This window comes from Eretmochelys imbricata, chromosome 4 (genome assembly GCF_965152235.1).
Source record: "Eretmochelys imbricata isolate rEreImb1 chromosome 4, rEreImb1.hap1, whole genome shotgun sequence".
Classification (NCBI taxonomy): Eukaryota; Metazoa; Chordata; order Testudines; family Cheloniidae; genus Eretmochelys; species Eretmochelys imbricata.
The window spans coordinates 106,069,133-106,141,221 of NC_135575.1; positions in this window are offsets into that span (position 1 = coordinate 106,069,133).

A 72,089-nucleotide genomic window follows, 5' to 3' on the forward strand; every position below is an offset into this window, starting at 1 on the left:
AAGGACACTGATTTATCATTGTAGAATCCTAATCGTATGCACTGGAGTCAGAGGGCCAAATTCTGCTCGTAGTTGCACCACTTAAAAACAAGGGTAACTTCATGGAAATCATGAAAAGACAATGTATTAAACAAATACTTTATTTGATAAGCAACTACCATATTGATAACTTGCCCTCAATTAAACAAAACTGATTGTAGGTTATTGTGTTGATAGATTTAACTTTATTTAACTAACTAGTTAGTTGTTACTTCTTTAGATTTCCACTCCATTATTCAACAGAAAATCTAGGTCTTTCATAGTTCTTTGGATACATTGAAGCTGCCATTCAATCAATGGTGTACTTGAACCAGTCCTTGAGAGTAATAAATTTCACTTTTATCTCAGTTAATTTGGTAATTGACCATGGGCGTAAATTCTTCCATCATAGTTGTATTTCTAGTGGACTCCACACTGTCTTCTTATAGATTAGATTTAGTCTCACTATTGCTATGTAAATAAGCTTGATATAGATCATTAAATGATATTTTCCTGCACAAAGAATGATATGAGTCTGTGATGGTTACCATTTAAAAATAAAGTATGGGCTATTGACTTTCAGTTCTGCTGCAGATAGCACTTTCTTCGTCACATTAGAAATTTTGGCTGAGGCAGTGGTAGTAGCAGCAAGGGACCAGAGTTACATAAGAAATAGGAGTATAGTACATTTTCTAATTAGTGCATACTATGGTATTACGCACTGCAGCGCATTCAATTGATGATGCATCAGTTTACGACATCATATGCGCCTCTTGAGCATTTGTACTCTGCGTCTTAAAAAATGAAAGATTAGTATTTTGCATTTTATAACAATATCTAACATGTCTCTGTTTTCTTTTCATTTGTCTTGTATTCTGACAAGCAGAGAAATTGTCAGTGCTCCACAAGAGACCTTTTAAGTCTTGCAGTATCTTTCCTGATATATATATAAACACACACAAGCATGAGAAGTTTAATATTAGAATGGAAATGTAGCAAAGCAGGAACTCTGCTGTTTTGCTCACTTTTTTGTAATAATTTAACCAAGCAATTGTGCATCAAACATATTTTAAAGGCCTTCCTGATCACAAGTAGCTCTTGTTAGCTCACTACCTTTAGACAGCTTGTGGACTCTGCATAGAGTTACAAAATTGTGCCCCTGTATCTGATCAAGTTATTCAAAAGAAATCTGCCATGCAGTAGAGCCATTCAGGACTATTTTTGTTGGTTCCACCAATGGAAAGCTGCACAAAGGTGGACCTTTTCTGCAAATGTATTTCTCTCTGCCTTTGGACCTTTTCTCTGGTTTATAATTAGCTTAATGCCCCCTTTAAAGTAGTTTTGTTGTAGCCAATGAATAATGTGGCCAAATGCTGCATTAACTGCCATCTGCATCAGCAGCTTGTCAGCCAGGTGCAAGTACTCAGCTGGCAAAGCTGGAAAACTTTCTTCTGGTTTAATTCAAAAATATGGGGTCTTTCTCCATTTGACAGAAGCCCTCAATCAATATTTCAACATTTTAAAAGTTTTGAAATAGTGCTGGCACTGTTTCCTCCCCTGGCTTCTTATACACACGTGTGCAGTTCCTAATCATATTCAATGGAATCCACATGATATTTACCATATTGTCCATCATACATACATAACTTTCAAGAGGAAGTTAGAATGGCACAGTCCTTGAAAAGGGAAGGGAATAGGGTAATGCTAAAATCCAGAACTGGCATTCAACATAACAGGTCAAGAGCTAATATTTGTATCTTATTAATAAAGATTTCATCTCATGTGTGCCTATTCTGTGGGTGATCTACAAACAACATTTACAGAATTCACTTTTAACCCTTCTCTAACAAAAATGGGTATTTCTGGAGTTTCCATGTAGCAACATTCTTGTTACAGATATCTTTTGAAGTAATTGATAACTTAAAATATATTGCAAAAATTCCAAGGAATATAAATATAGCTCTGACAACATGCTTCATGTTTCTGTAGTAGAGAGGGAATGAGATCATAGATATTAAGATAATTAGGGAAGGAAGGATTTTTTTTCAATATAACTATTTATGAAAAGCAAATAAAATACTTGGAATGAAGAAAATATAGTATACAATTCAGCTGTTCTGGATGACGTACTGGCTAAAATTCACAGAGAATAAACAGATTTATTTACCAAACTATAGACAATTCTTTTAAAAAAAAAAAAAAGTTATGGGAAATAGAAATGCCTTTTGGACTCCTTTGCCTGTACAGAGATCCATGTAAGATTAGGTTGGATTGGATAGAGTTAGGATTAGGGAAAAATAGCGTATTAACATTCCCCCAAATAGCAAAAACAATAGCTTTGGGATTTACCATCCTGTGGCCTTTATTCTTTATGTAATATAAAGTAGGTGTAAGAGAAAGAGTAGGTCTAAGAAGTCCCTGGTTTCTAGTTTATATGTTTGGTTAAGTTGTGTATGAGGTTTTATGATTGTGAAAGTTGGACTCAAATTGTGAAGTTTGGATTGGATTTCAATCACCCCCAGATTAGAAGATATTTTAAACCTGGTTTTAATTTAACACATTATAAAAGTGACAGATGTTTACAAAATTCAGATATACATCATGATGGGAGTTCAAGTCACACACACGCAGAGTTTATGAGTGGGATTATATGACTGGGTTCCCTGCTGTGGTGTGGGGCTAGGTTCAGTAGATCTGGTGGACCCTTCCAGTTCATGTATTACTTTCCTAAAATCTCATGCTTTAAGGTTTCAGGCGGTCACCTGCAGGGGCCAGGAAGGGAATATTTTTTTCCCCGATGTGCTCTGGGGGTTTTGACTCTTTCCTTTGAAACATCAGAAATGGCCACAACTGGAGGTGAGGCACTGGATAAAATAAGCCAGTGCTCTGAGGTGGTGCTGAGAATTCTCTCTCTCAGGTGGTTGTATGGTGGGCCTTGCTCACATGCTCAGGATCTAACTTTTTGTGATATTCAAAGTTGGGAAGACATTTTTCCCTGGTCAGATTGGCAGGGACCTTGGATTTTTTTTCTCCATCCTCTGCATCATGGGCAACAAGTCGTGGGCTAGGATCATCTGGAATGCCTGCCATTGCAAAGGCTTCAGGCATTGATGAACCTCAATGTTCCTGTTCTCTGCCTGTGGCACACAATAGTTTAGTCTCCTTTGGTCTAATTTTGGTTGCTGGGCTTGATGTGGGCGAGGCTAGGTAGTAGCTAGTGGCCTGTGAAATAGAGAAGGTCAGGCTATATGATCTGGAAGTACCTTCCTGCCTTAAACGCTATAACTCTAAAGTAGTCCAAGGTGGATGGAATGTATGTGGAGTGTGTGTGTGTGTCCTGCTTGTTTACACAGAACTTTGAAGAACACTATGTGTATTATTTGCTGTTGGACATCCTTCCACTGTTATTTATTACTTGAGATAGTTACTTAAAAACACTATTGATTCCTAGGGTTTGTCCCTCATACTTATTTATGACTTTAAGTCTTAATTCTCAGCTTGTGACATTATCTTCCTCTCCAATTATATTATTGTTTGGATGGTAGAAGTTCCTAGGAGCCCCAGTCATGAAACAAGAAATCACTGTACCACAGTATGCAATTGTAAGGTCACCAAATAATTATTATGATTTCAAGTGGTATCCCCTGCAGCAGGAGGAACTAGACATGACGCAGTTGAGGAACAAGGATTTTATGATTGGGAAATTACCCCTTTCAATACACCTGGCAGGAAGTGGAATTGAAATATGACATATAAATATTATCTGTACATGCAGTTTACTGTAAGGAATCAGTGACTTTTTCCCCCAAAGAAGAAAAATTAAAAAGCAAAGTTACCTTTTTATGGTGTTTGAATATATTATAACTTTCTCACATAATAAAATATTGGAAAGTAAAAGAAGAGAAAGGTGAAAAGGGACCATAGCATTAAACAAGACAGGTGAACAGGGATATTTCCAGATGTCTCCAGCATATAATAATAGATTTTAGGGCTGTCCATCAGCAGAGAATTTTAACAGTTCAATGCAAAAGGCATAAATGTATATCACATGGAAGTGGCAGCAACAGAATCATCCAAGCAAGAACAGGTAGAAGCCAAAGTCCTTCACTGGCAAAATGTAGCTCTAGCACATGCAAAATATGATTTTTTAGAGATAAAGCAGAATCCATACATAACCCAATATTATAAAACACATGCTCCAGTGTATTTTTATTCAGATAAAATACCAAATGGAAATTCTGCACTCTAATAATCCTGATAAGAGCCAACGATTTTCAATCAGAAAATAATAAAATAGTCCCCATTCCTGATCTCTATTCCCCTAGCCATGAGCTTCATACTGCTGCTATTCAACATCTACATTTGGAGCTGGGCTGCCAGCTGGAGGCAGTCAGATCAGGAGTAGTGTCAGTAATTGCTGAAAAAGACCAGGAAAAGGCTGCTGTAGAACAACATACAATACCAAACGTACTCTTCCATTTTTTTTTTTCTTTAGCTCAAGCCTGTAATTATTCAAATAGCATCCAAACTAGAAAAAGGATAGCCAACCCAGGGGCAACAGGAAAAGCCAGCAGCTATAGTGAAGGGTGTGAAACTTGCAGAGGTCCAATTTGAATAAGTTCAGATTCTTGTCCAAACCATCTGAATCTTCAGTCTTCAATCTCCATAATTGAACTTGTCATCCCTAAGGATGAGTCTCTCCCAAAAGTTCACTTATAAATATAGACAGACATCACTATGTCTTCAGAAGAAAGTGCCTCAGGAAAATATTAAGTATTAAATAGAATGACTAATCTCAGCATTTCTTATAAATTCAGAAAGTTCAACAATTTGTTATCTCCAGAATTATTCAGAAAAAAAAAAAGGGAAATATCTGGGACTTGTGTTATGAATGAAGCCAGAGCATCTGTCATGCCAGGCATGCCATTTAGCAGCAGGAGTAACATACAAAAGGAGCCCTGAAAGAATCCCTCCTCTGAACATTACTCAGAGAGCTAAAATTTATGGGACTAAAAAACAGAGGAGATTCAAACAGGGGTAGGCAGGGATGGAGGATCCTTGTCCATGCCCTGGCTTTGGTCTCCTGTGATGCTCATGGGCATCCCTTAACCACATCCACACAAATCATGGCAGAAGTGGATACCTGCTGCACAAATGGAAAGTTAAAGACTGTCCAATGTGTGACTGTCATCACCCAGAACAGACCATGGAGCATATAACAGCTCAATGCCCGATTCACAAATATGAAGGAGGCATCACAACCATTCACTCTGGTACTCCCAACACAATTGTCTGGCTTAACCACTGGAATGTACAATTATAATTGTTGCTCTACATCTACATCAGCCATACAAAGAAGAAGACTGTGTAGGACAAGAAATACCCTGCAAGACAAGAGTAATTTCAAGACTCATATTCAAGACTACACATATTCAACAGTTGTCAAGTATGGTGTGTACCAACTGTCTTTTTGGCTTGCCGCACAGCATGTTTGAGATGGCTACGTTTCAGTAGTGAATGTGAATCATTTGTAAAAAGCTTGGGATCCTTTGCAATGAAAGATGTTACACTCCGTAATTGTGGATTATTACTTATTCATCTATATTTCTTGCCATTTGGCTTAAATACATTCAGCCTGTTTAGCAACAGCAGAAATCTTGTTAAATCTGTTTTGTTGTGCTTCAAAAAGAGTGACTAAACATACTTTTGTCAATTGATCAATTTATTGAACCCCAGGGGAAGAGACTATATGTGTTTATTCTTATTTGCCATATGTAGAGATACCAGACCCTACTTTGCATGAACCCTTCAAATGCTAGTCACATGCAATCCTGCCGATATTGTGGTTTACTTTTATGGAGTCTGTAATTTAACAAAATAACAGGACACCTTAGAGACTATTTTCTTTATTATTTTCATTTGCCTAAAGAGCAGACTATAAAAAGAGCTTTAAATAGCATCATCATCTATTTACTTAACTATGATTGGAACTTCAAGTGTCTATAGAACTCAGGCCCTAAACACCACATATAAATAATCATCTAAAATAGTGAATGTCTCCTACCTAGACATCTTGTTTTAGCCTCAGCAAAATTAAGGACTGTGCACTTTCCTTGTAACTGTGATTAGCATCCATAGCCATATCTAAAGTTCAGATATATTATGGCTGTGCCAAATACTATATAATTGAAAAACCCAGCAAAGGACAGCATTTGCTGTAGATTGACTACAATCCTGAGTTACAGAAACCTTTGCTATTTATAATACCTGATTTTCAGAGTTTTTTGACATTTCATATAATTAAATATTACTATTTTCTTGAAGTTGAGTTGGCATTAATAAAACCTAGTTATTAACTTGTTCAAAGTTCTCCAAAACTGTGGCAGCCTGTGATCCTTCAGAAAATTTGCATTGCTCCTGAATTTACTATGGATTTGTATTTTAAATTGGGGTTTAGAAAGCCTCCCTCACAGTCAACCCATCTCAGATTGTGATCTCAACAGATCTCACCAGCTAAGAAGAGCAGGGGCCTCTTTTATACTTGGAAGGGTGGGTGTTCTGGAGTGGCATGATCCCTTTTAGGTGCCACAGATTATTTCCCAGAGATGGTGGAATTAGTGTGAGCTAGGGCTAATAAGAGAGATCTGAATAGTAATTGGGGCATAAGTATCAGCTGAAAGGTTTTTGCCTATTTGATTCCTATCATCTGGGGAGAATGAAGTTAGGAAGACAAAGTGCTAGAGCTTGAAAAGGGAAAATGGTACTGAAAGAAAGAAGCCAGGAACAAATATAGTTGGAGGCATATAGAAAAGGAAGTTCTCTGGATGACCAGTCTTGAGAGATTGAAGGTAGTTAGACTGTAGGGGAAGTAAATTCCCCTGATTAGTGGGACCTGAAAAAAGGGCAGGACTAAAGAAAAGATATGGAAACCAAACATTCCTGTGCAGTGGGATTTGGAAGGAAAAGGTCAGGATTAATGTTAATCAGTCTCTATGGGGCAAAGGCCTGGGAGAGGGGATAAGGAGCCCAGCATGAAGAAGCGGTGAATCAGAGACCCTAGTGGCTGAAGGACTGTTCCAGTGGTGGCCAAAGGTTGGATTGATGAGGTAAGATACTATAACACTGAAAGGGTCTTGACACTAGCAGGAGCATGATCAGATGATCAGGTTTCAGTAAAAACTATGGACCTGGTGAGCCATTAGGGAGTGATCTGGGACTGTTATGCTTTGTGACAGAGCTTCAAGCAAACAACATACTTCTGCAGGAACTGTCTTCTGGGTCTGTAATTAATTAATCAGTAACTCAGTGTGATGCCATGAGTCACTCTATAATTCGTTATGCCACCTTGCACATGAGATCCAAAACTGAGGTCCCTGACTTCATAAGAACATTAATGGTGCTATGGGATTTTCCAGCAGAAAAGGGGTATTAATTCCAGTGCTTTGGCTATATGCCATCTTAGTTATATTCTGTCAGCCTAATTTCCATCTTGTGGATATGGGGTTCAGATTCACTGTTTCCTTTCCTAAACTACTAAATAGTACTGCTTTGCACTTTTAGACATTATTAGATTGTTGTGACTTGTCTGGAGTTCCCTGTATTTCACACAAGAAGGCTTACGTCCTTGACTTAAATTTTCTGAAGTGACTAGTTGGATGCATAATTGGTGGGTGCAAAATTTAAACCATACCCAATTTTCAGAAAGTGCTGAGTATCTGCACACTAAAAATCACTCTTCTTTCAGGAGTATCATCAGTACACCTAAAAACTGAGGAATTCAGAATCGCTAATTACTATAGGGGTTTTGTTTTGGGTTTTCAAATTGCCTAACTGCCATTTACTTTTGATGAGACTTAAGTTTCTAAGTCACTTAGGTGTCTTTGAATTTATTAGGAGCTGAATAATACACATAGTTATGAATGGGGTGCATATTATCAGTTATTTATATATCTAAGGTAAGATTTTCAATCTATGGTAAAAAATGGAATGATATAACTTTACACTACTGTAAAATTACTAACCTAACCAGCTTGAAAGAAATATATGGGGTTCAGTTCCTTTCTTTTGTTTTGTGTGGGCATTTGTTACTCCTGAGGGCATTCTGTGCCAAAAAATAAAAATTCTGTGCACCATATTTTAAAATTCTGCAAATTTTATTTGTTAAATAAATGTGGAGCCTCCAGCATGCCATTGGGGAGCGCAGGCCACTGGCTGCACAGAAGTGGGAGTTCAGGTCCCTGCCCCTCTGTGCCAGGTGCACCAGGTGTGGGCAGGCAGGCTTAGCAAAGCAGGATCCAAGGGGCTTCGTGTGGGGGATCCAGATGTGGATTGAGAGGGTTCTGTGTGTGGAAATCTGGGTATGGGTGACTCAGTGGGGGATCTGGGTCCAGGGGGGAACTGGATGCACAGGGGCTTGTTGGAGGGTTCTGGGTGCAATGGTTACGGGACTCTGCAGGGAGGGTCCAGGTGAAGGTGGTTGGGGCTGAGCAGGGGGTGTCTGGGTGTGCAAGAGATAGAGCTCAGAAGGGGGTCTGGGTGTGGGTTGCTCAGTGGGGGGGTCCAGATGCTGGGGTAGTGGGGCTCAGCAGGGTGGGGATCCAGGTGCATCTGGTTGGGGTGAGGCTTGGTGGGAGGGTCTGGGTATGAGGGGGTTTGGATTCATGGGGGCTGGCTGGATGGGGGACCAGCTCCCTGTACAGTCATCCCTCCCCTTGCAGCTGAGGAGCGATCGGTGCAGGAAATGTGGGGGGTTAGGTGAAGGGAGTTTGCAGTGTTTCCGACTGCTGGGAGAGAAATCTGGTGGTGGGTCTGACACAGCCCCAGATGCCATGCAGGGGGAAAGGAAGTCCTGTCCTCCCCAGCCCACCTGGGACTAGCAGCTGAGCCTGGCGCAGGGGAGGAGCCACCAGCAGGGTCTTCCCCAGTCCCACCTGCACCCCACAGTGATTTACCTCTCTACTGGCTGCCTGGGCACCTGAAACATACTGGTGGGGTGGGTTGCATGACTGCTCTTATGGCATCCCTTTGCTTCCCCATTAGAATTTCACTTTTCTGCAGGGAAGCAAAGAAAATCTGCAGGGGACATAAATTCTGCACATGTGCAGTGGTGTACAATTCACCCAGGAGTAATTTGTGGGCCAAGAGGCTGGGACTTCCTGGGAATGACAAGGTACAGGCAAGCCATGAAGTCAGTCTGTTTTCAGTTGAAAATTTCTACCTATAATACTAGTTTTAAAAAAAATGCATCTTAAATAACATATATTTTAAAAACTGAAAATAATGTCATTAAAGATCTGATGGATGATACTACATTTCACAGGGCAGAGGTGCCTGGTACAACACAACATTGTAGTACGCCAGAAAAGCCTACAAAATCTTGTGGGTAGAAGACCATATTTACTCTGAAGTTAATTTTAGTTCATCTTGTCTATAAAGTGAATCCTGTAAATAATGGGAATCATCGTTGCATATTTTCATTATGTTTTACTAATATGAGGCTTCTTGAAACTACATAGTATCATTGAATTATATGTGAATTACACATTCTGTGTTTGGACTAGGACTACTTCTGCATGTGAATCTTACCTGCTCAGACTTTGGGTTACATTTTCGCCAGTCTTCAAACCGTCTTTGTGTCTTGGTACTGCCTGCAAGGTAATTGATATAATGTATGCATGGAGACCTCTACCATAGGAAGACTGATGACAGAGGTTGCCATTGAGTCAAACACACTGGCCATTTATATAGGCTTAATATACACAGCCACACTTAAAACAGAGGTTGCAATGGGATTGACTGCAAAAAAAGCTGCACATTTGTTATACCCACAAAAACCAACATTACATTTGAAAAGTACTACCTACTAATCAGAAAACTGATTAGCATATATTTAAGTATGCATTTCCTGGCTCTTATGAACAATTTCCAAGGTGCATTTGTAAATGCAGGCTTTTTTCAATGCATTTATTACTCTTTCCTTCAGATATTTGATTAATACAGTGTATGAATAAAATCTGTAGGTGTGTTATCTCCATAACACAGCAAAATTACTTCTAAAAAGGAAAAACTTTTTTTTTTAACCATTAGGAATGGTAACATGGTAAGTACATGTAAATGGAATCACGCCTGCTGAGGAAAAAAACATTTTTCAATTTAAAATGCAGCAGTAAAGTTTAATCAACTCCTGCTGCTCCAACAAAAGGACTCTTAAAAGAAGGAAATGAGGTATGTAACTTGCAAAAAATCATGTTTCAAATGTGTCTGAGTCTGTGGGCAAGCCATTTGTTTCTAAAATATTGACTTCCACAGTGTACATGGAGTTCATTGTGCATGACTTCTTTCATAAAATAATGTAGCTCTCACCAAAGTAATGGTGCCAATATGTTCAACAATATCTATAAGCTCCTCCAGCCACCATATTCCTAGTGCAATTGAACATAATATATTTCATTCACTTCAATCAGTAGAATGAATACATTTTGCATTTGTTTAATTATGCCATAGTTGATTTTAAACACTAGCCAGCAGCAATGTCAAATTATCTAATGCGGCTTATAAAGTGTTTTAACTCTGTATCAGAAAGAATAACACATCTGATTTAAAATGGCTTTTCTAAATCTGCCACCTTTTAGAAATAAGCCCAGAAGCTCTAATGTGAGTGTTTGGATATAGATATTCAGGCCTGCCTGTAAAGGCCTATACTTTAAGAATTTAGGTATATGTTTATTATTTAGCTAGTAATAGAGGTATACAAGAAAGAATCTGTGTAAGGGCCTGCTCTCACTGTGACAGTTTGAGGCCCTGTTCTTAGGCCAATGCCTTTGGCTAAGCAGCAGAGGCAGCCATAAACTGGGAAGCGTATGGTCACATCCTCACACTCCAAACTAGTTAATTTGGGGGTGTTAGGAAGGTGATCAGATCTATCACCTCCAGAGAAAGGGAAGAGCCTAGAAGATGTAAAAGGAAATTTAGTTTGATAGTTTTCTGTCTGGTAAGAACTCACTTATCAATAGACACAGCTGGGAAACCCTTATGTCTTTATAGAGGTAGTAGGGAAATCCTCACTTCTGTATTGTTTTGTCATTATAGTTCCCACTTTGCTATTGTTTATTTGCATGGTCTCTGGTTCTGTGATTGTTTCTGTCTGCTGTATAATTAATTTTGCTGGGTGTAAACTAATTAAGGTGGTGGGATATAATTGATTAGCTAATCATGTTACAATATGTTAGGATTGGTTAGGTAAATTTCAGTAAAATAATTAGTTAAAGTATAGCTGAGAATATTACTATATAAATTATGAGCAAACATGCAGTAAGTTGGGATTCGAAAATAAGGAAAAAGGAACTTGGATTTAAGCTTGCTGGAAGGTCACCCCAATAAACATTGAATTGTTTGCACTTTTGGACTTCGGGTATTGTTGTTCTCTGTTCATGCAAGAAGGACCAGAGAAGTGGAAGAGTGAAGGAATAAGCTCTCTAACAGTGAGCTAAGAGAGGGGGTTGAGGGAAACTAAGCTCTATAGATAGACTCCACCAGCAAAAACAGATGTAAATCCATCTCTTCCTGCAGAGATGATATTCTTAGTATATGTGAATCAATACTGGTCACTGCAGTTTCTGATACCCAGCAGTGTAAATGCCATTTTAGTGGTTAACACTTTGTACCCACTCAGCCAGACCTAACATTCCTAGACAGAGAGGTCTAACTAACTGACAAGAGATCAACAGTTGGATTTGTGTTCTTTCTGATTTCGTAAAGTTTTTTTTTTTTTTAATTATTCAGGTCAGACCCTGTGAGCTGCTGAGCACCACATACAATTCTGCCCATAATACTTGTCATTTTAATATGTGAGCCAAAACTGTAACCTTTACTATCCAACAATCCGATAGGACTGATTTAAAGAGGAACATAAAGTTATAACTGACTTTTTTCATGTGGATTATTTTAATGGCAGAACACTGCATAAATTGTCTGGGATTCATTGCAAAAATCTCTGGGCCATATGTACATATTAATTACTTGTAATTTTAAAATGGCTGAATCAACTTTCTTCAAATTTGGCTTTTTCTTAGATGCACTGAGATTTATAAAAACAATTAGAAGATCTATATAAGCCAAGAGTGGAGCAAAAATATTAAGGTATTTTGTGTTATGATTGCACATTTTTGACCATATTGTAAGTTTCTTAACTTTACACAAATAATTCAGAACTGTTTGAAGTATTTTGCTGAAATTTAACCAAAATCTATGTTAAATAGGTTGAACCTGAGTGTTAGAGAAAGGTTACTTGTTCTTGATGAAAAAAAGTGTTAATTTATGCTTCTATTTAAATAATAACATTTATGCTTCTATTATGCATTATTTCTATTTATTATTTATCTATGTATTCTGTTACTTATGCATTATTTATGCTTCTGTTTTAAAACAACAACATTATGAAATAACAATCCCACAAATTGACAGATGGGTATACTGAAAGAAAGAGAAATATTTGTAGAGACTTTATATATATATATATATATATATATATATATATATATATATATATATATATATACTTGTACACTACCCAAAACTTAGTTAAAAAACATCCTAATGAGCTAAATTACATGTCAAATATGCCCTAGTCAATAGTCTCAGGATATCCTATGCTCTTGTATAATTAAGCTACAAACATATTCTAAGACCACCTGACATGAAGATAGCTCAGGCTCCTGACAACACTGCATTTTCCACTGGAGATGACAAATTTTAGCTTTTCAGACCTAAGGATTACAGAGAAATGTATACACACTCACTGTTCAAACAACATGACCCGCATTTCATAGTATCAGACCCCACTCCAGTGTTGGATTATTTGTAGCATGGCATCTTTCAGAAGCAAATCTGTAGAATTATTGGGCAAAAATAAAAGACCCAAAGATAATCCCCCTGCTTTTGGGAGAAATACTTGTAACAACTTTGCTCCTTTCTTCCCTCTTAGCCTCAAAATTTCAATTTACCAGTCTCATTCATGATCATCTAGTGCCTGATCATCACCCACTAATAATGGAAAGAATCCCATCACATCAGTGGTTGGACAAGATGACCTCTTGAGGTCCCTTCCAGCCTTACATTTCTATGATTCCGTGAAATCAAAAAAATAAACATTGAAACAAAACATTTTGATAATCCCTTATCAGAATTTTTGTTTTGTGGGAAATTTAGAAATGTAAAATTTTCATTCCCATTTGGAATGGGGAAAAAAACAAATCTCAGAATGGAATTTTTGCTTTCCAGCCACCTCTAATATTTTCTGTTGCAATCTGTCAGCCTCTGTGTAGAGCACACTTTTAAAATGATGACACTTAGACTATTTAAATATCTTGTTTTACAGTATGTTTCATTATAGTTTTTTACTGCACTATCTCCACATATGGTGTGGGGAAATATGATTATATTCACTTCCCACATGGGTAAACTGTGGTATCAAGAAGTTAAGTGACTTGCCCAAGGTCACACAAGTCACTGGCAGAGCTGAGAGCAAAACCAAAGGGTCCTGACTCCTAGTTCCCAGGGGTGGCCTTACCATGAGGTGAACTGAGGTGGCCACCACAGGTGCCAGACTGTGAGGGGGCACCACTAGGACCCAGAGTGTAGAAAATTATGTCTGCACTGGTGCATATGTATTCTCTCTGCTCTAGATGCACAGAGATGGTGGAGTGCTTGGCTGAAGGAAGGAGGGCACAAGAGACATAACAGGCAGGCAGGAGAAAAGGTGAGAGGGAATAACAGAAAGCAGCAGGAGCTGCAGGGAGAGAGAGGAGGAGGAGCCTGGGCTGATTAACACCAGCTTCTTGGGGAACTTCCTGTTTCCCGCTGCTTCCCTGAACCCACTTGAGGAGAACAGGCAGTCAACTGAAATAGTAGGAGCCAGTTAGGTCCTTAAGACACTGATATCTTCCCTCACTCAGGCCCTGCTACTAGCCTGCTTATTTGTCCCATTCAAGTGAGTGTTGAGAGTCACTATAGCTGGCACGGAACACCAGTCATGAATGAAAGAAGAAAATGCCCCTCTGTGGCAGCATTCAAAAAAAGAAAGAAAGCAAAGGAAGCTTTTCCATCTAAGCAGGAAGGAGCTCTCCTGAGATACATAGACACATATGTTCACAGTGAGCTTTCTGGCCTCAGTGAGGATATGACTGGTCAGGAGATGCCTCATCTTCCAGTTAGTCAGAGTGCAGGTTACCTGGCAGCTACTGCAGCACCCATATCTCCATCTCAAATGGATGTAACCATGCACATTCCTGAAGACAAGTGCAGATCAGAGAAGGCACAGGAAACAGCTGCTGCTGAGTTTAGTTCCTTAAGTCTAGATGATCCAGGACTGTGGACCCACTTGAGCAGTAGCCTGAGGGACTTCCTTGTACTGCACGGGCCACAGCAAGTGAAAAACATCATGTTCCCCAAAGACAATGAAAATAGAAGTTTCCATCCAACACATTACTGGCATGAAATCCCCAATGGTGACAAAGTGGAGAGGCCATGGCTTATGTATTCAAAACCCCAGAATGCTACGTATTGTTTTTGTTGCACACTCTTCCAGTCTAATGTTCCAGCCACATTGGGTTCTACAGAAACAAAGGACTGGAAAAATCTGGCTAGAGATCTGGCATGCCATGAGAAGGCAGCAAATCACCAGAGAGCATTCTGTAAGCTTGAGATGAGACTAAGGTAAAAGGCCACCATAGATGATCAGCATCAAGAGAAGATTGCATCAGAGTCTCTTTACTGGCAAAATGTTCTGAAAAGGCTCATTGCCATTGTGAGAATGCTTGCTACACAAAACCTAGCACCGCGTAGCTCTTCAGATCAGCTGTATGTGCCAAACAATGGAAACTTCCTTAAAATTGTGGAGCTGATGGCTGAGTTTGATGCTGTACTCCAGGAGCATCTAAGAAGAGTCACCACCCAAGAAATGTACACACATGACTACCTTGGAAAAACAATTCAAAATGAGATCATACAGTTACTGGCAACAAAAGTCAAACAGATATTACTCTGTTGTTCTGGACTGCACACCTGACATCAGCCATATGGAACAAATGACTTTAATGGTGTATTTTGTAACAACAACAGAACCTAGTGAAAATGTCCCTGCAGTGGTGACTGTCAGAGAGAATTTTCTAGAATTTATTGGCATTGATGATACTACAGGAGTATGACAAATGTGCTTCATAAAAAGCTGGAAGATATGGGAATTGTGATAGCTGACATGAGAGGTCAGGGCTACGATAATGGTGCCAACATGAGAGGAAAGAACAGAGGAGCGCAGACACGGATCTAAGAGTTAAACCCTCAAGCTTTTTTTGTTCCATGCCATTCTCATTCATTGAACTTGGTGGTCAGTGATGCAGCATCAGTTTCTAGTGAGGCTGCTGAATTTTTTAATGTAATTCAAACCATCTATGTATTTTTCTCTGCATTAACTCATCGATGGCAAATTTTGAAGCAACATCTACATTTTGAAGCTGTTGTGACCTGCACTGGATGTGCCATGTTTGTCTTTCTTCCACAGGACAGAAGCGACTTTGTCTGTACAAAGTGCAAGTTGGTCTCCATATTGGAAGAGAAGATTGAAGGTCTGGAGCAACAGATAACGACCCTGCGTTGCATACGAGAAACTGAGGATTTTCTAGACAAAACTCAAGATAGGCTTCTAGGGGCACGAAGCTCTAAAGATATAGAACAGGTTGCACAGAGGAGCCAAGAGGCCAGTGAAGAAGCTTGGCAACATGTGACCTCCAGAAGAGGTAAGCGGAATGTCCGGGTTCCAGTAACACAGACACAGGTAACTAACCGCTTTCATGTTCTCTCCGCAGGTACCGTTGCGGAGAGTGGACCAGATGATATGTCTGGGGCGAGAAAGCAGAAGGAGACTCCGCTGGTTGGAAGGCATGAGATGCGATGTCCTGAGGTTGGGGGTTCCACGACCACCACTCCCAAGAGGAGAAGGCGGGTGGTGGTGGTCGGGGACTCTCTCCTCCGGGGGACTGAGTCATCTATCTGCCGCCCTGACCGGGAAAACTGAGAAGTCTGCTGCTTGCCGGGGGCTAAGATTCGCGATGTGACGGAGAGACTGCCGAGACTCATCAAGCCCTCGGATCGCTACCCCTTCCTGCTTCTCCACGTGGGCACCAATGATACTGCCAAGAATGACCTTGAGCGGATCACTGCGGACTACGTGGCTCTGGGAAGAAGGATAAAGGAGTTTGAGGCGCAAGTGGTGTTCTCGTCCATCCTCCCCGTGGAAGGAAAAGGCCTGGGTAGGGACCGTCGAATCGTGGAAGTCAACGAATGGCTACGCAGGTGGTGTCGGAGAGAAGGCTTTGGATTCTTTGACCATGGGATGGTGTTCCATGAAGGAGGAGTGCTGGGCAGAGACGGGCTCCATCTTACGAAGAGAGGGAAGAGCATCTTTGCCAGCAGGCTGGCTAACCTAGTGAGGAGGGCTTTAAACTAGGTTCACCGGGGGAAGGAGACCAAAGCCCTGAGGTAAGTGGGAAAGAGGGATACCGGGAGGAAGCACAGGCAGAAATGTCTGTGAGGGGAGGGCTCCTGCCTCATACTGGGAATGAGGGGCGATCAACAGGTTATCTCAAGTGCTTATATACGAATGCACAAAGCCTTGGAAACAAGCAGGGAGAACTGGAGGTCCTGGTGATGTCAAGGAACTATGATGTGATTGGAATCACAGAGACTTGGTGGGATAACTCACATGACTGGAGTACTGTCATGGATGGTTATAAACTGTTCAGGAAGGACAGGCAGGGCAGAAAAGGTGGGGGAGTAGCACTGTATGTAAGGGAGCAGTATGACTGCTCAGAGCTCCGGTACGAAACTGTAGAAAAACCTGAGTGTCTCTGGATTAAGTTTAGAAGTGTGTGCAACAAGAGTGATGTAGTGGTGGGAGTCTGCTATAGACCACCGGACCAGGGGGATGAGGTAGATGAGGCTTTCTTCCGGCAGCTCACGGAAGCTACTAGATCGCATGCCCTGATTCTCATGGGTGACTTTAATTTTCCTGATATCTGCTGGGAAAGCAATACTGCAGTGCATAGACAATCCAGGAAGTTTTTGGAAAGCGTAGGGGACAATTTCCTGGTGCAAGTGCTAGAGGAGCCAACTAGGGGGGGCGCTTTTCTTGACCTGCTGCTCACAAACCGGGTAGAATTAGTGGGGGAAGCAAAAGTGGATGGGAATCTGGGAGGCAGTGACCATGAGTTGGTTGAGTTCAGGATCCTGACGCAGAGAAGAAAGGTAAGCAGCAGGATACGGACCCTGGACTTCAGGAAAGCAGACTTCGACTCCCTCAGGGAACGGATGGCCAGGATCCCCTGGGGGACTAACTTGAAGGGGAAAGGAGTCCAGGAGAGCTGGCTGTATTTCAAGGAATCCCTGTTGAGGTTACAGGGACAAACCATCCCAATGAGTCGAAAGAATAGTAAATATGTCAGGCGACCAGCTTGGCTTAACGGTGAAATCCTAGCGGATCTTAAACATAAAAAAGAAGCTTACAAGAAGTGGAAGGTTGGACATATGACCAGGGAAAAGTATAAAAATATTGCTCGGGCATGTAGGAATGAAATCAGGAGGGCCAAATCGCACCTGGAGCTGCAGCTAGCGAGAGATGTTAAGAGTAACAAGAAGGGTTTTTTTCAGGTATGTTGGCAACAAGAAGAAAGCCAAGGAAAGTGTGGGCCCCTTACTGAATGAGGGAGGCAACCTAGTGACAGAGGATGTGGAAAAAGCTAATGTACTCAATGCTTTTTTTGCCTCTGTTTTCACTAACAAGGTCAGCTCCCAGACTGCTACGCTGGGCATCACAAAATGGGGAAGAGATGGCCAGCCCTCTGTGGAGATAGAGGTGGTTAGGGACTATTTAGAAAAGCTGGACGTGCACAAGTCCATGGGGCCGGATGAGTTGCATCCGAGAGTGCTGAAGGAATTGGCGGCTGTGATTGCAGAGCCATTGGCCATTATCTTTGAAAACTCGTGGCGAACCGGGGAAGTCCCGGATGACTGGAAAAAGGCTAATGTAGTGCCAATCTTTAAAAAAGGGAAGAAGGAGGATCCTGGGAACTACAGGCCAGTCAGCCTCACCTCAGTCCCTGGAAAAATCATGGAGCAGATCCTCAAAGAATCAATCTTGAAGTACTTGCATGAGAGGAAAGTGATCAGGAACAGCCAGCATGGATTCACCAAGGGAAGGTCATGCCTGACTAATCTAATCGCCTTTTATCATGAGATTACTGGTTCTGTGGATGAAGGGAAAGCAGTGGATGTATTCTTTCTTGACTTTAGCAAAGCTTTTGACACGGTCTCCCACAGTATTCTTGTCAGCAAGTTAAGGAAGTATGGGCTGGATGAATGCACTATAGGGTGGGTAGAAAGCTGGCTAGATTGTCGGGCTCAACGGGTAGTGATCAATGGCTCCATGTCTAGTTGGCAGCCGGTGTCAAGTGGAGTGCCCCAGGGGTCTGTCCTGGGGCCGGTTTTGTTCAATATCTTCATAAATGATCTGGAGGATGGTGTGGATTGCACTCTCAGCAAATTTGCGGACGATACTAAACTGGGAGGAGTGGTAGATACGCTGGAGGGGAGGGATAGGATACAGAAGGACCTAGACAAATTGGAGGATTGGGCCAAAAGAAATCTGATGAGGTTCAATAAGGATAAGTGCAGGGTCCTGCACTTAGGACGGAAGAATCCAATGCACCGCTACAGACTAGGGACCGAATGGCTAGGCAGCAGTTCTGCGGAAAAGGACCTAGGGGTGACAGTGGACGAGAAGCTGGATATGAGTCAGCAGTGTGCCCTTGTTGCCAAGAAGGCCAATGGCATTTTGGGATGTATAAGTACGGGCATAGCGAGCAGATCGAGGGACGTGATCGTCCCCCTCTATTCGACATTGGTGAGGCCTCATCTGGAGTACTGTGTCCAGTTTTGGGCCCCACACTACAAGAAGGATGTGGATAAATTGGAGAGAGTCCAGCGAAGGGCAACAAAAATGATTAGGGGTCTAGAACACATGACTTATGAGGAGAGGCTGAGGGAGCTGGGATTGTTTAGCCTGCAGAAGAGAAGAATGAGGGGGGATTTGATAGCTGCTTTCAACTACCTGAAAGCGGGTTCCAAAGAGGATGGCTCTAGACTGTTCTCAATGGTAGCAGATGACAGAACGAGGAGTAATGGCCTCAAGTTGCAGTGGGGGAGGTTTAGATTGGATATTAGGAAAAACTTTTTCACTAAGAGGGTGGTGAAACACTGGAATGCGTTGCCTAGGGAGGTGGTGGAATCTCCTTCCTTGGAAGTTTTTAAAGTCAGGCTTGACAAAGCCCTGGCTGGGATGATTTAACTGGGAATTGGTCCTGCTTCGAGCAGGGGGTTGGACTAGATGACCTTCAGGGGTCCCTTCCAACCCTGATATTCTATGATTCTATGATTCTATGATCTAGGAACATCCTCTGACACTGAAACCACAGAGTGCCACACGATGGGAAAGTCGAGTGGAGGCGATAAAGCCTATCAAACACCAAATTGGGAAGATAGATGATGCCATAATTACCATTATGGAGGATAATGCTATGATAGGAATTGTTCATGGGAGAACAGTGGCAGAGGGAAATGGAATCACCAGAAGCAAACATAACTTCAAATTTCTGTGTGACTTAGTGTTGTGGCATGACATACTCTTTGAAATAAATGTTGTAAGCAAGAGAGTCCAAGGTGTTGACCTTGATATATGTGGAGCAATGGAACAACTGAACAAAGCAAAGTCACACCTACAGTCTTACCAGTCAGATGAGGGATTTCAAAACATTCTGAAGAGTGCACAGAAGTTGGCAGAGGAACTTTACACTGAAGCTATTTTCCCACCCATTCAAGAATACAAGAGTCACCAAAGAAGAAGACATTTTGATTACGAGACACGGGCTTGATTTCTCCAAGATGAAGTTAATAAAAACACATCTACGCTCCACAATGACACAGGAGAGGCTGGTTAGCCTTGCAACCATCTCAACAGAGCATGAGCTGGCCCAGACTGTGGACCTTCAGGAAGCAGTTCAAATCTTTGCAACCAAGAAGGAACTAAAAGCACCACTTTGATTATTCAAACGGATAAAAATGTCAGTGTTTACTATGCAGACAAGAAAAGTTACATTTGCTGTTCAGGCGTTTGAAAGTTAAGTGTTACTTAAAATTTTTGAACAAGGCATTTTAAGTTGTTAATTCTCCTTTATTGGGGAAGGTAGCAGAGCAGTACCATGAGAGAAGTAGAACAGGAAGAAGGCAGAACTGAGACCTTTCAAAGTTTTGGTCCAAGCGAGGAGGGATGGGGGTGTCATTTGAGCTCCCCACCTCAGGTGCCAAAATGTTGTGGGCCGGCCCTCTGAGTTCCCCATGATGACCTCTGGACAATAATTTCTGAAACATCCACAAAAATGATATTTTTCATGCTCAGATGTCCAAGGATCAAGATTCCACCCCCTCTGTTTCTCCCCCACCCCCGCCCAGCCTCTTCCCTTCTTGGCAGGGACAGTATCTAGCTTTGCTGTACAATACCCCCCAAAACAATTTCTGACCCAGATCAGGGTGCTCCCACAATATTAGTAACTACATACAAAAAATTAAGTTAAAAGAACATTGAGATTACAAAATCAGGCATCCAAAAGTTATAAAATAACCAAATTAAGGTTCCTGGTACAAAGTGATGAGCAACTGAAACGAGGGTCTTATGGGAAGTGGCTTAAAGTGGGTACCTTAACTGTAGGCAGTGTAACCATTTTTGCCTACAATAACTTGAGGAAATCGTGACTTTCATCAGAATGGCAATCATGAGTTCTACTAGAAACCAAACTAGGTCAACAAAAAGAGGGAAGACAGGTATTTATTTTCTCTCTCTCCCTCTTCCACACCCCCATCCTCCACCCCCAACCCAACACACACACAAACACCTTAACATTGTATTTTCTCACTGCATAGCATAGCAGGTACTTCATATTCACAATAAAGTACAGAATGCCACATGTGCCAGAAAAGAACAGAGGAAAAAATACAATTGAGTATCTAATATATTCAGCGCTGAACCTGTTATGTGAGGTTACAGTGCTTTCCAAGTTTATACCTGACTAAATTAGCAAGGCCTAAAGCCACTCAAATCTAATTTGAATTGTTATCTGCAGCCCTAATTGCCAGACCCTCTACACCCAACTAGTGAGTGACTTCTGCTTTCATTACCCCACTCTTACTGCTGATAGTAAATTAAGTACTCAACCTAGGATGATTTTCTTCTATTAGGACAAAACAGAGACATACTGATTAAATTTAACCTGTCAGATCTGATTTCATTTATCACTATTACCATTCACTGGAGAGTATAACTAGTCATTTTCTTTTGTAATACTTCAATTTAAACTTTTGTCATCAGATGCAAAGGGTAGCAATAGCTGAATTTATTTTTTCAAACTATTACATTTTTATGGATGTACCTAATGACTGCCTGTAATCAGCATTTTATAAATCACACTTAGGGACTTATGTAGCTTTGAAGACAGTAGTGATCACAGCTAGCTGAAAAAAGTTGTTGACAAAGATATACCCGAGAAACTAAATTTTTTTGAAAAATTGTGTCAGTTGGGTAAATTTTCATTTAGAAGAAAAAATGGGAAATTTCAAGTGTCAGAATATTCCATTCCAACAATTTCAGAATGAAAAGTATTGATTTTTCATTTTGAACTGATGTTTTGTTTTGAAGTTTACATTATAAAAAAAATACGTCAAAATTAAAACAATGTTTCAAATTTACAAAAAAAAAAAACACAAAAGTTTTGCCTGAATACGTTAACTTAATTTCATTTAAAAAAAGAGAAGGTTTTTCCCAATTCAGTATCATGTCTTTCCCTCCTCCTCTCTCCCCTCCCCCCGAGAATCCCAATTTTTGATCAGACAAAAAAATCCACTTGCTCACCAATTCCAATAATCAAGGTCCCCCTTGATTTCAATGGACTTTTGACAGGCCCCTTCTGTGGTTATTACACCTTATGGCCATCCCTTAGTCAGGACATTCCTTATGGTGGAGTTCAAAAAACACGAGCGAGATATAGTTGATGCTGTAAATGAAGAAATAAATAGGAATTGGATGGGAAAAGAGAAGGGCTACTCCTAACTGTTTCACTTCATTGTTTATTTTTTGTTGTTCTGATCCACTGAAAATACCTTAAGAGCCACAAAAAGCATGATTTGACTGATTATTTTGGGAGACATAGTAACAAATGAAATGATTCATTAATTCCAAAAAAGAATTAGAGCTCAATAGAAGGGGAAAGGATTAAATGGGTTCTTAAGGACATTTAATGTAAACTTTTTTGCAGGCAATAATACTCTTTGTCTTGGTCAGATTTTTGTTTATATTTTTAAGATCATTTGATTATATTTAATATCGGCTGCTTGCTACTGGTAGAATCATAGACTATAAAGGTTGGAAGGGACCTCAGGAGGTCATCTAGTCCAACCCCCTGCTCAGGGAAGCAATCATGCTGAAAAATGAAGCCTCAATGGAGTAGCACGTTTTTTCAGCTTACGTCAACAAAGAGTGAGGAAACAAATGATATTTACTAAGGCCTTTTCATCTGCGAGTGAGGTATAAATTGTACAGTACCTGACTTGCAGAAACTCTTTTATTTGATCATCAAGAATAATTAAATATTGAATAAAAGATTAGTTTCTCTTCAGAAAACTCTCTTCCACAAGGGAGGTATTTGAGAAGTTTGACATGTTTTGCAAGATGCAGGGAGAAAGTCCATCTCCTAGCTGGACAGGGCATGACAAGATTTATTATTTCAGAGGTAAAGAAAGAAAATAATAAAAATAGACAAACTTAAAAAATTAATTTCCTGATGAGCATATATAGGAGCATATTTGAACTTCTATACATCTTAGAATCCTCCCCCCCCCCACCAAAAAAAAAAAAGTTAGGCTATTCATGATGATTTGGCATTATTGGTATTGTTGCTAAATTGTATAGTTAATTGCTTGACCACACTTTGGTTTGTTATGAAATATAGACAAGACACCAAATAACCAATGTCAACCAGGTTTATTAATATAGTACAGGGAAAAAGCTTTATATGTTACTAGTCTGAGAAGCCATCTAGTGCAGTGATGTTACAGTCGCCTTTTGCATGTGTGTTCCCCGAAGTTACACACTTCAGCTGGTATTATTTATATGATGATTTTACAAGTTACAGATTTCTTTACACATCATTAAAATCCAACCTGCCAATTTGTCCCTAACTTCCTCTGTTCCTTCCTTATCTTTGTTTTGGATGCTAACATTCCAATATTGATCTGTGAAGGTATTTCCCTAGCTTGTCCGAAGACCTAGAACAAATGTATCTTGATTTTGACAAGTTTCCTATCTGCTTATGCCAAATGCTTACTTTCACCAAATGCAAAGCGTTATGGGATGCTTGGCATAAGTGAACAGGATTATGATATAGGCCAACTACACTGCTACAATATTTGTGCTTCATGCATACTAGTGTGTGTGTGTGTGTGTGTGTGTGTGTGTGTATGTGTGTGTATATATATATATATATATATATATATATATATATAATATGGTGTGGATAATGCATGTTATTAATTTGATATATACAATATGCTAGGCAGCATATATTAGCAGCCGTAATTATTATTTATATCTGTGTATATTTATATATGTGGCATCTAGGGGCTCTGATCAGGGACACTAGGCACAGTGCAAACACATAGCAAGCAGATGCTGCTATAACTATTGCTGTCAGTAGCTAAGAGCCAGTTAGGAGACCAACAGTCCTGGAGCCTTAAGAGTCCACATTCCACTTTTTCTACATAAGGTAATGTCCTTATTACAGAAAGTCGATGGAATTCACCCTGCAGGGTGAGAAATCACTTATGGAACAAGAGGCACACTCCCCTTTTTCTGCCCAAAGAGTTCCCAGTGGGAGCAACAAGGGCAGGGCTTGCCATAGGTTTTGTGAGGCCCTGCTCATCTGTGGAGGCCCCACTGAATTTATGTCCTGGTTTCCCCACCCCGCCATTCATACCCCTTCCTGACCAAAACTTTCCTCAAGATGCTTGAGAGTTGGTGGCCTCTAGTGAACCACCAACTTTAAATGTATCTCAAAGCCATGTGAAGTCACAGTGCAACTTTCCAAACGGTGAGTGAGAAATGGTTAACTTATTCCTCCTGTTACTAATATCAAAGTGGCTACAGACTATGAAATGGTGCTTCAGCTTGTAAGCCAGGTGTATGTATATGATCCATGGCCTCAATACTACATCTGTCCTATCCCCACAAAACATCCGGATAGGTGTGTAGGCTAGCCAGCTATTTCCAGAAGACCCTGAATGGAATTACATGGGTCTGATGACCCCCACAGAAGCTGGAAGGCAAAGCAAAGGGAAAGCATGACACAGGACTGTTTCCGTGGATGAAAACACTGGCATAAATATCATAGGAGTGAGGGGCCTGAACTGCTTGAATAAGGGATGAAGGGTTAAGTTTCTTCCTTGAGCCCAAAATGTATGAATCATATAGTTATCCCGGGCCAAAAAAACCCACAAACTACTTCTAAATTGATGTCCAGCATTTAGTATGTAGTCATTAGCAAGTAAAATGGAATTTATACCTGCAAATAGGATCTGTACTTGCTTACTGGGAAGCCAGATATCATAACTACCAAATTTTGTTTAGGGGAAACAATAGGAGGCAGAGGGGGGTATATGGTCCTTCTTCTGATGGTCTGTTCCTGATGTTTATGGCTCAGTCACTATTTAGGATCCTCTGCTACCTCTATGTGACCATACTCATCATTGCATTGTTTTTATTTACAGGTAGCACAAGACTAACAATTTCTTTCTGAAACAGAGCTTGACACATGATCTTTGACTTTGATTACCATAAAGTGCTCTGAGTGGGGCTATATTTCAAGACTGCTTGAGAAATTCATTTAGTTTAGAACCCATTTCCTTCGATTAGCACAGAATGCATCTGTACAGGGAGTCTCACACATGACTGCTCCATAGTCAGCAATGGCTTTTATTTCCAGGTGCAGTAGTTTTGATTTAGAACTTCTGTTATGGTTTGGGTCCTAAGTACCTAAAAACATTCTCTCTTAATGCCTAATAATTAAACCAAGGTAGTCAATGGATTTTTATATTGCTTTTAGCAAGATCAGTGTGTCACCCCCTCTACTGAGATCAATTAGGATGCATTACTTGAAGACCCTGCATTTTTATATTAGGAGATATAGACTGGGAATTCTTGGCCTTTGACTCTGGAATATATTTCTATCCTTGCCTGCTAGCACCAGAATGTAAAAACCTGGCTCCAATGAAATCAATGCGAATTTTGTCATTGATTTCAATGCGACCAGAATATCACTCAGAATCTGTTCACCTTTTGGGCAAACTACAGATCTCTTCTGTTTACTTAGTCTTTTTGGGAGGCGATGGAGTGAGAGGGTAGGGTTATGTTTTCTGGGTGGATTTAAACAAGTTTACAAGTGCTTTCACATCTTTTCCAGTTGTGAATGTTGATCACTGGTTATATACCATTTTAAAATGTACTTAAAGATTAGTTTATAGGCTCTGTAGATGTACAAAAGAATAAATGCATAAATTAAATTTGAATATTTGCACAAGTAAGTGTTTATACATGCAAAACTTCACTAAAAACCTTGAGGTTGAAGGGAGCCCTCTTTAAAATTCTGTTCATACAATAAGAGTTGGAAATTAATCCAGTTTTCTGGGTCTGCAATTTATTTGGTATAAATCATTAACCATATATCCCTCGAGCAAAGTGCCAGAGTTAGGGAATTTGTATAAATAAGTTTGGCTATTTAACAAGAACTGAGTTTGGTTATCCTTGAGACATACCTGAAGATAAAAGCCCACAGCATGTTCAAAGTAAACTTACTGGGAAAAAATAGTTATTGTTCAGGGACTAAGAAATAAGGAAGAAACAGCACAAAGAGGGTTGTGTATATACCCTTCAGGATTTTTCGCCTCCAGAAGCAGAAGTACAAAAGGAACCACGGGCAGTCATCATATTTCAACATCATGATGAATGAGTTTCTTGTCCACATGTTTAAAAGACACAGCCAGACACGCAAACCAAAAATGTTAACACCCTGAATAAATATTAAAACAGCATGACTGTTAATTCAATTTGCTGTGATTAAACAATATTATGTCAGTAGTAGGGGATGGATTAGTCTTTTAATCAGGCTTGTTAAGAGCTATTTTGTAGCTTTAAACCACAGTGTATTTTGTCAGGGGATCACATGGTAGTGCAAGCCCTTTGAGGGGTGCTAGGAAGGGGAAAATACAAGTTGTCTATTGAGTTTTCCTACACTATTCATTTTATTTATCTATATCATAAGCCTTTTACTTGCTCCCATTCTAAATTATATCATTTGATGATGAAATCCTGCACCTCAGGATGTCAATGGCCAATCTCTCAGGACAGGACTTCATCTCCAGTTTTTCTCCATATCTTCCCCTCAGGAAGCTTTTGCATGCCTCTACATATACTCAAAAAGAAAAGGAGTACTTGTGGCACCTTAGAGACCAACCAATTTATTGGACCATAAGCTTTCGTGAGCTACAGCTCACTTCATGCATGCATCCGATGAAGTGAGCTGTAGCTCACGAAAGCTTATGCTCAAATAAATTGGTTAGTCTCTAAGGTGCCACAAGTACTCCTTTTTCTTTTTGCGAATACAGACTAACACGGCTGCTACTCTGAAATCTACATATACTAATCACATGATCATGGTTTGTTTGTTTTTTTTTTTTTGAAAACCAAGTCTCATGAAATCCAATGAAGACCTATAAAATCCGTGTTAGAAATACTGACAGAAATAATAGACACAAAACAACTGACATGAATCAAAGCTTTATCAGAAACTTGCATTAAAGAGACTACAAATATGAAGGCACAAACCAGCATTCATAATTTAAATCAAATTGATTTAACATTGTCAGTGATAAGCATGTAAGTTCAGATACCACATGCTGCCCTCAATAACTTTGCACATTAATTTAGCACCTGCTAAAATTTCATCTTCGTTTCTGAATTTGATACTTTACATTATTGTTTAATTATACTTACTTCAATAATATTAACATTTACAGAGGAAAATCATGATTTCAATCTATTACAATTTTTGGGAGTATTAGCAAAATGGTGCATAAAGAAGAAGCAGTCAATATTTGTTTGGACTTTGACCTAATAATCAGATATGGTGATTGGTATTTCTACAATGCTATACAACAAAACATGGTAGAAATGTGAAAATGGTCTTGGAAATCAGGTTAAAAGCTTTTTTTATCCAGGAAGGAATTAATTGAAAAGTCAACAAATGACTCTTCTCTTCCTGCCCAATCAGACCATAGATAAGAACCATGGAAGGTTCTCCACCTAGTCCCACTGAAAATGGGAAGAATCTCCTGCCTCCTTTGCACTATGTTCCACCTTCATGGGACCCTATAGCATGTCTGGAGCATCCAGAATCTGTTCCTTACAACCGATAAGATAGGGATGAAGAGTGTGGGCCTAGATCAGGACATTGAGGAATTATGCATTTTTTGCCCACATCCCTGCATGAAGCCCAACTGAAAAGGGAGAAATTCCTGCCATAACCACCTAAGTGGCATTCCCTGGCAATGTTCTGTTGGAGCCACGTTGCCTGGATGTCCGAGTAGGATCACTGGCCTCCAGTGGATCCCTTAAACCAGAGGCGGGCAAACTTTTTGGCCTGAGGGCCGCATCAGGTTTTGGAAATTGTATGGAGGTCTGGTTAGGTGTGGCCCAGCCCCCGCCCGCTATACCTTCCCCTGCTTCTCACCCCTTGATGCCCTCCCCCTGGGACTCCTGCCCCATCCAACACCCCCCCCCCACTCCCTGTCCCCTGACCGCTCCCGGAACCCCCACCCCTGAGTACCCCCCGCCACTCCATCCAACCCCTCCTCTCATACTTGACTGCCCCCCCCAGGACCCCTGCCCCATCCAACCACCCCTTCTCCCTGACTGCCTCTGGAACCCCTGCCCCTGACTGCCCCCTGCCGCCCCATCCAACCCCCCACTCCTTCCTGACTGCCCCCTCCGGACTCCTTCCCCCATTCAACCCCCCTGTTCCCTGCCCTCTGACTGCCCCGACCCCAATCCACAGCCCCACCCCCAACCACCACCACCCCAAACTCCCCTGCCCTCTATCCAATCCCCCCGCTCCCTTCCCCCTTACCGCGTTGCCTGGAGCACTGGTGGCGGGCAGTGCTACAGCCACCCTGCCCGGCTGGAGACAGCCACACCACCGTGCAGCACAGAGCACTGCGTCAGGCCGGGCTCTACAGCTGCGCTGCCCCAGGAACTTGCAGCCCCACCATCCAGAGCTTTGCACTGGCGGCGCAGTGAGCTGAGGCTGTGGGGGAGGGGCCAGGGGCTAGCCTCCAGGGCCAGGAGCTCAGGGGCTGGGCAGGAGGGTGCCGCAGGCCAGATGTGGCCCGCGGGCCGTAGTTTGCACACCTCTGTCTTAGACCCCCATGGAATTCAGAGAACCTGTTGACTGATGCCAGATTCCCTGCTTCTTCCACAAGAGAGAAGACAACCATCCCACCACTTAGATCTGGAGAAAGCTCTCTAAGATTCCCCTCAAATATCTTCCCCTGCCTTTCAAGGTTTTCTACAAAATGTAGGTTGCCCCAGTATAGTTATTGAATTTATTTATTAAGCACCAATGATCCTATGCAAAACACAAATGACGATTCAGTTCCTGTCCAGAGGAAAATACATTCTGAAAATGCCTTCTGGTTGAATACACAAATAAGGTCTGATTCTTTCTTACACTTCAGCCTCTTTGTGTAACACTTCCCAAATCACCAGATTAATGGGCCAAATACTAGACCTATATTTTCCTTTTCATCAGCACTAACTCTGATTTTCTCCTCATTACATACTGTAAAGGCAACGTTCCGAACGATCACCCTGGTCTAGGTCAAGTTTCCAATAGATTCCTATTCTTCCTTCCTCACTCTGGCTCTCAAATAGTCGTTAATATTTCCACCGCGAGATCTCAGCAAGACTTGAGTTTAAGCCTACAACTGTTTCAAACTTCATGCATCCCAAGGCTTCCCTACAGCATAGATGTATATCTGATACTAAGGGAGGTCTACAGAGCATGAGATACCAACATGGTAGCCAGATTAGCAAAGCCGTCCAAACCTGATAAAGTTTCATGATTAATTTGTCTGCACAATTAGTTCAGATTGTTGTGGGTAAAGCACATTATGCTCAGATACAGACAAGGGTATTTATTCAGACTGATCTGTACCATTAAAGAGGTTTAGTTTCAGGTCTATTTAAGTTCTGAGCTGATTTAGATTAGAAATTAAAAGCCTTATTTTGAAGCACTGGAATAATTGTGAAGACAATAAAGCCTAATGATAAAAATGAATTCCATTGCCATAAAACTCTTTTAAAATGAAAAATGTCATACCTCTTACTATTAACTCCTTAGATTATTATGAATAATTAAAAAATATAATTTACATTTTACTACTTAAATTGCTAGTTAACTCTTTGCATCAGATACCACGTTGAGAAGCATTGTATAATACATTGGTTAGATTTGATTAGGCTGAATAGATTCAGCTTGGTTAATGAAAACAGACTGCTGAATATCACTTTTGTTTATGATCAATATATAGTCACTTTCTAATTCTCCATAGTACAAAGTTTGACTTTAGAACTTTACAGAGCATTGGCTAAATTATGAAACTTGAAACCTGTTTAGTGTTTTTTCTTCAGCTTAAATTTTGTAAACCTTTTATTAAAAAATCAGAATTTTGATCCTAAAATGCCTCTCTTTTTTAAATCGAGCAATTTAGCTATAATACCAAATGAGCTCGATCCTGTGCAGTCATGACTTCAGTGAAGCAGGACCAGGCCAGTAAAGTATATACACTAATTTCCTCTTTCCAAGAGACATAAAAAACAGACTATTTCAGCTGGTGGACACCACCTATTCTATAGGATAACTGGTAAATTCAGACATTGCACATAGTTTCTATCTTTATTTATTTGGACCACCATACTTCTTCATGGCTAAAGTATGTGGCTAACTTGGCCACCATCTTTACATATTGCATATTGACAATGTACACATTTTTTTTTTGCAGAATCCTGAAATAGCTGCTGTGCCAATTATGACTTAGGCAGGAAGGTTTTTTTTGTTAGGACAATGTACTGTCTATCCCATGTAAATGTCTATCCCATCTGTCCTGCAGGAAGGGAGCTTCTCTTTCAGGAGTTAAATGGAATTCAATAGAAATCACCCTGCAGGACACACAATCTCACACAGTTTAGGCAAATTTTAAGTGGACTTCACTCTAGACATCCTTATGCAATGAGTCGTATAGCTGCACTATTGAAAGAGGAACATTCCTTAGTTATTTTTATTTTTAAAAAGCCGTCCCCAGGTACCCCAGCTAACAGGCCTGAAAGGACAAGCTCCTTTGCACTACATGTACTGAATGGTCAGCATTAAAAGTGGAGCATTAAAAAAAAAAAAAAAATCTGCGATAAGCCACCCAGCAACTGCAAAATGGCCTCTTTTAAAACTGGTTATATAATCATGTTCATCATCTATGCTGCTGGGTGAAAAGTGTCTATCGCTATAGTGCAATTGGCATTGGGATCAGAACAGTTTAGCCTTAAGGGACTATTTTCTCCTCACCTTTGTATGTGTACTGTTACTTTTTTTCACTATTGGAAAGCTGTTAAAAGATATGATGCACAGTGAATGAGAGTGATTTACTGAGAAATGAAACACAGACATTCTTTTTATGCACAGCTAAATTGAAGTAGCTAAATATGTCTCTTTGCATCCTGCACACATATACACACTTCAGATGCACTTTCAGACGTTCCTCAGATCTAGTCTCCAAAAACACCTTCTCTTCAACTCCCTTTTAGTGAATATGTTTCTGTCAGAGTCTAATAGTCCATCTCTCTTCAACAGACAATATCGTTTTGGTCAAAGTGCAAATGTATCATTGGATATAACTGTATATTTCTTTTCTCTTACATATTACCTGTAAGTTTGAAGGATTTTGTTTTGTTTTTTAACTACATAAAAATTTGGAAGTCATTAACTTTTGCATAAGCAAAAGCAGTTTTGAAACAATAGTAGATAAATGTGTATAAGGAGGCAGTTTTAAGGTTGTGAGTTTTAGCTGTGCAACCATAAAACTGCATTAACGTGGGGGTTAGGTGTTAAAAAATACAATCAATGTTTATTATTTGAAAGAACACTTTGGATTCATGCAATACAGATATTACATTGTTTTAAAGTATTTCTTCTGATATATCCTGAAGAGAATGGAAGGAGTGGAATATGTATTCCTTTAGACCAAACCCTGTCAGAAAAAGAAGAATTAAAGTCATACTGTATTATTCTTCCAACCCAGTAAAAATCCAACATTTCACTCTGTATAGCCAAGCATGCATGGCTTTTGGAAGCTTAGGGCTAAAGATGGAGTTTGGAGAACTACTTTCCACAGCATTATCCTCTTGAAAAAACCAAGGCGCTCTCCTGAATAAACAAATTGCTTTAGATGTCAGCTTTCATTTGCAGGAACTTTCACTCCGTGCCTTCAAAAACCTGAGTGTGGAATAGGTTCGACCGGGGTGAACTGAAGACTATGGCAGATCAAGCCCAGGAAATATGACTGATGAGCCAAATGTCCTTCAAGGAGATTTGCAGGACTTCCACACAAATATTAGAAAATCTGCAGATTAGGTGGGCCATGGTCTGTCTGTTCTGTGCATATCCAAACCTGTCGTCAGCATTTGATGTGATGGATATAACTTTTCAGCTTTGTTTTGGTTTTCAAATAATTTTTTCAAGGACGTAGCTGGATCTGATTTGTTTTCTTTTTTTACCTTGTTTTCCTTAACCTCTGAAGTTCAATGTTGTGAAGAACATATTTTCCAACTATGATATGATTAGTTTTGATATTAGTCACAATGTCATTGAATTAATTTGCTCACAAAATATAGCTTTTAAAGATCATTCATTCACTGATTGAAGTTAATTAAGTTAACTGACTTTCACTGAGCACAGAATCAGGTGTCTTGAGCAGCAGGGTGGTCAAACATCTATGGACAGGTTTATTTAAAATTTAACTCAAAACAGTGCATGGTTTTCACAATAATGCACACTAAACAGGTTCAGAGGAGGAAGTAAATGGTGAGAACCCAAGTGCTGCATTTTCTTGACTGTCCCATTTATTCCCTTTATACAAAACTAATATAATAGATGTTAGTGTTGCTAAAAATTCCAAATAAACAGGAAACAAACTGAAGATAAGCATGAATACATTACACAGTTGTTATATTTAATTTATTAGTTATTCATATAGTTCAATGGATGTTCTGTGTGCACATTTGTACTGTGTGAATTCATACAAGCCCAGATAAATGCTCACTCAGTATGTGTAAATGCTGAGTTTTAAAGTGCTGAACAAAATTACTTCTTAACTATTAAGGATATACCAAAAGTCACCACTTGAGTTGTCTAATTTTAATTAAACTGAATATCTCATGTTGTGAGTTGATAGTTTTGCAAACATCAGACCTAATAATTTAATACCAACCTGTTGCTTCTTTCAGTGAGCAGTGACTATTCCAAAGTGAAGTTCAGACATGTGCAATCAACTTGTCATATACTTGTCTCAAAGGGTTAATGGACATTTATTCTTTATTTCAGCTCACTACAAGGCTTCTCTTGATTTTTCTAACATAAAGCTTCTTCTATAATATCACTAAATTGATATTTTTTTAAAAAAATACAAAAGGTGAGTGCTTTCATTTGAAAAGCATGGAATGTTTATAATGCGTAGCTGAAATGAAAGTATCAGAGAAACCAAGGAGGTATAGAAACAGAGGACATATCTGAGAAATGAGAGATGAAAGATATAGATGAGTTCTGGTAACACTCGCTCTCTGCTAGTTGAATGTAATGGTGGTCATCTCCTCCACAGCATTTTAATCATATACTATTATTTATGAACAAGTACAGCAATAGTGTTCTGTCAGGCAGTCATATTTTCCATTACTCCAGCCTCTCCTGGCCATTTTATGATCATCTGTGAAATCAACTGTGTCTGAGAGAAAGTTGTCTGCAGTAAATTTATTTATTGAAAAGTGGAGGCAAGTCTTTCTATAACAGAAGAAGGATGAGAACATAAAAGGGATCAATTCAGTGAAAAAATATTCCAGATGCTGGGATTTTTTTGAAAATAAAAATCAAGCTTTTTTCAGTGTGCAGCCTAGCAAAAATGAAACCTACGGGTACTCAAGATATTTACCACTGAGTTGTTTGACAGCTGCAGTCTGTAACCTCTATCATACATCGCACAAAGAATATACAGGATAGCTAAACAAAATCTAGAGGATATAGCCTCCCTTTGGCATCTGCCCTAGCAGAACACAAACTGGCTTTTTATATCTGGGCCTATTCATTCAAGTTCAGCCTGGGACAAAATATCAAATAATTTACAAAATATATTGGAGAACAGAAGAGTGACCGGGGGAGGAGGGCTTCTGTGCAATTATACTTCTGATCACAAGTAGGCTGTTGATGGATTTAAAAATTCACAAGCATAGAAATCTTTCAAGGTATCATTGAAAGAAAGACAGTTTAAAGATGCAGTTGAAAGACACAATTTTAAAAAGCTTCACCAAACAGCAAAAAACCTTAGTAAAATCATAAATTCATTTTCACATTACTGTGTCAGGCATTGACAGTTCTACATAGTTTGTTATTTTTGTTTTGTATTGTTTTGTTTGTTGTTTATTACTTTGTCCGGCTATGCCAAAGGAAGGACAGGAGACATCTGACGTGGGTTTAATCAGGCTGCAACTTTATTATTAGATGTCTGGGACTACCTGCCAGATAAAAGTGTACAGTGCAGGTAACCCCATGTTTATTCTGTAATTACCCAGGGGACTTTTACCAGCTCTCCCAATTTTTCCATCCAGAAAATCCATTGCTGGGACCTTATCATCCACCCCACCTCGTAGGAGAGATAAGGTGGGCTATAAGAATGGGGGGTTGGCTCCCTGCTGTACCAATCATAGGAGTCCCCAACCGCCCCTCCCCACCCCTTTCGTTCCTTTAATGAACACCCCTTTTTAAGTCCTTTTCCAAGCCATTTATCCGGTCACTGTATACCTTTCCTATGGAGTACTTGCAGTGGACATCCGCCACAAGTAGGTGCCAGCAACTCTCTTGGCTGCCTCCTCCCCTCACCCAGTTGGGTTCCCAGACATCTCCTAATGCCATCTTTTATTTCAGTTAAGAACATGACAGCACCTACGTCAGACAGATAAACCCCATCCTCCCGAAACAACTCTGCTCCTCCATATACTATGCCAGGATGTGAAATTACTGCCCCTTCTGTGGTCCCAAGGAATTTAGCTACCTCCCTGTTTGCATACTTCCTTGCCCTGTCCACCCTGGGGGTGGGGGGGCGAAAGGGAGGGGCTCATGGCTCCAGACTAGACCCTGTGCTGAAGCATGTCTGACCAAACAATGTTAACTCCTGGAAAAAGTTCAAGGATGAGAGCAGGATCCATATCATTAGTCTTATTACTGGAACTGGATGAAACCCAAATTTTTGTTTTGTGAGGAAATTCTGACATTTTGAAATTTGGTTATGTTGCAAAATGGAACAAAATTAAATAATTTTGAAACTTTTCAGGAAACAAAAATCCTTTCCCCCCTCAAAAAAAAAGTATTTAGACACTTTTCATCTTGAAAAAACTCAAAAGTTGATGTTGAAATATATTTAGTCTTATTTATTGTATTTTTATATTTTCATTTAATATTTATATTGTTCCATAACAAGTCAGCAGTAGTGTGATTGAACCCCGCTTTTGACTTACCAAAAGTTTGTTGAACCCAAGATGTTTCTGTGAAATATTTTAGGTTCTATGAATCAGCATTTTCTGATAAAACTCTGTCCATCCTCTGGTTAATTCTGATTTGTTGATTTTTCTCTATGAACATAGCTCCTATACTTTGGTTTTCCTATATGACCTTCTCCGATCAAGGGTTCTTGGTGTTTATTTATATCTCTTATTTTGCTTTCCTCTGAGTTGCTGCATTCTCACAAATTTACAACCTGCCAGTACCAAATCATTGCTACAAGCTTCACTTGACGATTCATTTTTGTTACTCACCCAGATAGGACTGAGGACTTTGAACTGTCACAGACAGTGGTTCAAAGGATTGCGTATGAAAGAGAGGCCAATCCTGATGTGACAAAAAAGAAAAAGGAATGTTCATCAGTTACAGAGAGATTGCTTCAGAGAGATTAGATTATAGATGTCTAATCTTCTATATGGAAAAAGGACCCAAAACAAACACAGAAAGCTCTACCCTTAAATTAAATATCCTAATTTATCTTTGGCTGGACAAACTGTGTCCTGAGAAATGAGGATGACACAGCAGCCTGAGCTTCTTATGCTCCACATAATGTCTAGTCTTTCTTTCTTTTTCTTTCTCATGCTAATAGTACAAACTCAAAGTACTTATACGATTTTAGTAGGTGCTTTTATAAATATATATTGGAACAATAGTCGTATAACCCTCCATTAATAAGAGACTTGTCTCCCCTTTGGAAACTACTCAACTCACTTGTTCATGGAAGACCCTTCCAGTGTGCCCTGAACATCATTAAGTAGAATTCAGTTAGCCAGTGGGGTAAAGTATTGTGTAAGGGATATAGGTATTAATTCAAGGAAAGATCAAAAGGGCTCTAAAATACCATATGTATTCACCTGTGTCTTTAAGGAAGAGTTTTGTGATCCTGATGCAATTTTGATAACATAAACCAGCTCTGTATATTTTTACAGATTTTATTATAAGAGTAAGCAAGCAAATATAGATCTAAATAAGCATATCACTTAGCTAATTAGAAACAAACAATACAATGATGAAATCAAAATCACAATTAAAATGGAAACAATAAATCATTAGGTTCAAAATATCCAATTACAAAATCAATACTGCATGAAATTAAATTACTTTTCTTGATCCTGAAATGGCAAAACTTAAGCAGGAGCCAATTTTATAGTAATTGTCCATGCTTGTATTAGGCCTTTGCAAATGGAAATGGCTCACGGTAGGTAATCTTGTCTCGGTTCACCCTATGGAAGTACACTGATTAGGGTATCTCTTGGTATCCTCAGTTTAATACTTCATTTTAAATTTCAGAGTCAAGTGTTATGATTTCGCTGACTTTGCTTACACCTTTCACAGAATAGCATAAAATTATTTTTTTGCAAATTTAACACAAGTATAGGTTAAATCATACACAAAAGCAGTTTTCTATTACACTACATTTTAACCTAGACTGCGGGACTCCTGAGCCCTCTGACCCACCAACCTGGGGTGTCCCTCTCACTCTGTGATGCTGTTGCCAAGCTACAAATCTCTGGCAGGTACTGCACTTACGCAGACATCCACAGACAGGGATATACCCAACTGAGTTACATAAATGCATCTCCCAGCCTCTCCCAACCACAGAGAGTCTCCAGCCAATTCCCCCCAGCTCCCCAGCCTTCCACCCCAGAACTATCCTGCACTGGTCAGGCTTCTGACCAGTGTAAGTTCATTACCCAGTCCACCTCTCCCTCCATGTGGAGAGGACACTCACTAGCCTTGGTAAACTGATTTGAGATTTCCCAAGCATTTAAACCAAACTTCATAAATTAACATCCAATGATAGCACATAGTATCCAACAGGATATTAATGTTCAACAAAACAAGACTTTTAAAATGATACCTCACAAGACATACCTTGTATGAAACATATCATAATTATATGACAGTGGCGACTAAGGATGTTCCAAGGTGTTGATTTGAGATACAGAGTGCCACAGTGTAAGCATACACTCCTGTCAAGTTTCCTTCCCCACTCTGAACTTTAGGGTACAGATGAGGGGACCTGCATGAAAACCCTCCTAAGCTTATTTTACCAGCTTAGGTTAAAACTTCCTTAAGGTACAAACTATTTTTCCTTTTGTCCCTGGACTTTATTGCTGCCACCACCAAGCATCTAACAAATATGTAACAGGGAAAGAGCCCACTTGGAAATGTCTTTCCTCCCAAAATCCCCTCAAGCCCTACACCCCCTTTCCTGGGGAAGGCTTGATAAAAATCCTCACCAATTTGCACAGGTGAACACAGACCCAAACCCTTGGATCTTAAGAACAATGAAAAAGTAATCAGGTTCTTAAAAGAAGAATTTTAATTGAAGAAAAAGTAAAAGAATCACCTTTGTAAAATCAGGATGGTAAATACCTTACAGGGTAATCAGATTCAAAACATAGAGAATCCCTCTGGGCAAAACCTTAAGTTACAAAAAGACACAAAAACAGGAATATACATTCCATTCAGCACAACTTATTTTATCAGCCATTTAAACAAAACAGAATCTAACGCACATCTAACTAGATTGCTTGTTAACCCTTTACAGGAGTTCTGACCTACATTCCTGCTCTGGTCCCGGCAAAGGCAACACACAGACAGAGAGAACCCTTTGTTTTCCCCCCCTCCAGCTTTGAAAGTATCTTGTCTCCTCATTGGTCATTTTGGTCAGGTGCCAGCAAGGTTATCTTTAGCTTCTTAACGCTTTACAGGTGAAAGTGTTTTTTTCCTCTGGCCAGGAGGGATTTAAAGGTGGTTATCATTTCCTTTATATTTATGACAACTCCACTCCAATATCCAAGTCCTTAATGAAAATATTGAAAAATACCAGACCTAAGACAGACCTCTGTGGGGTTCCAAGAGATATGTTCTTCAAGTTTGATAGTGAACTATTGATAACTATGCCCTGAGTATGGTTTTTCAAGCAGTGTTACACCCATGTCCTAATAATTTTATCTAGACCACATTTCCCTATTTTGCTTATGAGAATGTCATGTGAAATGGTATCAAAAAAACCTTACAAAAATCAAGATATATCATATCTACAGCTTCCCTCCTAGCCACTAGGCCAGTAACCCTGACAAAGAAAGAATTTAATTTGTTTTGGCATGATTTTTTCTTGTTGACTATTACTTATAATTCTGTTATCCTCTAGATGCTTACAAACTGATTTTTTAAAAATTGTTTCTGTTATCTTTCCAGGTAACCAAGTTGACTGACTGGTTCATAATTCCCTAAGTCCTCTTTGTTCCCCCTTTTAAATATATTTACCATGTGTGCCCTTCTTCATTCCTCTGAGACCGTGCCTGTCCTCCAGGAGTTCCAAAAAATAATTGCTAGTGGTTCCAAGATTGTTTCACACAGTTCCTTAAGTTCATCAGGACTTGTAGACGTGAATACATCTAACTTATCTAAATATTCTTTAGCTTGTTCTTTCCCTATTTTGGCCTGTTTTCTTTGTCGTTAATATTAATTGTGTTTAAGTGTCTGGTCACCATTAACCTTTCAGTGAAGACTGAAGTAAAATAGGTATTGAACACTTCAGCCTTCTTGATGTCTGTTATTAACTCTCCTCCCCTGCTAAGTATAAACCTATACTTTCCTTTGTATTTTCTCTTGCTCTTCCTACACTACGAAATTAGGTCGAATTTATAGAAGTCAATTTTTTAGAAATCGTTTTTATATAGTCGATTGTGTGTGTCCCCACACAAAATGCTCTAAGTGCATTAAGTGCATTAACTCGGCGGAGTGCTTCCACAGTACCGAGACTAGCATCGACTTCTGGAGTGGTGCACTGTGGGTAGCTATCCCTCAGTCTCCACTGCCCATTGGAATTCTGGGTTGAGATCCCAATGGTTGATGGGGCAAAAAACATTGTCGCGGGTGGTTCTGAGTACATGTCATCAGGCCCTCCCCCCCTCCCTCCCTCTGTGAAAGCAACAACAGACAATCATTTTGTGCCTTTTTTCCTGAGTTACCTGTGCAGACGCCATACCACAGCAAGCATGGAGCCCACTCAGCTCACTGTCACCGTATGTCTCCTGGGTGCTGGCAGATGCGGTACTGCATTGCTACACAGCAGCAGCAACCCATTTTTTGTGGCAGAAGATGGTACAATAGGTCTGAAAACCATCCTCATCATGTCCGAGGTGCTCCTGGCCACCTCAGTAAGGTCGGTCAGGAGCGCCTGGGCAGATATGGGTGCAGGGACTAAATTAGGAGTGACTCGACCAGGTCATTCTCTTTAGTCCTGTAGGCAGTCCTATTGTACCATCTTATCGTGAGCAGGCAGGAGATGTGGATGGCTAGCAGTCGTACTGTACCATCTTCTGCCGAGCAGCCAGGAGATGTGGATGGCTTGCAGTCCTTCTGCACTGTCTACTGCCAGCCAAAGATATAAAAGATAGTGGATCAAAACAAGAAATAGACCAGATTTGTTTTGTATTCATTTGCTCCTCCCTCCCTCCCTCCCTCAAGTCCTGCCTGAAATACCAGAGGGAGGGATAGCTTAGTGGGTTGAGCATTGGCCTGCTAAACCCAGGGTTTTGAGTTCAGTCCTTGAGAGGGCCATTCTGTGTGACAGTTGTTTTTGTTTCTCCTTGATGTAAAGCCACCCCCTTTGTTGATTTTAATTCCCTGTAAGCCAACCCTGTAAGCCATGTCGTCAGTCGCCCCTCCCTCCATCAGAGCAACAGCAGACAATCGTTCCGCACCTTTTTTCTGTGCAGATGCCATACCACGGCAAGCATGTAGCCTGCTCGGGATCACTTTGGCAATTAGGAGCACATTAAACACCACGCGCATTATCCAGCAGTATATGCAGCACCAGAACCTGGCAAAGCGAAACCGGGCACATAGGCGATGTCAACTTGGTGACGAGAGTGAGGAGGACATGGACACAGACTTCTCTCAAAGCATGGTGTTAATGGGGCAGGTTCATGCTGTGGAACGCCAATTCTGGGCCCGGGAAACAAGCACAGACTGGTGGGACCACATAGTGTTGCAGGTCTGGGACGATTCCCAGTGGCTGCGAAACTTTCACATGCGTAAGGGCACTTTCATGGAACTTAGTGACTTGCTTTCCCCTGCCCTTAAGTGCATGAAAGCAAGATGAGAGCAGCCCTCACAGTTGAGAAGTGAGTGGCAATAACCCTGTGGAAGCTTGCAAAACCAGACAGCTACTAGTCAGTTGGGAATCAATTTGGAGTGGGCAAATCTACTGTGGGCGCTGCTGTGATGCAAGTAGCCAATGCAATCAAAGATCTGCTGATATCAAGGGTAGTGACCCTGGGAAATGTGCAGGTCATAGTGGATGGCTTTGCTGCAATGGGATTCCCTAACTGTGGTGGGGCCATAGACGGAACCCATATCCCTATCTTGGCACCGGAGCACCAAGCCGGTGAGTACATAAACCGCAAGGGGCACTTTTCAATAGTGCTGCAAGCACTGGTGGATCACAAGGGACGTTTCACCAACATCAACGTGGGATGGCTGGGAAAGGTACATGACGCTCGCATCTTCAGGAACTCTTGTCTGTTTCAAAAGCTGCAGGAAGGGACTTTATTCCCAGACCAGAAAATAACCGTTGGGGATGTTGAAATGCCTAAAATTATCCTTGGGAACCCAGCCTACCCCTTAATGCCATGGCTCATGAAGCCATACACAGGCAGCCTGGACAGTAGTCAGGAGCTGTTCAACTACAGGCTGAGCAAGTGCAGAATGGTGGTAGAATGTGCATTTGGACGTTTAAAAGCGCACTGGAGCAGTTTACTGACTCGGTTAGACCTCAGCGAAACCAATATTCCCACTGTTATTACTGCTTGCTGTGCGCTCCGCAATATCTGTGATAGTAAGGGGGAGACGTTTATGGCATGGTGGGAGGTTGAGGCAAATTGCCTGGCTGCTGGTTAAGAGCAGCCAAACACGAGGGCAGTAAGAAGAGCACAGGAGGGAGCAATGCGCATCAGAGAAGTTTTGAAAACCAGTTTCATGACTGGCCAGGCTACGGTGTGAAAGTTCTGTTTGTTTCTCCTTGATGAAACTCCCCGCCCCCTGGTTTACTCTACTTCCCTGTAAGCTAACCACCCTCCCCTCTTCCCTTCGATCACCACTTGCAGAGGCAATAAAGTAATTGTTGCCTCACATTCATGTATTCTTTATTAATTCATCACACAAATAGGGGGATAACTGCCAAGATAGCCCGGGAGGGATGGTGGAGGAGAGAAGCACCGGGAGGGGTGGTTGAGGAGGGAAGGACAAGGCCACACAGCACTTTAAAAGTTTAAAACTTATTGAATGCCAGCCTTCTGTTGCTTGGGCAATCCTCTGGGGTGGAGTGGCTGGGTGGCCGGAGACCCCCCCACTGCGTTCTTGGGCGTCTGGGTGAGGAGGCTATGGAACTTGGGGAGGAGGGCGGTTGGTTACACAGGGGCTGTAGCGGCGGTCTGTGCTCCTGCTGCCTTTCCTGCAGCTGAAGCGTATTAGTTTGATCCTCCAGCAGCCTCAGCATTGAATCCTGCCTCCTCTCATCACGCTGCCGCCACCTTTCATTTTCAGCCCTCTCTTCAGCCTGCCACCTCTCCTCCTGGTCATTTTGTGCTTTCCTGCACTCTGACATTGTCTGCCTCCACGCATTCGTCTGTGCTCTGTCAGTGTGGGAGGACAGCATGAGCTCAGAGAACATTTCATCATGAGTGCATTTTTTTCGCCTTCTAATCTTCACTAGCCTCTGGAAAGGAGAAGATCCTGTGATCCTTGAAACACATGCAGCTGGTGGAGGAAAAAAAAGGGACAGTGGTATTTAAAAAGACACATTTTATAGAACAATGGGTACACTCTTTCACGGTAACCTTGCTGTTAACATTACATACATAGCACGTGTGCTTTCATTCCAAGGTCGCATTTTGCCACCACGTGGCTAGCCTCTCACCCTTCCCCCCTCCCCGTGGCTAACAGCGGGGAACATTTCTGTTCAGCCACAGGCAAACAGCCCAGCAGGAATGGGCACTTCTGAATGTCCCCTTAAGAAAAGCACCCTATTTCAACCAGGTGACCATGAATGACATCAGTCTCCTGAGGATAACACAGAGAGATAAAGAACGGATGTTGTTTGAATGCCAGCAAACATACACTGCAATGCTTTGTTCTACAATGATTCCCGAGTACGTGCTACTGGCCTGGTGTGGTAAAGTGTCCTATCATGGTGGACGGAATAAGGCTGCCCTCATTTTGCAAAGACTTTGGGAGTACATCCAGGAGAGCCGCAAATGCCAGGGCAAATTAATCATTAAACATGCTTGCTTTTAAATCATGTATACTATTTTAAAATGTACACTCACCAGAGGTCCCTTCTCCGCCTGGAGGGTCTGGGAGGGAGCCTTGGGTGGGTTCGGGGGGTACTGGCTCCAGGTCCAGGGTGAGAAACAGTTCCTGGCTGTCGGGAAAACCGGTTTCTCCGCTTGCTTGCTGTGAGCTATCTACAACTTCATCATCTTTCTCGTCCCCAAAACCTGATTCCATGTTGCCTCCATTTCCATTGAAGGAGTCAAACAACACGGCTGGGGTAGTGGTGGCTGAACCCCCTAAAATGGCATGTAGCTCATCATAGAAGTGGCATGTTTGGGGCTCTGCCCCAGAGTGTCCGTTTGCCTCTCTGGTTTTCTGGTAGGCTTGCATCAGCTCCTTAAGTTTCATGCGGCACTGCTTTGGGTCCCTGTTATGGCCTCTGTCCTTCATGCCCTGGAAGATTTTGACAAATGTTTTGGCATTTCAAAAACTGGAACGGAGTTCTGATAGCACGGATTCCTCTCCCCATACAGCGATCAGATCCCATACCTCCCGTTCGGTCCATGCTGGAGCTCTTTTGCAATTCTGGGACTCCATCATGGTTACCTCTGCTGATGAGCTCTGCATGGTCACCTCTGTTGATGAGCTCTGCACTCACCTGCAGCTTGCCATGCTGGCCAAACAGGAAATTGTTCGCGGGCCTTTTCCTGTCTTCCTGGCCAGTGCATCTGAGTTGAGAGTGCTGTCCAGAGAGGTCACAATGGAGCACTCTGGGACAGCTCTGGAGGCCAATACCATCTAATTGCGTCCACAATACCCCAGATTCGACCCAGCAAGGCCGATTTCCACACTAATCCCCTCGTCAGTGGTGGAATAAGGAAATCGATTTTAAGAGCCCTTTAAGTAGAAAAAAAGGGCTTCGTCATGTGGACAGGTGCAGGGTTAAATCAATTTAACTCTGCTAAATTCGACCTAAACTCCTAGTGTAGACCAGGGCTAAATATACTTATAGAACCTCTTCTTATTGCCTTTTATGTTCCTTGCTAGGCATGCCTCATTTTGTGCCTGAATCTTTCAGATTTTCCCTGCATTCTATACAAAGTCCTGTTTCCCTGAACACCATAGGAATCAACAACGGGACACAATTGTATTGCTCAGTATTCAAAGCCTCTTTTTTTCTTCCAGCACTTCACACAAAAAGATCTCTCTCTTAGCTTTCTTCCAGGGTCACTATACAAGTGCTTCTCTGACTGTCCTTGCCTGTTCCTGCTGCCATCTTGGTCTTCTTCTGTGTTGTTTCTGGCTACAGACACAGACATAAACACTCACAACTCCACCAAAATATACCCAGTAATCTGTGTTTGCATTTAGCTCCCCGTGTAATGCTTCCACCCATTTAGCTCAGCTCCTGTCCGACATTGCATGTGGCCTGCATTTTGAGTGTTGGCTGCTATTGTTTCAGCTGACTTATTTCAAAAGAAGCTTTACTGCTTCTTACATTTATCCTAGAGGAATCATAGAATCATAGAATAACAGAGTTGGAAGGGACCTCTGGAGGCCATCTAATCCAACCCCCTGCCCAGAGTAGGACCAATCCCAACTAAATCATCTCAGCCAGGGCTTTGTCAAGCCTGACCTTAAAAACTTCTAAGGAAGGGGATTCCACCACCTCCCTAGGTAACGCATTCCAGTGTTTCACCACCCTCCTAGTGAAAAAGTTTTTCCTAATATCCAACCTAAACCACCCCCACTGCAACTTGAGACCATTACTCCTTGTCCTGTCATCTGCTATCACTGAGAATAGTCTAGATCCATCCTCTTTGGATCCACCTTTCAGGTAGTTAAAAGCAGCTATCAAATCCCCCCTCATTCTTCTCTTCTGTAGACTAAACAATCCCCGTTCCCTCAGCCTCTCCTCATAACTCATGTGTTCCAGTCCCCTAATCATTTTTGTTGCCCTTCGCTGGACTCTCTCCAATTTCTCCACATGCCCACCAGCTTCCATGACCCATATAACAATATGTTCCAGTATGGAGAACTCCTCACCTTCCCTTGTCATTTAAACGAGGGCTATTAGCTTGAGAATTTATACTTATGGCATTACCTAGGGAAGTGGTAGTCACTAAGGTAGGTTGGACCAAAAAACTTTATCTAGAAACCAATTGGAAGCCAATCTACACTATGGAGTGGAGTTATAATGTGCATCCTCTGATAAACGCTGCTTAATATGTAGTCAGCTGAATATTGCCCCAGTATAGTTTACTTGCGGACTTTCCAGTCACAATATTGGACTGACAGAAATGAATCAACTGTGGAATTGGGTTTTTTGTAAGCTATCAGATCAGTATTTTTGGAAATATCTTCAATTCCAAGTTAATCAATGAGATAGGTCTCAGATCATGGTCTCTTAGGCACATTAAACAAAGTACTGATCTCATTAAGTGTTAAGAAACTTTATCTTCACCATGGTGGGGAGGAGACTTCTGAAAAACAGAACAAGTTTGAAAACCAAATAATTTATAAAACAGGGAGGGAAAAATATCTTTCCCTGATGATTTACTAGAATCCAGGCTTTTAAGAGATCCATTGATCTGCTCAAATGAGATGGGTGTTTCTAAATATTCCTGTCTAAATTCTCAATGGATGGGAAGGGCAATTATGAAAGTTACATGATTTACTGCTTCAGGAGGTGCAATAGACAGAACTATTGAGGCAAAATAAAAATCACAGAACTGAAATATCCAATTACTTAGACAGACAAATCCACCTTCAAGACTTTCCTATTGTGGATTGTCTTAAGGGATTATTAAGAAACAAATTTAACAGCAAGTACTGTAGTTTTCCATCTGCTTCCTCTGTTCATAATCTTACTGACACTATCTAAAACAAACATGCTGTATTTGGCTTTCTGTTAAATAATTGAAGGCCAATTTTGCTTTTGTTATCTGCTCCTGGTGGGTCATATCAGTAAATAGGTTTTGAGCTTTGCCTTTAATTCCACAATTACTTCCTCGCTTTCCTTTAAACAATTTACCACAAAGACTAGTAATATGTATTTGTGATGAGACAAGATTCCATCCCAGCCAGGAAGGGTTTAATGAGCTCCTTTGGTGGCAATCAGCTCAAAGTGGGTGTATGTATGATGTGTGGGCCATCTAAAGAGGGGTGGTTCTTTGTAAGGGAGGATCCAAGCATAGTGAGAAATAGCACATAGAGCAAAGCAGAGTTACAGAACAGAGATTCTAAAAGCCAGAGTGTGGAGATGGCTGGCTAAGAAAGCTGCTGAAGGGTAATCTGCTGCCTGGACTCTCTAGGTAAGTAAAGGGACCTTCACTTTGTTTCTTTTCTCTTTGAGCTTGGTACACTCATAGTAGAAAGGCATTAGCAACCCATCCCTTGCTCAATGACTATTTCTCCGTAGCCTTACAAGTGTCATGGGGTGAAGTCAAACTGAGCGGGGGACAATGAGACTGACAAATTGTTGCCCTTTCCATTTGGACTACTGAAAAACACCAGAAAGAGGAGGAAACTGCTCCTAAGACTTGTTTCTGGAGGGACATGTATCTGCAGCAGACTATTCTGTGGTAATATTGGCTACCAAAGCCAGTGTGGGAGACAGAGTAAGTGCACATTTGTATCCTAGGAGGTGCTTTAGGGGCATAGCCTATGAAGTACATATTGTCAGTTTCCTTTATATGCCTTCCAAAAAGTCATGAGAAAGGAGACATAATCTGTGTTTTGTTCATGGAAAAATCTTAAATTCTGTACCCCTTTTTAATAGTTTGCATCTGGATCTTTTAGCAGATTGAAGTTATATCCACACTCTGATGGACAATGGAACTGGGACATTAACAGTGAAGCCAATGAAGCTGCACTGGGTCTGAAATTGCAAAAATCATTGTATCACAAGATAAAATGTCCTGCAAGGGAGTTTGGAACATCAAATACAGGTCCAAATGATAAAATAGCATATGGGTCTGAGTAAATACGCTCATTCAATGAGCAGGATAAACGCTGACATATGGTAACATTCCATCCCTCTCCAGGTATGTATGGAACTGCTTGCGTAGCATATTTTTAAATAACTTCCACCTATACTATAGCCCTTATACCAGCCTCTCAAAGAGCAATTAGAACTGCCAACACCCCCCCACAACACTCTTCCTTTTTGAAGTCAGAAATCCCACCCATTGCCCCCAATGTTGTCTGGTACCATTCCTTTTAATTCTCTTGAATAACGGAACTGGAAGGTAGTGGGAATTACCTGTTTATGAGCCAGATTTTACCCTCGGATGTATGTGTAAGAAACGTGTATTCATTTGAGGATAGAATGTAGCCCTTAATATTTAAAAGGATTCATCACATGTGGCTGAATGAATATTTTAAAAGATTCTATGTTTCAGAAGATGAGTATTTTTTAATATTTTGCACAGTTAGTCTGAGATATTGGGATGACAACTGTCTATCAGTCAATATATCCCATCAAATGGAAATTATGCAAGAGAAATATTAATTTTTAAAGTTGGAAAAGTATTTTACATTTCATTCAATAAGGGTGATTTAATACAGAACAAACTGATGATCACATCTTAGCCACAAGAAAAGGGAATAGACGTATTGTAGTAGATGAATAACAAAAGGTATAGGCAGGGAAATAAATAATCAGAAAAGAACAGTGGGTGGAGGAAACAAACAACCAGCGCCTGTGACTGGGAAAACCATCATATCAAAAAAAATCAAACCCCACATATTTTATCTTGAAACAGAAAGACCAGCCTCTCTCTCTCTGGTCATGATACCCAGAGGAGTATGAAAGCCTTTTCAAAGTATCCCAAGACAATATCCGATTGGCATGTACAACCAAAGCCTAGAATATTAAAGTACAAAACAAAAACAAAGTACAAGCAGCTAAATGATTTGTAGTCTGTTGAGGCTAAGCATATCAGTAGCTACAGAAAACACATTTAGTCTTCACAACTGCATGTCAAAATAGCATTGAACATTGAAGTCAGTATTATCTCAAAAGTGAAAAATTAGATGTTGGGGCAACATTGTACACTGCTAAGTACAGTTGTAGGGAAATAGCCTACGTAACCCAGTCATCTGTCAAATTCTCTGTAGGTAAACTCTAGTCAATCATGGATGAATAAATGGCTCTAAATATAATTGCACCAATGCAACACCATCTATGAAAGGCTTAATGCCTATAAGGCTACTAGCAGATAGCAACAATGTCAGAGCACCTGATCTGCCAATAAGACTTTGTATTAACGATGTAATGTTTGTAGTTAGATATCCTGCAGGGGAGATCCGGAGTGTAAAGTTTCATGAAACCAGACAGGACTGGAATCTTCCCTCTCCAATTAAACCATGCAGTTTCAGTGGACTTAACTGCTCTCTAAAAACATTCAGTTATTATTTTTTCTAACTTGTCTTCAAACTCCTAAATACTGCTAGTTGACATACCACAGTGATGAGGGAAGGATGGAAAAACACCCAAACAAAATGCTTTAATATTAAGTGGCTTTGGATTGGAATGTGAAGTCCTCAAAAGCATATATGAAACCAGGGGCTAGAGTGTGGCTGGCCTTACACAGCTGTATGTATGTGGAGATGGGGGAGGAGGAGGAAAGAGGGAGGGACTTTGCCTTCTCTGTAAGAACCAGCTATGACTCAGTGTGGAGAGCGCAGGAATTATGCATAGTGAACTCTGTCAACAGCACTAGCCTCCACAAGATGCAGGAGGTGACGGTGGAACTACAGTTTCACCCCCAGAACTACAAAGACCAGCAGAATTGACTGAGTGTGGAGGATGCCACACCCTCTGCCAGGTTGGTAGCACTGCCAGCCAAGCAGGCACTCCCCAGAAGGTATTCTGGCTGGCTCCACTTGTTGCCATTCCCCATTAGTGTGATCTGCTGCTAAGTCTCAGCAGGCCATAATAGCAAAACAGTGGGCAACAAAGGTTGCTACCCATACAACTAAGAGCAGAACCTAGCCTTAAATGTGCTACATAAACAGGCACAATATGGAGCACACTTCCCATGAAGGTCTGCATTACCAGTTACTTTAAAAATGAAAACTTCATTGCCACAAGGAAAGATATAAAAGAGACTGTGATTACACTGTAGTTTCCCCCATAAGAATTAGAATGAGAGCATATCATTTTAAAGCATTTAAGTCAGCATTAACCTCTAGCCAACTGAGAATGAGACACTGTACAAACTTAAGTTTGAGTGAAAAATCTCTTTAAAAAAGAGTAATGACACCTCCTTAAGATGAAGGGGAAGATCAGACTGTTCTTCTCTAGGCATTGCTAAAGCTGTAAAGGAGCAGTTGTTTTAGAATGGTGGCGAGATGCTATCTCACCCTTAAAATATCAAATTCAGCTTAGACAGACAACTTATATTTAGAATAATTTCTGTAGGTGCACACAAAGGGCCAGATTCTGATCTCAATTACATTGTGGACTAGCTCCAGATTCACACTAATGAAGGCAACAGAATTCCTCAAGATTTACACAGCTGTAACTGATTGGCTCAGGTAGCCTATAGGGTGAGTTCATAAGCAACTATCCAGCAAAATGGGAAAATACAAAAGATGTTCAGTCTTGTTCAGGTTGCTATCCTGGATAATTAGCAGCAGGGCTTGGTACTGTCATGTATAGGTGGGAGAGGGTATAGAATCCTGGTTCTGGTCTCTTGCTCACTGGGGTTCAGTCACCTCTGGGTCCAGAGGTTGTCTTTCATCTCTTGGCTCTGTCAAATGAAAAGGAGCATTATGGCTCGTGAAAAGAGCCCCAAACAAAAGTGGGTCCTCAAGGGGGGATGTACATAGGGGAAGAATGAGAAGTCCTTGCTTCTCTGACAGGACCACTTGAGGAAGAAGAAAATGATTAACTTTCATATGCCTTACCCTGGTATTTTGACACCAGTCCCTGAAAGTTAAATTGCCCTGTGGTCCCTTTGCATACATGAGGAGCCAGCATGGCCAGCTCAGTGTAAACCCTTTTAGAACTCTTTGTTGAAGGCGTTCCATGGGAATTTGAGGAATGGACAAGGTACATATACACTCTGACTATTCTGCTGTAGTACAACAGCCCTCAAGGGTCATTGCAGAAGGTGTGCAAGTTAAGGCAGCTCTCAAGGTTTCCCTTCATGTTCTCTACCCTGGGCTGCTTACAGGCACAGGCATAAATTTAGTCTTACAGCAGTTGAATTCCTTTCCAGATGCTGACTTGGGGAGAACCAGCATAGTTATTAATGAGATGTGCCACTTTCCAAATAAGTTTAAGGAAAGAACCAAGTCTTAAACTCCTCTGAAAACCATGTCTAAATTGGCAACATTCAGAAGGGAGCACTCAGTCATAGCTTTCCTCCATTCAGTTCGGAATGGAACAATGAGAAGCTGGGTCATACTGCTTCGGTGCTGTCTACAGTATAGACAAGATGATGAAAGAGTTCCTCTGAGATTCATACAGTGTGATGTCAGGAGAGCACAGACCTCACAGATGTGGTTATGTGAGAAGGTTTTCACAGGCAATGTGCAAACAGTAGGTTGCAAAGCCATTCACTGGATTGTTCAGGGAAGTTAACCTTAACTATTCATACAGATAAAATCAGATAAGAACATATCCAAGACAGCACAAATGTTAAACAATTTAGCTTCCTTACACTGTAGTTGCAGCAAAAAAAGGGAAAATAGCTAATATTTTCAATAACTGCCAATAATATCAGAGAGGTCTGTAATATATGGAATGCAGTGACAAGCACATTGTGAGCCATGCAAATCAGATCTCTTAATTCACAGCTATAAATGACAAAAAAGACACCAGTCATGTTCACAGTGAAGGCTCTCTGAAAAATGACCAAATATTGCACAACATTTCTCAAATATTCCTGTGAATCACAGTGAATGTGTTAATGGACTGTTTTGCCTTATCTGCTTTTCACGTTTGTATTCTAACAAAGTATACTAAGAATTCACAGAAACTCAATTATAGTGAATACTGCAGAAAACTCAAAGTAATTTTTGAATCATAAATGAGTATTTGCATCAGAAACCAATCAAAGAGCAAGTTTCCATCAAAACTAATAATCACAACTCAAATGTAGAATTTTGACTATCAAATGTTTGCAACTTGCTCCTTATGAAAAATTACCTAGTGACAAATTTTCTATAACAAATAAATTCAAGGAAGTCAGTCTATGTGTGGACACTTTGCAAGTGGAAAAAGGCAAAAAGAAATAACACCAACTCTGCTTCCCTGTCCCCACCTCCTATTGTCCAGGTAACTGAGACAGAAAAGTGACTGGCATCTTTGAATGTAAGATTGGGCTCTCGGGTTGCACATCATATGGACGGTATGACTCTATAGGCCACAAGTAGTTAAGGAAAGGGTGACAGCCTCACACAGTGCATCGTCTCTGTGCTGAGCTTGCTAAATGTCCTCAACCTGAGTTCAACTTGCCTCATGCATAAGTGCTTTCTGTCCATGGAACTATGGCAGAGAATTTGAGAGTAGTGTTTTTAAAGTAAACGGCATATCCTGGTCTCAGAATCAGATTTTTTTTTCTGGTATCACTTCTGTTCTCCTTGCACACTGTGATGGAAACAGTGAAGTGGTCCCAGTGTCTTTCAAAGAGCCACACTGTCAATAAATGTTATACACTTCAGTATGAACTTTTTGCTATGAAATATCAGAACAGAAACATAATATTATAGTTTCTACTCCTTTGAAGTCAATGGGCTATTATTTCCACTGCTTTAATGCTGCTACTTCTAACTCAAGATACTGATCCTTGTACTATTCATCTAGGTCACTGAAAGGAAATTTGTATTTCGATTGTATGCTACATGTGTTTCAAATCATTGAATAGTTGTCTTGATCTGACTTTTCCTGATAAGGTTAAAATGGAGTTGGTGTGATAAGAACAGTGTTTTGTATCCTATTATATATTATTAAATCTCTGTCATAATGGTGAATCTGTATCTTATTAAAGGCTCTGTGGTATGCAGAATATGTTGAAATATGAAAACTAGCTGAAAATACAACCAAAAATTAAAAGAATGTGCAGGAATTGATGTTTTTGTGCCATTTGGACTTTCAAAATTTCATTGAACAAAGCTGATCATTTGCACTAACCTTGCTTCCTATAAATGCATGCCCCAAATTTATATTTCAAAAATCCATTTTAAAACACTTACGCAAGTTAATCCCCCCCAAACACCTCATTTAATAGTTTTATACACATTTATTGTGTAAACAATTATATTAATAAGCAATGGAATAAAAATATGCCTAAATATTGTCTCTGAATGTAAAGATATGAGGGAGGCCTGTTCAGAAGTTACTGCAATAGCCTAGAACGCAAGAAACCCAGGTTCAGTTCCCTGGTCTGCCACAAACTTCTTGTGACCTTGAGCGAGTCATTCAGCCAGATTTGAAATATATGGGAGTTAGGTGCTTTTGAAAGAACCATGAGTCAATCATCTGTCTCTAGGTGCCTAAATACCTCTAAAAACCTGTCTCTTAATCTTGATGTCTCAGCTCTTCATGTATAATGAGGATAATAGCAGTTCCCTACCCCACAGGTGCATTGTTGTGATAAATACCTCAATGACTACGAGGAGCTCAGGTACAAATGCAGTGGGGGACTATACAAGTACCTTAAATGGACGAGGTTTTGGAGGTGGAGGACATGCAAGCAGCTGGTGCAGGAGGAGGTGGGGCCTTCCAAAATGAGAGCTCTGGGAATGGTAGCAGAGGTACCATAAAGATAGGGATGAAGCTGCAGCAAAAATTGGTTTTAAATGTGGGTTGCTGTGTGTTGTAATTGGTTTTAGGAGCATTCTGAAGCCTCAGAAATTGTTTTGAATTGGTTTGGGGAAGGGGAACTTTGATTTGGGAGAAGGGATAGATTGGGGGGAAAGGGTGCAGAAGGGAGGGAATTTTAGAAGTTGTGGAGCCTGGGATGAAGGCAGAGGAAGGACCAAGAGATTTGGAGGTCAGGGCACATTCCTGGTAGCATTGGGTGTAGAAGAATGGAGGGCTGGTTGAAGAGGCTCCTGGAGAAGGAAACAGGGTCCAGGCTGTAGAAGAGTGGTTCCAAAGGGTATGGGTTGAAGGAAGCAGAGATGTGTTTCAGATGAATGGAGCACTAAAAGCAGGACTCGAACAAGGAATCCACCACTTTACATTTTATCCCAATCCCAGATGGGTGTGCTGAAAAAGTAGCTTTGAACCTAAAAGTTGGATTGTGGACATGTGCTAGGAGCTGCATTTAGACTCCCAGTTCAGATTCTCAAGGAACTATGAAGGGGGGTGGAGAGGAATTACCAAAGTTTAAACTGCTTAAACTGCTTCTACCATCCCAGTTATGGCCCCTTCCCATTTTGAAATATTGCTTTTGACACTGGGGCTGAAAAGGTGGGACACCACTAACCTAAAATATATCCTATATAGGGATACACAGGGCGGACTCTGAGATTATTTGAATTTATTATACACTACAGAACCACAATATTTTTAATTTTGGTATCTAATGTTGTGTTATGTAATATACACTTAGTGAGAATCAAGTGCTTTAGAATAGTGAAACCTACCAAAACACCTGTGTGGAGGAACATATCTTCATTTACAGGTAAGGAAACAAATGTGTAGGGAATTATTTGCCTAATGGCCCACAGTAAGAAAATGTGAGTCAGCAATAGAACTCAGTAGAACTGAGTAAATGCCTCATATTTAAAAAAAAATCAAATCACAGTCAGCTATGTTTGGTGCTTTCATTTTCTGTGACTATGCCAGTTAAATGCTTAGAGAAGCAGAGAATTTTTAAGGATGTTCAATTGCTGTCAGCATTGGCCATCCTGCTCCCATTGAGGTTAACTTCCATTGACTTTCTTGGGAGCAGAATTAGACCAATCCTGAATGCTTTTGAATATCCCACCTCAATGTTCATTAGCAAGTATTTATGAAAAGAAAACTCAATACTTAATATTTATATTGAAAATTTTATTACTGATTGAACCAGGAACAAAACTGACCAGTACCTTGCAGAGTTTGAAATATTTGAAATTAGCTTCTTTTGTGAAAGCTCTAGTTAATCACTATAATTATTTGTCACATAACTTTGAATAATAAATTCACAAAAATCACAACTCAATTCATAAACAGAAAGAAGATGAAATTAATTGAATAAATTATTCATTGTGAATAATCTCAGCTCTAGAACCCAAATTTCTTGGTTTCCAGTCTGTGATTTAAGCACTCCCAGACTTACTCCGAATCTATATTTTAGAATTAGAGCTGGTGGAAACATTTTGAAATTTTGAGATCATGTTCACAAAAGGTGTCCACATCCAGATCCACATCCTTCTGTGCTCAAGGGAACTGCACAGCCTGCAGCGTTCTCCAGAGTCCACACCAATACTACACAACATTTTAGGGGATGAAGTAAGGAGGGATATTGTCTCATTTAAATTGCATGGAAGATGTAGATAGTCAATTTCCAAATTGCAGTTTGGTCAGGACACCGGGGCTAATATACCTTCTCTTACAAAAAGTACTATGGCTCCAAGTGACCAGGACTTGAGCATGTTTGTCATCTAAATGACAACTCTAACAGTGCAGTGTCCCCTATCATTTTGCAAAAAACATTGGTTCAGTACCAACAAGATGGACGAGGATGACCTATTGATTAGAGCTAGGTTAATTTTTCAAACACAAACTTTTTTTCCATGAAAAATGCGGATTTGGTGAAACTGACACATTTAGCAAATGTATGTCATTCACCTCAATGCTTTTGGTCAAAGGAAGAAAACTACAAAAATATGGAAAAATGAGACATTTTTGTCTTGATATTTTCAGAATGAAACATTTCAATTTGTTTTATTCAAAATGACTTCTTATCTTGAAATGTTCTTTAATTTTATTTTTAGAAAGGTAAAAACCAAAATGCTTGAAATCTAAATTGTGTTGTTTGGGGTCAAATGATGTTCCGTTTTTGTTCAAACTAACTTTTTGATTCACAGAAAACTTTGAAAATTTTTGGTCCAACCCAAAGTATGTGCCTAGGCCTAACCCGCCTTACATTATAAGATCCGCCAAGTTCAGATTCTGAAATGCTATGAGTATGCGCTTGTAAAAGATCTTCAAGTACATGACGTTCACAATAGGCTTAATTATTGCCACTCATTGGGTCAGATCTTCTGCTGGAGTAAATCTGCTTGCTCCTCTGAAGCCTATGAAGCTATGTCAAATTCACAGCAGGTGAGGATCTGACCCATGATATCCAGGAATAAAGCCAAACTCACCAGTGAGGGTCTAACATGAAACACAGCAGCCTGTCTGCTTTTTTAGACATTCAGGTTGTTATGAATTTATCACCGCCATGCTCTACTCTCTGCCCTGGCTCCTCACTGAATATAGAGATATGTTCAAGGTCTCTATCCTGATATGCAAAACCTAAGGAAGGATTGGCTGTAGTAGCCTGGAAGATTGCTGTCTCTACTGTGACTGACTTCTGCCAGTAGCTATGTTGTATTGGAACAATGAAACTCTAAGCCTATATGGGGAAAGACTGAATGAAAGACAAAGACCTGTGAAAGGATGGACACCTAGATCATGGAACTCACTCCCACAAGAGATAAGAATAACCAGAGTACTAACCACTTTCAGAAGTAAATGCAAAACTCAGTTTGTCTTAGTGTCCTCTCAATACATTCTTCACACAATACACCTACTCAAATATTCTCTAAGGCACATATTTTGTCCCCGTTGCCCTAGTATCTGATCTTTAATGTATTTATACACACAACACTTATGTAGGAAAGTACTGTTATTCCTAATTTATAAATGGGGAATTGAGGCCTAGAGAAACTAAGTGACTTGTCCAAGGGAAAACAGGAATTCTGGTATGGTAGGGAATTGAATGCAGACCTCTCAAACTCCAGGCTAGTGCCCTAATATATAAAGTATATTTACACAAATATAATATAAATATAATATAAACACAAACAAAAACTCTCAAGTATTCAAGCTGTTTTCCTAGAGCCTGGGAAGAAGAAAAAATGTTATTGATATTTTTTTATATATTTGGAAGGAACTGAACTACTAAGATGATGGGAGAGTTGGGGCTATAAGAAGATAGGGTAAAAAAATTGTACGGCATATAACGTACCTGCATACATTCTTATTCTATCTAAAGTGTGACGATGAAAGCTTGAACCACCTTTAATTCTTTTGAGTTAGGAAGAAACTTCTTGTATTTGAAGCTTGTTGCAAAATTGTCCCTTATGTTTCTTATATATACTCCTGAAGTCTCTGATACAGACCATTTTTGGTAACTGGAGCCTGTATTAGATATCATCTGGCAGTGTCTATGCTGTAATGTAGAATTTGTTGATAGCAGGATACACTACCTGCTTCAACCCACAATTAAAGGAAGCAAAATCTCTTCAACCACCTAAGTGTCTAGTGACTCAGGCTGGCACATTGCAGCAGGTATATATGGGTGGTAGGATTGATTTTTTTTTCTATAGACCTCCATTTTAACTGCATGTATTAAATCTGTGTTTTGGAAACAATTATTTATCTAAGCATTTCCTAAAAAAATGGTGTAAGAATTTAAAATTTTCTTATAGATTATCCAGGTTAGAGTTTATGGGTTATGTGAACTGTTTAACTATGTGCTTTAGTAAACCTGATTTCAATACAGGCTTGGGAATAATAATAAAACCCTATTCTTGCAGTGCTGACTTTGTGCATCCTATCTACTTGGCCATATGAAACTTAGGTGTCTGTATAGACAGGATAATAGCTAATCCTCTCTGCTATTTAGCTATAGTTAATCCTTTCTGGTACTTATCCTATTAACACTTTTTTCTTTCTCCTGTATTTAAACACCATTGCTCTGTACTCAAACTACTTATACTTATTGCCATCCTTGTGAAATATTTACTTCAAAAGGGAGTACTCCCAGAACGTTCTGACAGCTCAACAAAGAGAACGCATCTTTGATTAAATAATTATCATGGTATTCTTAGATTGACCATCGTTAGCTATTTGCTATTTTTTGGCAGCAGGAACTCAGGTGCATGTAACTTAATGGTGGTTCAAAAAGCACAGAACATATTCCTCTTATTCAAGGTACATTGTTAAGGGTTTTGACAACAGCTCTGTGACCAATGCAGAATTAAAATCAATGCACCCGATGTATCTATTTATGAAAGAAGGCCATCGCTGACTTTCATACTGAGCAAGATCAGTGATGTCCACTAATGCAGAAAGCCTCTTAGAAGCTGACTTACTACATCACTATAACACATCCTCCTGAAAATGAAATGCACAGGCTGCTTTATACTAGACTGTGCTGCACTTAAAAACAAAAATCCATAGCCTGGCCAATGTTTTAGCCCAGCCCAAGCTATTAATCTACTCCAGTTAATTGGCAATAGTAGAAAGACACAGATGATCTATTTCTGTTCTTTCTTCTTCTTTGCCTGTCCTCTATATTATCAGGGCTGTTTCCAAGCAGAGAGAACAAAGGTTTTTATTTTCTTTTGCCCCATAGGAAAAAGAATTGGATGCTCTCTTGTTGGCTAACTGCTGTCTTCAAGCAGCAATTACACAATTTGAGACTTGCTCTTTTTTTCAGATTCACTTATTTGTGGTTCAGTGTGTCCCCAGGTGCCAGGGCTGACACAGGTTTCCCTGTAGCTGTACCTTCCACATACATATATTTTGACACAGATAATCATTGTTTGTCACAAGCATCTCATTCACTCACATTAAATAAAACTTGTTTTATTAGAAGATCAGAACTACCCATAACTTCCTTTTTTCCTCCCTTCCATTTCTTTCTGCTCTTCAAGTGTTTTCTTTTCCTATATACAGTAAAGGCCATAATTTCAAAACTGGTGTCTGATTTGTGCATGGAAACCAAAATGAGTAATTGGGCATGTAGAATAGGCACTTGTTTATACACTACCCATTTTTTGTATGTACACATTTTAGGTGGTGCAGCTTTTGTAATATAGGATGGGACCAATTTATGTACTGGTGGTGCTTTGTGTCATCTGGTGTGATTATCATATATTTCAGTGGAAATGACTTTGTTAGTGAGTCCAGGTTTTAAAAAAAAGCCTGAATAGGCTTCTAGTCTCAGTTCCCTCCGCTGTCTGGTCAGATATGTTATCGCAACGGGTGTATAAGGGAGCCAACTTACCCAGAATAAGCTCTGGAAAAAAATAAATCATGAGATGGAAACATGTTCCCTGGATTTCATTGGTGAGACCCTGGTGTAGGCTGGTATTACTTGTAATTATACTGGATTGCTCTGTCCCAATGGGATTCATTTTTCAGACATTGTATTCAACACGTTTATCTTCGATAACCAGGCCTGGCTAGGTGGGGAGCTCAGCTGAATGATTTGGTGGGATGCCAGCTAAGCAGTTGAAAGTGGGGTCAAATGGCAAGGGACCTCTTACAGGAGAAAATTCAATACAACTGGCATCTAAGCTTTGAGGGAAATGCTATTGTCTTTCTTCTTGGTAATTGGAGATGTTCCAGGATAGTTTCAGAGTAACAGCAGTGTTAGTCTGTAATCACAAAAAGAAAAGGAGCACTTGTGGCACCTTAGAGACTAACCAATTTATTTGAGCATAAGCTTTTGTGAGCTACAGCTCACTTCATCGGATGCATACTGTGGAAAGTACGGAAGATCTTTTTATACACACAAAGCATGAAAAAATGGGTGTTTATCACTACAAAAGGTTTTCTCTCCCCCCACCCCACTCTCCTGCTGGTAATAGCTTATCTAAAGTGATCACTCTCCTTACAGTGTGTATGATAATGGCCCAACTTGATCATCATACACTTTTTTCCAGAATAGTGACATCCAGCAGTGATGGCCAGGGATTTCCCTGCTGATACTCAAACCCTCTCTATAAAGATAGGGTGCTGGCTACTCTATGGTTTTAAATCAGTTGGACAGGGCATCACAGGCATTATGGCATATCGTTCTGAGGACTTCCCAGCAGAAATATTGGAGATATCATGACTACCAGCTGGAACAAGGGGCAGCCAGTGGACGTTAAATTCAGCAGATATCATTTCAATAATCAGTGTCTTTAAAGTTTTCATAACAGTGATGTACTGTTCAGTTCTGTGTAATCAGAGCAAAATTCACAGCAGAATTCTTCCAGACTTTTACAGTTTTAGGTTTGCCCAACAGCTAGTAATACAGTACATTAAAAATAAAAGCTATGTAACAGTTTGCGGAAGACTTAAGGATATGATGTGTGTCAAACCCCTCCTCAGTGGTCCTGAAAAAAGGACACAACGTCAAGCATATTCTACAAAATATTAGAACATTCCCTGACTTTTTATCCAGTTAGAACATTTGTTTTCATTTTTCCACTGGCTCTGGCTATCATTACCACCTCAGATGGACTCTTTACATTTTTATTACAAATCATAGGATAGCAAATACTATCAAATTCAAAAGCATCAGATATTTATTATACTCCAAATTTTTGCCAACTCTCGCAAGAAGCTTGCTGAAATTTTAAAGTGCCTACTCAATTAACTTCTGTTATACTGTTGAATTTTTCTGGAAATAAACAAATATTTTAGTAGAGACAAAAGTGGATCTTTACAACTTTCAGTTTATGAGCTTGCAGTCAAGAGGGCCCTCAACAATATTTTCTTTTCTTTATCAGTTGCTAATTAGGCCACTGAACTTGTCCGTCTGTATCACAGCTGTCACACTTGAGTGCTTTTGAGAAAATCAAGGAACAAGCATATATGTTTGATAATTGGATAATATTGTTCTCACATGGAGTAATTGGTTGGAAATACATAATAATTTGTCATTCTGAAACTGTTGAAGGTACTGAGTCTAAATGCCAGTTTCTCATGCTTACTTAGTAAGGAATTCAGTATACCTAAAGCAATGAATTAAACCCCAACAAATTCAACTCCAAACTCATGTCTTAGGAGCAGGACAATAGCAAAGCATTAGCAATGTTTAAAGAGATGCTGTGCAATAGTATTTCTCAATGTGGGGGTTGCGACCTCCCAGAGGGTTGGGGGCAGGGTTTACGAGGGTCATAAGCAGGGCTGGCAACAGGAACTGCTAGGATGCCCTTTCCCTGCCTGGAGCTGGTCTACACTATACAAATTCCCTGGCAGCCACTTAGAAAGACTTATGGGGCATGTCTCTTCCCTAGTTCCCTGTGAACCAGTAGCAGCAGACAGATTGATCCTGCAAACACTGATAGCAGTGGCAACATTTCCATTGACTTCAATGAAAGCAGAATGAAGCCCAGAGAGTGACCATTTGTAGCTCTCTGCTGAGGGAAAAGTCACCTGAAAATCATCCAGCATTTGAGGCAACAGTGGGTCCTGCCTGGTGGGCAGCCATATATACCAGAGCAGTGTGGTCACTAAAGATGTTAGAGAGGATGATCAGGCTCCTAAAATTTATATACAAGAGTACTGATTTATTAGACATTGGGTGGGAAAAGTCACACTATATAAGTGCTTCTATGGGAGCCTGGCAGTCATTAGGAAAGGAATTGTGGGGACTGTATTTTGTTGTTTACTGTTTGCAGCATACTATTAAATTATACCTTATGCTTTTTTATTAAAGTAAATAGTTCAGGGTAGATTTACACTTCAGCTTCCCATGAACTAATTGTTCATGGAGATGAGTTCTAAGCCTTCTAGTTCTGAGACTTACCCATATATTAGCTTTAATAACCTAAATAAACTAAACTAAATAATTCCTTGGGCGGGACCACAGAGTTATGATGGTTCTTTACTAACATGCCAAATGGAGGAGTAACTTAAAAAGCCAAGATATACATACTATTATCCACATCTGAAAAACTGCAGATAAGCCTATGGAAGTTAGATTCTTACACCATTCTCTGATCCAATGAATTATGTTATATATCAATCAACAGGTACACAGCAAAGCAGAATAGGTGATTTTATTTTTGGGGTGGGGGGAAACCTGCCTGAGACATAAAGCTCAGATGAGTTGAATGTTATACAGAGACTACCAAAGGTGAAAAAGAAAGTAGATGTGTTATCTCACAATGCATTAATATTCATAACATAAGGGCAATGATTTCATTTCAAAATAAGCTTAGCGTTTGGATCCATTGCTGTACAGCAAGCCAAAAAATATGTGTTATGATGCTTCTTCAAACTTCTATGTGGTAAAAGTCAGCTGTTTTAGTGTAACTGCATCTTAAGTAACTAAATTTGTTTAACACAGATAAACTAAAAGGTAGTAATCATAAATATGTATATATATAAAGAAAAATCAGAAGAGAGAGCAGCAAAGACTTTTCTAACCAAATTATAAATTTAGACTAGCCTACTAGCCAAGGTAACAGAGGCAAAGCACTGACAATTTTCATGAAAACAGACCGCATTGAGAGGGATTGAAGTACTGAAAAGGAAATGGCTAAACGGCCTTTACTTGATCCTGACCTGAACACTTTCTTCCATTGGGAGGTTGATAGAGACTAAAGGACTCAAGGACTCCCAAACTGAAAAGGGCTTCAATGCCACTGATACTCTTCTTTTATCTATCGAACACATTACACATTGCTGCAGCACAAACATCTGTTTAGCAATAGCTGGAATTCTGAGTTGCCATTATGCAGCTCAAAATACACCTGCAAAATTTGACCCATGTTGAAACAGTGTTTATACAATCATCTTGACAAAAGACTCGTGTCATAAATATAAAGGGAAGGGTAAACCCCTTTGAAATCCCTCCTGGCCAGGGGAAAGCTCCTCTCACCTGTAAAGGGTTAAGAAGCTAAAGGTAACCTCGCTGGCACCTGACCAAAATGACCAATGAGGAGACAAGATACTTTCAAAAGCTGGGAGGAGGGAGAGAAACAAAGGGTCTGTGAGTCTGTCTATATGCTGTCTTTGCTGGGGATAGACCAGGAATGGAGTCTTAGAACTTTTAGTAAGTAATCTAGCTAGGTACGTGTTAGATTATGATTTCTTTAAATGGCTGAGAAAAGAATTGTGCTGAATAGAATAACTATTTCTGTCTGTGTATCTTTTTTGTAACTTAAGGTTTTGCCTAGAGGGGTTCTCTATGTTTTGAATCTAATTACCCTGTAAGGTATCTACCATCCTGATTTTACAGAGATGATTTCTTTACTTCTATTTACTTCTATTTCTATTAAAAGTCTTCTTGTAAGAAAACTGAATGCTTTTTCATTGTTCTCAGATCCAAGGGTCTGGGTCTGTAGTCACCTAGGCAAATTGGTGAGGCTTTTTACCAAACCTTGTCCAGGAAGTGGGGTGCAAGGTTTTGGGAAGTATTTTGGGGGGAAAGACATTTCCAAACAGCTCTTCCCCAGTAACCAGTATTTGTTTGGTGGTGGTAGCGGCTAATCCAAGGACTAAGGGTGGAATATTTTGTACCTTGGGGAAGTTTTGACCTAAGCTGGTAAAGATAAGCTTAGGAGGTTTTTCATGCAGGTCCCCACATCTGTACCCTAGCGTTCAGAGTGGGGAAGGAACCTTGAAAACTCGTTACACACACACACGCCCCAAAACAAAACAAAACAGTTTTTTGTTTTTGTTTTGTTTTAAGAGGCTGATTTTGACCAGCTTCAAGGTATAGGAGGGTGAAATATGCAAGAGGTTCACAGTGTGAATGCACATTTTCTCCTGTAATTAAAAATAGGGGGGAATGGGCTTTTAAAATAACGATTGGTGCTGTGAACTCACTTTTTCATCTGAAAATAAAAATCCAGATTAATTTACTTCACTGATTGTATTTCTCAGAAAAATCCAGCTTCTGGCCCTGATTAAGGAAAACATCCCTATTCAGTTAAGCACATGCTTAAGTGCTGTCCTGAATCAGGGATTATAAAAGCACCCTATAAAACAATAGAAAATAAGATTAAAATTTTACCTTGATAGCCTCATCTGTAGTATTAGCATTTCAAGCAATTCCCGTTTATTCCTCCATTTATTTTAAATGTGTTGGCAATAAAAGTGATTGGCGAATGACTAACAAATGTATATCATTGGAGAACTGGATGGTACAGTAAGTATATGTGTTTCTAAAAATTCCATGACAGATTCTCTTCTCGTTTTCATTCATCAGAGGTGCCATTTTAATGCACCACTTAAGTAAAACAAAAATATAAAATATTACATTAAACATTTCAGTATCTAAACAAAGATCTACCTTTTCCAAAAGAATTGTATCTCTCTAGGTATGTTTAGGCAATGTTGGCAACCTCAAGAGATCCAAAATATGAGTCTAGCCAAAAAGATGTTTCATTTTTTTTTTAAAAAATGACAATATTGAAGTTTATGGTCTCTCTTGATTTCTTTTAAACTTCCCTGCCCATCCCCTGAATGTGTGACAATTAGTGTTGCTCAGTCTCCTGAATTTATTGAGATTTCTTTTTTTCATTTTGGTGAAGAAGCTCTCACCCCCACATCTCTCCATCAATTAATTCTGACCCCACCTAGCCACCAACCCTATAAATTCAACCCCTACCTATCAGTTTGGCCGCTCCTGCTAAATTGCTTCATGCCCCCCTCCTGGGCCTGGGAGGGCTACAATGGGGGTCCCTTCTCTACTTTTTAAGCTATGGGGGAAGCTCTTCACACATCCCTGCCCAAGCCAGATGCTGCAAGGACGGAGAGGGGAAGAACAGAGGCATCTTCCTTTCCCTGGTACTCACAGGAGGGGAGGGTGGATGAGTGAGTAGAGTTATCTTAAACTGCTGGGCTCTTTAATTCCCTCCTCCCCTCCCCTTCCCTCCTGTGAGTATGTTTTTAGGTTGCTATGGGGAGGGCAAGAGTTTTTCCTGTAGCAGCTCTGACTGATTATTCTGCCCCAGGAAATGGGAAAGTGAGGCAGGCATCTTGTCACAGGGCTAAGATTCACTAGAAGGCTGGAGCTTCTCACATAATCAGCTCCTGCTGCAGCCAAAATCATGTCATTGGTTTAAAAAAAAAATCATGAGAGTTGGCAACTTTTTCCCAATATTATGAAGGGTAAAGGGTGCCCTAAACATCACCTTGAACTCTCCCTATCCCATTACCTTAGTGGGATATGCAAATATTGATATAACTAGTGGAATCCAAACATTAAATTCTTTCAGCTACTCTCCACCATTGTGGGGGTAAATATTCAGAATGGCCTGTTAATCTGTGTATGCAAGTCTTGTATTTACATGAATAAACAAGCTTTTGTGCATGCAAACAGGTAAGCGTGTTCTGTGGTCCTTTGTATGTGCAAATGCAATGCTTACATGTGAAGAAAACTTGTCCCTTGTGTCTTTTATACTTTACATAGCAAATTTAATATGAAGGAACCACATGGCCTAACTTACTATATATGGTACAAAAATCTATATATTGCCTTGCTGATGTGTTGAGTTCTGGATGCTTTCTGAAACATCCATGACAGTGAGGACCACTAGAGGATTTGGAAACTAATTAAAGCGATATTATCCAATTCCTATCCACTAAAGATCTGTACACTATGTTTCTTTTGTTGTCATTATGACTGACAACATCATGCAGTGTAAGTGTAGCCATGTCGGTCCTAGGATTTTAGACAGACAACGTGGTTGAGGTAATATCTTTTATTGGACCAATTTCTGTTGGTGAAGAAGAATTCTGTATGGCTTGAAAGCTTGTCCTTCTCACCAACCAAAGTCAGACCAGTAAAAGATATTACCTCAACCATCTTGTCTGTCTAAAATCCTGGGACCAAGTTCAGTATATAAAAGTCATGCAATATGTTAATTGTATCAGACACTATATATGATGATATATTTAATGATGACATTAACGTTGCCCTTCTTTTTGTGCATACTCTTCTTCCTTTTGATGCATCTCATTTACTTCTGTCTTCATGTAGCTAATTTCAGTGTATGGATTTTTTTCTTCTGTTCCCATTCTATTGTTTGCTCATATCCATTTTGTGCACTTGGACCCCAACCAGAAACATCAATATGACTTAAGCTGATGTAAAGTTAAGTGCATGCGTGAGTGCAGTCCTGAATAGAGATAGATTTAAGCACGTCTTGAGTCTATCCTGAACTGAGGTCTTGATCATTATTACCTGGATTTTTGTAATAGAGTTCAGTTCATGCATGCCTCCCTCACTTCAGCACCTTGTTTTAGGTAAGTAGATGCCCTCTTACCTGATAGATATTGATCTATTTATAGAGCTGGCCAGAGAATGACAATTGTTTCTCAACAACTTTCAAGGATTCAAAATTTGTTTTTATTCCACTAGAACAAAACCAAAAGCTTTCAAACACTTTCACAAAACAGAATCATCTGTAAACATCTGATTTCAGATTGAAAAGGTCAGGCTTTGATTCAGCTCTTTTTTTTCTACCAAAATCCACCCATCTCCTTGAAACATTTCAGCTGTGACAAAAACAAAAACCCATTCTGACCAAAATGCATTTACTGAAAAATGTTCTGACCAGTTCTATGTACTTATTTGTATTACAGTAACCCAATGTATTTTTGTGTCCTACTATATTATGAGTGGTCCATGAATTGTCTGAATCCCATAGAGCATATGAACCTAATCTTGGTCAAAATTTTGTTTCTAAATCTCACTTAATTTGCTCAGCTAGAAGAATCCAAGATATACTCTCCTTTTTAAATTTTCATTTTTTAAAACAATCATCACAGTTGAATATGAAATTTCAGAACAGCAATTAATGTTTCAATTATTAAAAATGCCTTGCAGGCAGTTTAGAACAAAAATTCCTTCTTATCAGTATCAGAGTATATTATATACAGTGAGAAATGTGAAATGTTTTGATTCCTAATTTATAGAGTTTGTCTCGAAGTTCCATCCTCCACGTGTAAGAGAAATTCCTTTTGTTTTTCTTTCCGCAGCAGTAGGGGTTACGTATGAGTATGCATGCAAATGCAAGATAATCAATTCTGTGCGTATCTGTACAGAAATCTGCCAAAGGTGAAAAATTGTACTATTGTTCCTATTGGAAGCTCTCAAAAGTTTCACAGAAATGATTCCATTACTTCTTTTCTCTCCATGTTTATATTTCCTTTCCTTTGAAAGTATATGCAGAACCCACTGACAAAAGGCAAGGATTACAATAGTAATTGTCTCCACAAGTAGCATAGCCTACATCTTCAATGATTTCCACTATTTGGGCAGGGGAGAGGTGCAAAACTGAAACAGCAAAATTTACAATTTGAGATAAAAGGTTGTCTCATTGGGTTAAAGCACTGGGTTGGGATTCAGGGTATGAGTTCAATTCTTGGCTCCATTACAGATTTATGTGGTCTTGGGCAAGTCACTAAATGTTTTGGTTCCTGAGATCCCCATCTGAAAAATGAGGATAAACCAAGGGATGGCAGGGGGAGGACAGTCTATAGTTGAGGACCTCCTCCCAGAGGGAGTAGAAAGAAAACCAAATACAGAGGAACCAATAGAATAGGACCAGAGAGATAGAGAGAACAGCCAGTTAAAAACAAACAAAACCATTATGTACATTATGTATTTTGGTGATGCCCACGACAACAGGTGGTACTGATAACAGTCTTCCATGTCTCCTGCAGGCACAAGCAAGTTTTGACACTTGGGAAGCTATGAATGTTGTGGGGTTTGCAGGGTTATACAAGGGTAGAGGCAGCTTCAGGAGTGAGGTAGCTGTGCAAGCAGCTGGAGAATTTGGTTTCTACCTTGTTCTCAGCTCAGAATCAATTTTTGAGGCAGAGTTGTGTTTTGGAAAGTAGACATTGGTGTTGGACTGAGATTCCTGGAAGAAAGGATTGCCCAGCATGCGGTGTGACCACCTCTGATCCAGAACTGGTGTGGATGTTGAAATAAAGCACCTTACATCACAAATTTCTCCTCCACTGGGAAATGCCCTGTAAGACCTTGGCCACTGGCTATAGCTCAACAAAGGAGCAACACTGATGTCAGAATGGTGTCAGCAAAAAGTGACAACAGTATTAAAGGAGCCACATTTAAGAGGCCATGATCTATTATATCTCCCCCACCCCCACCCCGCCACACACACACGCACACTTCCTTTAAAGCATAGACTTACCCAGAGTTGGAAAAATGTTTGTCCTTTAACTGAATCTCCCTTATGAAAATGAATATAAACTACAGGAAATGTGTCAACTACAGTCAAAACTCAACTAGTTTTGCAAACCTAATTTTTTTGAGAAATTTGCAAACTCCCATGAGCTTGTCCATCTTTATACATACATAGTATGAGAAATGAACTGTGGATAATAGCACCAGAGTCTCTGTTGCATAAAGCTGCCACTGTCATGCAACTGGTTATGCTCCCTGATTCTTTGCCAGGCCCCAGACACAGGTTAGAGCAGCCTGGACCTTTTGCCAACCAGGAATTGCCAGAGCATATTGTGCTGGTGAGTATGGGACTCTGCCAGCTCTGTCAGCTAGGGACTCCCTCATGATGAGCATAATCTCCTATATAGTGGTTAACGGACAATCCTTGTTTCCCTTGCCTTAGCTGGGAGGTTCAAAGTGAGCAGTGCATTGAAATTGGGAACAAAATCAAACTCTCCATGGAACTTAAATGTGAAAGAAATATTGACTGTAACTAGAGAAGTTTTAGACAGAAGTTTGATCTTTATCTTCCAGCTATTAGAACAGAGAGGTTCAGATGCACAGGTTCAGATGCACTTGATGTCTATAAGACCTTTACAGGAAGACAAGAAATGTATGAAACAATTATTACAAAATGTGAGGCACATTGTACTCCTAGAATATTAAAGGTGTAAGGTAGATTTACTTTTTAAAGATCCAGAGAGTCAAAAATATATTAAACAATTCAATTTGTTTGACAGATCTCAGATTAAAAAGCCAGTCTTGTAATTTTGGCACAATCATGAAAGCTCCCATAGTAATGGGGGTCAGTTATAAGGATACCAAGCATCTGCTTATAGATTAAAATAAGCTCAAAGAAGATGTAAAATACTACCATTCTGATGTGGGCACATTTATAACCATTTTGCACTCTCTCTGCCTAGCTGTGAGGTACACAAGTAAAGAAGCTGGCCCATTGTATTAACACTTGAAGAGCCAATTTTGAACATATGGTGGACACCTCTAAAATATAAAGTTACCACACCAGAGTATCTGAGGGCAGCTCTACACTGCTGCTTAAGTCAATCTAACTTACGTCACTCAGGGGTATGAAAAAGACACCCCCATGAGCAATGCAAGTTACAGTGACCTAAGTGCTGTCCACACTGGCTCTATGTCGGTGGATGATGCTTTTCTGCCAACATTGTTTCCACCTCTCACAGAGGTGGAGTAATTATGCTGACAGGATCTACACACAATTCTGACTAATCTGAGCCCAGGCCCTTGGACCCAATGGGGGTGGAGGCTTCAAACCTGAGTTCCACAGGGGCTCAGGCCCAAACTCCATTGTTTTGCAAACTGAGCATGGGCCCAGGTATCACAAGACTCAGGATCTGAGTCCACCGATGCTATCCCACAATCCCATGGAACAGTGTTATTTCTCCTTTTTAGCCTCTTTTCCTAATAAGCAGTTTTTGCTAATTATCTCACTGATTGTGTGTGTGTTTATTAAAATAGTCTTAATTGTATGTGCAATTGTTAGATAAGCAGTTACACCAGAAATTACATTAATTTGTACCTTTATTAGCTGCATTGGTAGATTTTCCAAAGGTCGAATTGACACGTAGATGGAAATATAAGAGTCATCCATACGGGTGTATCCTCCAAGTAGGGAACAGACATATTGGTAAGGCAATATGAAAGAAAGCTGCCACTGTGCATAGTGTGTCTGTTCTGTGAATAAATATAACCTCATTTGCCATGACTGTTAATCAGTCACTTTTCATTAGCACTAAATGAAAGGTATACAGATATTAAATCTCTCTTGTTTCAACTACAGAAAAAAATCTAAGAAATTCTACCAGAAATTCTGGGCTATAATACTTTTTGGACTTATCTTGGTGGTTAGATTTAGGGTGCAGGTGCTGGGTGGTTGTTGGTGGACTATGATATATAGGAGGTCAGATTGGATGATCTGGTGGTCCCGGTATGAATAATACAAACTCTGTGAATAACACAAACACTAGACTTGAAGCTATCTTTTCATGTGCATTTTGTCATACTGGACTATTAAATCATTTAATTCATATTTTAAAAGAATAATTGTGATACGCATTTACAGGATTGTCTTAAATAGCCACATAAATCCATATTTTTTTTTTTTTTTTAAAAAGAGACCAGAGTGCTTTTTATCCAGGGTTTCAGAGGTGCTCTATAAAATTCTTTATCTCATTATAAAGATCACTTTACTCACCAGTATAATGCAGTTGCCTCTTTTGTATGGAACATCTGCAATTTAATCACATCCCACAAGGCCAAAAGTAAAGAATTTGTATCCGGTTGAAACAGAAGGGGGAATGTAGGGAGGCAGAGTATAATCACTCAATTAGAATTTAGCCAGGATAATGCAATGCTGCTGCTAATTCTCCTACTCTTGCAAAAAGTATGATAAGAACTTTAATGGCCACATGTGGCCAGAACATTACAGTTATACAGAAGGCAGCAATTCCAACAGTACTGTTCTCCTGACACCATGCTGTTGTATTGGCTCAGGGGCCACCTATTGAATCTTCAATCACAACTTCTCTTTAAAAGTCTCTCATATAATTGAATATGTCAGGTCTCATCCTGCATAGTTAGAACACTGAGCAATCACAGAGCAAAGTGATATGACTACAGGAATAAGTGAGCTATGGCAGTGGTTAATATATTCAGGTCATGTGTTTGGAGTAGATTTAGGGCTTATCTGTGTTTCTCTGTGTGCATAAATCAACTCTAAAGATGGCATATCCCATCCTGGGAAGGATAACAGCTGCTGAGGAGAAGAGGTGGTTACCTGATAGCACTGTGTTGTCATAGTGACACGAACCTTACTCCTTGCACCCAGAACAGAAAATGTGGCCAAAGAAAAGGAAATGTGGTTCAGGGATGACTTTGTCCTGGCAATCCCAAACTGGTGCAATGTCCCTTTGGTGTCAATAGCAGGCAGAGTAAATTACAGCACTGAGCTGTGGATCAGGAGTGAGGGGGCATAAAAATGGTTTAAAGCTCCCTTTTCATGCGCAAGCATGCACACACACGTCCTACACCATGGATTCCTCAGCTGCAGCTGAACAGTGGGGCCTCCTAATAAGAAGGTGCTTCATGCCAGGATTACAAGCAAGGTATAAAAACAGATAGAGTCTTTTACTTAAAGGAAGAAATGGAGTCATGAGTGTTAAAAATCTTGTAAATACTGCTATAAACTATGTTATTGCTTGAATGTGTTGAAAGTTATTGTGTTCTGAAACACTCTTAATAGCTGTACCTGTTCTTAGCAAGTAATAGTGATTACAGTTTAAATGTGCATTACCTACACAGAATAATGATTCTGACACACAGGAGCGCTTCATAGAGTTAGCACTTTGGCAAAGCTTATAATACTGCAGTCTTAGCACTGCATGTAAACAAAACAGTAATGCATATTTACAAAAAAAGAGAAAAATGAAAAAGCAACGATCGCAGATTGCCTGAAAAATGCAATTGCAACGAACACCTTCAGATTCTCTTTATTGATAAGACACTGCAACCAAAAGCCATTAAAATATCTCACAACTGGGACTCCATTAAGTCAGGAAAGAGCCTGAGGACATTCCTTGCTGTATCCAGTCCTACACACTGCATATACATAGCTACTTGGTTACCTATCTTCAAGCCCATCCATTATGTACACACCAAAAAGTTAGTCTATTTCACCGGGGTGCAGGGGCCAAGGTCCAATCTTTTTTTCCCTTCACAATAACATCTCTCCTTCCAAGCATCCAGGCACAGTTTCATTCACATACACTGTCTCTCCTGATCCCAAGCGTGTCACTTTGTTAAAGTATTTTCAATGTACCAGCTATTTCTCCAGCAGGAAATCCACCCTCTGACTTTTAGTTCACACCCATAGATTTTATGTGCCAAAATAAGTAAATGAACAACGAACCATTCGTGAAAAGCAAGAACCAAAGTGCCTCCTTTTCTTTTATTGCTAAAAAGACAGGTTGAATTGCAATACGTGCCTTAAATGTCATAAAACACTGAAAACATGAGCCCAAATCTGACAAAGTCCTTGAAGTATGTGCTTAGCTTTAAGCACCTGAGCAGTCTCATTGAAATCAATGGGACTATTTACATCCATAAAGTTAAGCTTGCAATCAGAGCCTTTGAAAGCAATGTATAGTGGCTTGATCCTGTAAGCACTATGGCCCCATCCAGTAAATCAGTTAAGCACATGCTTAACTTTAAGCCCATGAGTATTGCTATTGAAATCCCATGATTAAGTATTTTGTTGGATCTAGGCCAGAGAGCTTAGCAACTTGCTCTAAAAGAAGAAATGAAGATATCAGTTCCATGACATAAAGTGAAACAAAGGCAAAAACAAAACGACTAGCATACTGGCAACTATTTATTGTACCTGAGAAGAGGATCACTTTTTTGAGGTTTTTGTGGGGCTTGTTTTATTAAGCGTTTTTAAATTTTTTGAGGTGGATTGTCCCTTGCACAATCTAAGCAGTGCTTCTAGTCTGACTTTAAATTAGCTGCTATTTTTGGCCACCAACATAAATTTTTAAAAGTTTTTAGTGCTTTTTTAAACTTAGGGTGCCCTTCTGCCAAGCTTTTATGCACCCAGCTTAGGAAAGCTCTCCGACCCCCAACACCAATCCACTCTGTTTCAATTCCTTCCCTTGTCTGATTGGAGCGGGGGCGGGGGGTTATCAGGACTGGCTTCAGGTGCTCTAATTGGCTTAAGGTGCTTTAATTGGCTTCAGGTGTTTTAATTAATCTGTAGCAAACTTTTTCCCTCTACAGGGAATAAGGCTCCCTTCTAACACTCTCCTGCTGCCCTCTGGCCATGCTGTATCACATACCAGATGATAGAACAAGGAGTAATGGTCTCAAGTTGCAGTGGGGAAGGTCTAGGTTGGATATTAGGAAAAACTTTTTCACTAGAAGGGTGGTGAAAAATGGGAATGGGTTACCTGGGGAGGTGGTGGAATCTCCTTCCTTAGAGGTTTTTAAGGTCAGGCTTGACAAAGCCCTGGCTGGGATGATTTAGTTGGAGATTGGTCCTGCTTTGAGCAGGGGGTTGGACTAGATGGCCTTCTGAGGTCCCTTCCAACCCTGATATTCTGTAATTCAATGAAAAGGTTTAAATAACACCAGAACTTACTAAATCACATCACACTAACAATTGGGCACATCTTGAATTTACTAGGTACCGAACCTCTACAAACTACCTAACCTGTGGATGAGAAAAATCAAAATCCCTCCTTATAGTCACACTCCCTATAGGGACACACCTTCTTTATGTGCATTTATTGAACACATGAAACATTGACAGCTGGAAGGGTGGAAACCCCAGATATGACTTGGGCTAGCAGTCTTGTCCTTTTCAACTTCCTTTTTGGAATCTCTAAGTCCCTTCACTTTTTCATATAATAGGTCCTTGGCTGCAACTGTGGCATGGCATTTTTAAGCTGATTTTTCAAGGAATCAAGTCTCTTGCACAAACTCTGCCAATATGGATGATTAGTGCTGGTACACCCAAGTCTGTACC